Source organism: Gobio gobio, assembly GCF_949357685.1.
Source record: "Gobio gobio genome assembly, chromosome: 12".
Classification (NCBI taxonomy): Eukaryota; Metazoa; Chordata; class Actinopteri; order Cypriniformes; family Gobionidae; genus Gobio; species Gobio gobio.
This window is the reverse complement of record NC_137105.1, coordinates 54,719,448-54,791,536: the sequence shown is the minus strand read 5'-3', so window position 1 is coordinate 54,791,536 and position 72,089 is coordinate 54,719,448. Positions and strand designations below refer to the sequence as shown.

The following is a 72,089-nucleotide window of genomic DNA, read 5'->3' as shown; positions in this document are numbered from 1 at the left end:
ATTCGATGTACTTAATAAAGTGGTCAAGGTTTAGAATAAAAGAAGATCTCACAAGCTCTTTGAAATAAAGAAATAAAGAAATAGAAATAATCTTTGAAACATTGAAATAAATTGCATTATAACAAAACAACAATCATTGTTGGTTTTAAACTCCTCTTTCATGAGAAGTATCAGCAAAATATTGTGTAACCAAATTCAGAAATTCAATTGAATTCATGTCCAAAACCATTGTTACATTGTAAAATGGAAAAATACAAAGACTCAGAAATCAATTCAAAATCAAAAAAGTTCAAAATCAAATGCATTCTTACAATACAATGATAAAATAATATTTTTTTCACTAGGTAAGGATGAGAAATATCCTTTTGATATTTAACTTGGTGAGACAAATAATACTTGATTTAGTAAATCAAAAGAAAAAAACAAAACAGACAATAACTGGAAGAAATTCACAGTTATAATACAGTCTAGATGTAAAGACATTTTGTGAGGCAGATGTAGATTTAACTTAATCTATGTGACTGAATTTAGCTGTGACAATGTGTAAGTCATGCCCAAACATGGTGAGGAAGTCTGCAATTGTGATGCAAATTTAGCCCTGTTGTAACAGGCAGCCAGTAATACAATATCAGTATGAGGTGTGGTCTGGCTCAAACTCTTCTCACACCAATGTTTTTGTTAAAGAGCATGATAAAATGCAAAGTTTGGAGTTCTCGAATCCTGCTGTGATGAAAACATTCTCATGGTAAATGCAATTGTAATTCACACTGTAGCCACATGGCAAATCTGTGCTCCTGTACATGGTTTAACTACAGCTATATAGGAAATAGCAGAGTTTTCACTATAGGAGAATAACAAATTCAACATAGACACACATGTAATCTTGAAATTGCTATACAATTCCAGTATTAAAGTTATTCCAATTTACACAAGATACATGGCCTAGAATGCATAGCATCTACAGCCTTAATCCTAAGTGTTTCATCACTTACAGTAAAGCAATCATGTGTTTTAAAGAATAAACTTGATTAGTTTATGTGTATCTCGTAGCACAAACAACTAAAATGTGTAATCAATGCGCACAATGTGTTATACAATTACAAATTTGAAAATACAAACAGGATCATTGCAATCTGGATATTTTACTATTAAACTCATTGCTATTAGGCTGCTAGCCCACTCGCAAGTGAAGTTAATAGCTGAAGGCCTTGCATGAACAATGCAGTCAACTCACTGAGAGTTTTACCTGCAAATGAGCGCTGATGATTGCCCTTAGAAAGAAATTTTCTATTTTTCTGAAAATAAGGTGGAGCTCGACCCCTTCCCAGCGACCAGCATTTTTCCTCTGAATGGCCTATTTTCTGACAGGACCTGCAAAACCTGTTCTCTTTGCCATTGGGTTGTCTGCTATGTTCTCCTGGAGTTTGAGGGTATTCATGTCTCTCTAATGCTTGCACACCATGCGTACTGGTACATGACTCGGCGCTATTACGGTGCTGCATCACCTTAAGAACTGAAATAGGCACACTTTCTTGTGCATTTTCTGAACTAAACGCTTCAGATTCATTAGAGCAAGTCCCCTCATCTAAGAAGTGAACATGCTTTTTAATCCCCTTGCTGTTAAGCATTGTGGGAGGCATGCACTTTTTAGCATTTAGCTTAGCCTTGAGGTCTGCAATGGTTTCCTTGTGTTTGCTACACTTTGCAGTCAGGGCTAACTGCTCAACTAGTAATTTATCTAGCTGTGTTTGAAGATACCTCTCCTTGAACTGTCACCTTATCGTGGTGGAGAGGTTTGAGTACCCGAATGATCCTGGGAGCTATGTTGTCTGGGGCTATATGCCCCTGGTAGGGTCTCCCAAGGCAAACAGGTCCTTGGTGACGGGCCAGACTAAGAACAGTTCACAAACCCTTATGACCACAATTACACCAAGGACAGTGACGTCGCCCGGCATGGCGCAGCCGGGGCCCCACCCTGGAGCCAGTTCCGGGGTTGGGGCTCGTATGCGAGCGCCTGGTGGCCGGGCCTCCCCCCATGGGGTCCGGCCGGGCTCAGCCCGAATGAGTCACGTGGGGCCGCCCTCCTGTGGGCTCACCACCTGCAGGAGGGAGCGTAAGGGGCCGGTGCTTTGTGAATCGGGCAGCAGTCGAGGGCGAGGCCCCCGACGACCCGATCTCTGGACACGGAATCTGGCTTTAGGGACGTGGAATGTCACCTCGTTGGCGGGGAAGGAGCCTGAGCTTGTGCGGGAGGTCGAGAGGTACCGACTAGAGATAGTCGGGCTCACCTCCACGCACAGCTTGGGCTCTGGAACCACACTTCTCGAGAGAGGCTGGACTCTCTACCACTCTGGAGTTGCCCATGGTGAGAGGCGGAGGGCTGGAGTGGGTTTGCTTATAGCCCCCCAGCTCAGCCGCCATGTGTTGGAGTTCACCCCGGTGAACGAGAGGGTCGCTTCCCTGCGCCTTCGAGTCGGGGATAGGTCTCTCACTGTCGTTTGTGCCTACGGCCCAAATGGCAGTGCGGAGTACCCGGCCCTCTTGGAGTCTCTGGGAGGGGTGCTGGAAAGTGCTCCGACTGGAGACTCCGTCGTTCTACTGGGGGACTTCAACGCCCACGTGGGCAGTGACAGTGACACCTGGAGGGGCGTGATTGGGAGGAACGGCCCCCCTGATCTGAACCCGAGCGGTGTTCTGTTATTGGATTTCTGTGCTAGCCACGGTTTGTCCATAACGAACACCATGTTCAAGCATAAGGGTGTCCATCAGTGCACGTGGCACCAGGACACCCTAGGCCGGAGGTCGATGATCGACTTTGTGGTCGTGTCATCAGACCTTCGGCCATATGTCTTGGACACTCGGGTGAAGAGAGGGGCGGAGCTGTCAACTGATCACCACCTGGTGGTGAGTTGGATCCGATGGCGGCGGAGGAAGCTGGACAGACCCGGCAGACCCAAACGTACTGTGAGGGTCTGTTGGGAACGTTTGGCCGAGCCCCCTGTCAGAGAGATCTTCAACTCCCACCTCCGGCAGAACTTCGACCGGATCCCGAGGGAGTCTGGAGATATTGAGTCCGAGTGGACCATGTTCTCCACCTCCATTGTCGCTGCGGCCGCTCGGAGCTGTGGCCGTAAGGTCTCCGGTGCCTGTCGAGGCGGCAATCCCCGAACCCGGTGGTGGACACCGGAAGTAAGGGATGCCGTCAAGCTGAAGAAGGAGTCCTATCGGGCCTGGATGGCTTGTGGGACTCCGGAGGCAGCTGACCGGTACCGGCAGGCCAAGCGGACTGCAGCCCGGGTAGTCGTGGAGGCAAAAAATCGGGCCTGGGAGGAGTTTGGTGAGGCCATGGAGAAAGACTATCGGTCGGCCTCGAAGAGATTCTGGCAAACCGTTCGACGCCTCAGGAGGGGGAAGCAGTGCCCTACCAACACTGTTTACAGTGGAGATGGGCACCTGTTGACCTCAACTGGGGATATCGTCGGGCGGTGGAAGGAATACTTCGAGGATCTCCTCAATCCCACCGACATGTCTTCCGTTGAGGAAGCAGTGGCTGGGGACTCAGAGGTGGACTCGTCCATCACCCGGGCTGAAGTCATCGAGGTGGTTAAAAAGCTCCTCGGTGGCAAGGCACCGGGGTTGGATGAGATCCGCCCTGAGTACCTCAAGTCTCTGGATGTTGTGGGGCTGTCTTGGCTGACACGCCTCTGCAGCATCGCATGGCGGTCGGGGACAGTACCTCTGGACTGGCAGACCGGGGTGGTGGTCCCTCTTTTCAAGAAGGGGGACCGGAGAGTGTGTTCCAACTATAGGGGGATCACACTTATCAGCCTCCCCGGGAAAGTCTATGCCAGGGTACTGGAGAGGAGAATTCGGCCGATAGTGGAACCTCTGATTCAGGAGGAACAGTGTGGTTTTCGTCCCGGTCGTGGAACACTGGACCAGCTCTATACCCTTTCCAGGGTGCTGGGGGGTTCATGGGAGTTTGCCCAACCAGTCCACATGTGTTTTGTGGATTTGGAGAAGGCATTCGACTGTGTTCCTCGTGGCATCCTGTGGAGGGTGCTCTGGGAGTATGGGGTCGGCGGCCCCCTGCTTAGGGCTGTTCAGTCCCTGTACAACCAGAGCAGGAGCTTGGTCCGCATTGCCGGCAGTAAGTCAGACTTGTTCCCGGTGCATGTTGGACTCCGGCAGGGCTGCCCTTTGTCACCGGTTCTGTTCATAATTTTTATGGACAGAATTTCTAGGCGCAGCCAAGGGCCGGAGAGTGTCCGGTTTGGGAACCACACAATTTCGTCACTGCTTTTTGCAGATGATGTTGTCGTGTTGGCTTCCTCTAACCAGGACCTTCAGCATGCACTGGGACGGTTTGCGGCAGAGTGTGAAGCGGCTGGGATGAGAATCAGCACCTCCAAATCCGAGGCCATGGTTCTCAGTCGGAAAAGGGTGGCTTGCCCGCTTCAGGTGGGTGGAGAGTTCCTGCCTCAAGTGGAGGAGTTCAGGTATCTTGGGGTCTTGTTCACGAGTGAGGGAAGGATGGAACGGGAGATTGACAGACGGATCGGTGCAGCTTCTGCAGTAATGCGGTCGATGTACCGGTCTGTCGTGGTGAAGAAGGAGCTGAGCTGCAAGGCAAAGCTCTCGATTTACCGGTCAATCTACGTTCCTACCCTCACCTATGGTCATGAGCTGTGGGTCATGACCGAAAGGACAAGATCCCGGATACAGGCGGCCGAAATGAGCTTTCTCCGCAGGGTGGCTGGGCGCTCCCTTAGAGATAGGGTGAGGAGCTCAGTCACTCGGGAGGAACTCGGAGTAGAGCCGCTGCTCCTCCACATCGAGAGGGACCAGCTGAGGTGGCTCGGGCATCTATTTCGGATGCCTCCTGGACGCCTTCCCAGGGAGGTGTTCCAGGCACGTCCCAACGGGAGGAGGCCCCGGGGAAGACCTAGGACACGCTGGAGGGACTATGTCTCCCGGCTGGCCTGGGAACGCCTCGGGGTTCCCCCGGAAGAGCTAGAGGAAGTGGCTAGGGAGAGGGAAGTCTGGGCGTCTCTGCTTAGACTGTTGCCCCCGCGACCCGGCCCCGGATAAGCGGAAGATGATGGATGGATGGATGGATGGATGTTTGAAGATATTGAATCTTTGCCTCAGCCTTTTCTACTTCTTCATTTTTAGATTCCACTTCTTTACATTTCACATCTATACTTGAAAATAGATGTGTCGTCACATCACGTAGCCTTTTACAACTTATGAAGTTTAAAGCTTCAATTATTTCACCATGTTTTGATTTCTTTTGGTGTTTGCCATTTAAGTCCCACTATCTGACCATTTCATCATCTGAACTTTTAATTCCAATATACTCTTTCTTGAGTTTAGACAAGGTAGGCTCAACTTTTTCACTCCATAAAGCAAACAATATGTCACTATAAAATTTCCCTTCCATCCCGAGGAGATTATCTGAATATTTACGGATTGTACAGTAATGGGACTATGGAAGCTATTTAAAACCTTCTAAGTTCTGTTTCATGCAATTCCTTCAACCATTAAACAATGAAAACAGCCTTACCCATTCCTTGGTCAGAAGGTCAGCTTTAATCCATTCACAAGTTCAACTGTGAAAAAATGTCCTCATTCTTACACAGATCAAAGTAAATTTCAGAAAATTCACTGAAAGGGATCCCGGGTTTCGGCACCATCTGTAAGAGTGGACTCCTGTAGATGGTTCAATCTGCAGGGTTGCCAGAAGACTCAAGAAACGTTATCAGTAAGATGGAAGAAAACTGTACATTTCTCGTCTGTTTCCACCCACTGCAACTTATACCAACGATGGAAATAAGTGCAGTTACAATAGCAAAATATGTGGGAGAGCGTTGCTATAATGTGACTATATTGTATTGCAATAGGGAGCACTTCAAAGTCAATACCAAATCAAAATTTGTTACCACAGTATTCGTAATAGAAAGGATTTAATGACAAAATCTGGTTATGGTTACACTTAAAATAGTTTCAAAATGGATGTATGAGATGATACTAAACTCGAGGCTTCTGGTCATTCCTAGGATATCTAAGTCCACTAAAGGAGGGAGGGCATTTTCACATTTAGCTCCTAAACTCTGGAATAGTCTTCCGGATATTGTTCAAGGTTCAGACTCGCTGTCCCAGTTTAAAACTAGATTAAAGACGCATCTCTTTAGCCAAGCATTCACATTATAAATAAGTTTTATACTACAGTTAAATCGCACCAACAGCATTAATATTCTGAACAGCAGCTATGCTAATTATTTCCCATCTGCTTTTCTGTTGTTATCTCGGGACACTAGTCCCGAGGTAACTAGTTCGTCAGCTCCAGTTTGTATCCAGCCTCTCATGGAGACTTCAGATGCCCCTGTGATGAGACGACTCGATGCCTGTGAAGAGACGACTCAACGCCAGCGTTGTTATGGCCTAAAATAATACATGATTGATTAACTTATCCTAACATTTTTCTTTAACATTCTCTTTCTAACATTTTTCAATGTACATTTATGAAATGCACTTTCTGTGAAGCTGCTTTGAAACAATGTGTATTGTGAAAAGCGCTATACAAATAAATTTGAATTGAATTGAATTGAAATGATAAACTTATACCATTAATCGTACACAGCATGAATAAAATGTTACCTGAGAGAGAGAGAGAGAGAGAGAGAAGAAGAGAGCAAAGAAGAGAAGCCCCAATCACCTCAAGAGCCAGAGAGTAAGACCCCCAGAGGGAAAAAGAGAAAGAGCAATAGTTCCATCTGCTTTTATCTATTCCTTGACCATGTGACTGAAACCAAATGTATTCTTTTCAAACTGACCAATGAGACCAAACTCAAACATGACATTCAAACCAAACTTCCCCCGCAAGGTGTGACCCACATGTGGCCTAAAGGCCTCTCTAGTGTCTTCCAGGTCGCCCTTCTGATAAGCAAATGGTGGGGGGGGGGCAACAGTAAAGCAAATGGATTTCAAATATCACATATCTTTGATTATTTTCAATTCCTTCAAACAGTCAGATCATCTACAAACAGACACCAACATTATGACCGGCTGACTGTAAATTATATTTTATATGTTCTTAAATACCTCAGTATCTGCAGATGACAGTTTGGACTCTTCAGCCCATCAGAGAGCAGCTTCGCTCCTGAATTCTGCAGGTCATTGTTAGCCAGGTCCAGCTCTCTCAAGGCACAGTTTGAGGTTTGAAGAGCTGATGACAAACTCTCACAACTCTGATCAGTGAGATTACAGCCAGCAAGACTAGAAAAGATGAAATAATATAACATTAAAACAATAATGAAATAACAATAAAGGAATGTAAAGGAAGTTGCCACTTGTCTGTACTCAGGAACCTGGAACAAAATATGTTAACATTCTAGCCTGGATGAAAGATGAATGATGAACTACTGAGCATGGAAATTCAATCATTTTATCATTCATGTTCATTAAAGTTGCAGTAAGTGATTTTTGAGAAACACTGTTGAAAGTGGATCGGACCAAGCACCATAACACACTTGTAGCCAATCATCAGCAGGGGGCATGTCCACTCATGATGGTGGAGGAGAGACAGGACAGTGAGCCAATCAGCAGTAGGGGGCATATCCACTCATGATGGGGGAGGAGTGAGAGTGAGCAAGAGGGAGAATTAAAGAAAGACTGTAGAAAGAGAGATGGATGAGAGACATTACAAAAGACAAAAGGTCAGAGGGATATCACCGGAAAAAGAAGGGTTATGATCAGGAAAGAGCTTTATGACACATATTTCCAGCACTGGAGAAACCCAAACGGGAAGGCCTGAAAATTGACACCAATGTTGTGTTGTCGTAACATTGGTAACTAGTAAAACTGGTGACTAACAACAATGTCTTGCTTGTATATACTATGTGTACTGTATGTTCATTTTTTGTTCTTCCTTGTTGTTCGTTCGTCATTATTTTTCATTATTTTCGTCATTGTTCTGGATTATAAAGAAATACTAAACCATAACAATGAGCCTTAAAATATAAGTATAAATTAAGCACTCAAGTGCATGCATAAAGCTTGTCACAGAACACCAGCAAAAGTAATGATCATGAATGTGTCAAAAAAACAAAACAGCAAGACTGTATATCTGGACATTTGAATGTTTTACGAGTTATAGTATGACAAGTGAGTCCAAAGTCTGGCCTGGGGATGAACTTCAAATGGCCTGCAGCTTGTCTATTGTGTCAACACAAGGCAACAGCACTAGATTTTTGGTGTAGCAGTAAACCGTGAATGACAGCAATTTGATAAATAAGCATTGCCATTTATATTACGTATATGAAACATTAAACTCAACAAAAGTGCAGAGGTCTTTCATACAAACCTCAAATGTCTCTCTAGTTTATCCCCTAGGAGTCTGAGCTATTTTAGGGCCCTTTAGAAGTTGACATGCTCTTACATTTGTGCTTTTTTCAGTTGCTTATAAACACATTAATGGCAAAAGTGTAATTACACTGTTTTCATCACAAACTGGGCTACCATAATATGTGAGCAACATTTTTGTACACGCTTTTTTTGAGAAAGAAAAATGTTTATGCAAGGTTTTTAAAAAAAAAGTAAGGTCTCAAAGCACACAATATATATGTGTACACAAGACTTTTGACCAATGGCTGTTATTGCCTAGAGTTTTTGCTTCAAATTGATGTGAGAATCATTGAGCCTACTCATTCACATAAAACAATATATTCATTTACAATTTGTAAGTCAGTTTTTCTTCACAAAGCCTGTATGCGAGGAGGCATGATAGCTAATGAATAATGCTGGAATCTCACCTGAGATGACAAAAGAACATAATAGCCCACATAATGAGCTGCATAATGAATGAGCTTCTGACAGAGAGAGCAAAAAGATGCTCTTTTAGATACAAGTAAGATGAATTGACTGAACAAAATTGACTTTAAAGAAAGCAATTCACTTTCTACAAAAAAACAAACTTTCTACAAAACAAAACTCTAGAATAATTTATTTAGAATGCAGTCAACAAAGGCCTATTATATTTTAAATGATCAAAAGATTTGACTACACTTAAAAATACTCTTCTTATTTAGTTGAAAATTGTACTTATCTAGTAAATACATCTTGATTTAAGAATGTTTAAATATTTATTCCAATTTTTATGTATATATACACAATACAATACATTGTTTTTCATGTTTTTAAAAGTAGTCTCAACGCTAAAAAATAAAAAATAAAAAATTAAAATTAAGATACAATTTATACAAAACGAAATTCACTTTAAAGAAAGCAATTCACTTTCTGCAAAAAAACTCCAGAATCATTTCTGACATTTCTTTTCACACAGATTACATAAACAGACATATTTGCTTACAATTTGGTTTACATTGTTTAAAACCTGACATTTCAGCGTTTCTTTAGACATATGTCTCATGTTTGCGAGACAAGTATTCACTAAGCTAGAGGTCCTTTTCTGAAGACTATCTGAATGAATGTCTTTGAGAGAGAGGCTGCACATCGCGCATCATGTTTGTTTTCTTTATTTTGCAAAAAGCAAAACATTTTGTTTTTTGTTTATTGTGCTATGAAGATATAGTATATATAGAAAAATATATAATGGAATTTTGAATGGTTGTATAAGGGGTGGGTAAATAACAAGATTTTGCTTCAACCCGCTCCTTTTCGGACACGTAATTAATTGATGGTTATTCTTAGATATTGTTTTGTTTGTTATGTGGTAACACAATTATTGTATATTCATATTTTATGAATTTTTTTATTGGTTTTTAAGAAAGAAAGAAAGAAAGAAAGAAATAAGAAAGAAAGAAAGAAAGAAAGAAAACGTCTCAGGTTACAAATGTAACCATTGTTCCCTGAGAACAGGGAACGAGACGCTGCGTCAGTTTGACGCTACGGGGAACGCCTCCAGCGTGACTGGTGCCTGAAATCACAATCAAAAAACGTCAATCCTATTGACCGGCGACAGCCTATGATGTCATCAAGGAGCGAACAGGAAGTATATAAGGGCACCTTGCCAACATGACAGTATCTCATCGTCTGAAGGGACTGTTTTCGGCAGGCAGGCCCTGCGGCATGGCAAAGCGACGCAGCGTCTCGTTCCCTGTTCTCAGGGAACAATGGTTACATTTGTAACCTGAGACGTTCCCTTTCGAAAGGGAACTTGCGCTGCGTCAGTTTGACGCTACGGGGAACGATATACCCACGCCGCCATGCCGACGGAAGTGCATGCCCAATGGCAGTGACAACTGTCAAGACAAGCAAATTCTGCTGAAATGCCTGAACCACTCCCCTTCTGGTCACATTAGGCTGTCAGTGACAGCGCTCCCTACGGTCATAGCCCAAGCTCTCGCCTGAGAAGGAAACCTTCACACACATGAGGTCCTTCCCAGGCTCAGCGAAGTGCTTTCAAACCCTTGCTAGCGAGGGGAGTCAAGCCGCTCGATCCTCGGATATACCAAGCACTTACTTTAAAACGTGCTTAGGAGGCCAAAGGGCCTTACAGGCTGATCATACCAGGGAGGCCCCGAGGGGCCTACAACCATAAATCAGCGCCAGGCAGCCGTAAGCTCATAGCAGACCCTCACTTGAGAGGAGCTCATAAGCATGCCCGGTAGGAAACCACGCCGTAGGCAAACTATGAAGGTCCCGTCCTGCGGACCGCATAGCTGCAGTGACGTCTCGTCATGCTAGGGTAAGAACATCGCCTTCAGGACTCGCGAACGGCCAGAGACCGGCGCCTGATAGCGGATGACCACTAGCTGTCAGCGTAAAGCCAGTTATGTGTTCCCGCCTGGGGAACTCGTTCCCCAGGGAGGCCGAGAGGGGCCTCCACCTGGTAACCTGTATAGACTGCTCGCGCATCCAACAGCAGCGCTCACCCTCAGGAAGGCCATACGGGCCTGATATCTGATCGCAGTCGTGCTAGCCATCGAGGTAGCTGGGAAGACCAGGGACTCGCTTAATCAGGGAGGCCAAGCGGGCCTACCAACTGCAAGACATCGGGCACTCACAGCCAAGCTGAATGTGCTACTCATAGCACTTCAAGCTCACCACAGCGGCTGGGGACCGGGAGCTTGCTTTCAGGGAGGTACCATGCCTACCACCTGATAGCAGAACGTGCCACTCATAGCACTTTACGCTCACCACAGCGGCCGGGGAGCCGGCCTCTGCTCAGTGACTGGACTTATCCAGGAACCACGAGACCAGAGCGTGCCCTCAGAGGAGGCCACGTGGGCCTACTACTCCAAAGCGAATCCCCTCAGGGAAGCCCGTGCAGCTTTGCCTGATAGCAGCCCATGCTACGATCCGTTACCGAAACTGGGGACCGGGGAACGATTCCAGGGAGGCGCAATGCCTCCACCTGGTAGCAGAGCATGCCGTCCGTCGTGCTTCGCTAACCGTCTCACTCTCGCGCCTGAGAAACGGGGGCTCGTTTTCAGGGAGGCAACAGTGCCTACCATCTGATAGCAGAGCACACCACGCCTAGCGTTCCATGCTCATTGCCACGGCGACCGGGAACCGAGAGCTCGTCGTCAGGGAGGCCACAGTGCCTACCAACCAACAGCAGAACGTGCTTATCCATAGCGCTCCATGCTCATTACCACAGCGACCGGGAACCGTGAGCTCATCGTCAGGGAGGCCACCGTGCCTACCACCTGATAGCAGAAGGTGCTACTCATAGCACTTCATGCTCACCGCCACAGTGGCTGGGCACCGGGAGTTTGCCTCCAGGGAGGTCACTCAGGGAGGCCGGATGAGGCCTACTACCCACTAGCACTCATGCTAGCCATCCAGTGACTGGGGCCCAGGAACGCCATCCGCAGAGGATGTCGAGTGAGCCTGCTTTCCCCACAGCAGGCCCATAGGGAGGCCCGGTAGGGCCTACCACCTATTTAGCAGCTCGTACCAGCCGTCGAGGGACTTAGTGCCTATGGTACCCCCTCGGGGGAGACCAGGCAGCGCCTGCTGACCACAGCAGGCTCTCAGGGAGGCCAAACAGGGCCTGACTCCTGAGCGAAGGTAACCCAGACCGGGAGCCTACCCCTCAGGGAGGCCTGGCAGGACCTACCCCCCCGAATAGGGGGTCTGCAGATTCCAAGGATCCTGCCGAGACTTTAAGAAGGCTGGCTGCTGCTACCTGGGCTGACGGCAGCTGTCTGCTGCTGACGAAGGCCTGGAAATCCAGTTAGCACCTGGGGACTTATCCCCAGGGCCAAATGACGGGTCACTGCTGACGTCGACACCAGTGGAGAAGAGCCTCCGAGGCCCACTCATGGGCCATGGTGTCGGGACTTCCTGTCTTGAAGTCCTGCTGCCCAGACCGCCCAAGCTGGCCACTAACAGCCAGCTGGCTCCTACGCCCGCACCTGGGGCTGGCTCCATCCCAGAGGCAGCTAGGGACAACCTGCTTCGCCGTGTCCTATGGCCCCCAGGACAGCGCAGTCTCTCGGGCAGTGCCTACAAACATGGACCTAATCACATTGCCAACAGCAGTGTACTCAGCGGAAGTGCTTAAACAAAGACCCTCTAAGCGAGGGGAGTACAACTTACGTCACCTGCATCGGGGCGGCTGTCTTACTTTCCATGCAGCGGCCAACCATAAATGCGAGGGCGTCAGCCATTGGCAATGCTCGGGCCTCAGGGGAGCATCCGACCAGAACCGCATTAACAGAAGGTTTGTCCGATGTTCAGCTCGAACCGGGCCCTAAAGGAGGTGAAACAGAGACATAAAGCAAGGGAACAACATCACATACATGTGAAAATCCACCGGCCATACCGTCCTCCAGGAAGAGGCCGGGGGCCGCCAGCAGATGGCGGCCACCAAGCTCCGAAAGGTGGAAACAGCAGATACAGTCTTATCGCAAACCGGCGAAAGACGCTTAATTCCACCCCACGACCACTGGCGAAGTCGCTGTCTCCTGTAACACCTCGTCTGCATTACTCGTGACCCCAGAACGCAGAGAAGGGGGCGGGCCTTGGCCGGACGACTCTGTAACAAGAGGAGGCTGAAACAAGGATGAATAAACACCGCCATGTTCTTATCAAAGACAGGCCAGGGGCGAACCACTTTCATTAAAAGGGAACGCCCCCATCCTTGACAAAGCCTAGGCCAAATGGTGCGAAAATAAGTCTGCACTAGATCTACTCAGGGCTCGGGAAAGAAATATTATCACCTCTAATATTACACAATGAGGCCCCAAAAACCCTTTTCCACAAGCCCCACAGAGCTGGGCGCAGATCTCACTACAGCTCGTGCATTAGTGCATACCCGGTCTTCAACTACTTCCCACTTTTACGCTAGGAAAAACACAGCTCGCCCCCTACGCTACAAGCCCTCGGGCGAGAGCGCGATTCAGTTACCCACATAGTGGGGAAAACATAGCACGGAGAGGCAGCAAACTCTACTAGCAGAAAGTGAGGTATTCATACACAACCACATAATGTTGCAAAGAAGATCGTTCTTAGCTTACTCACAGGGAGCTGCAGGCCCTGCGAAGATCCAGCGGCGATCCAAATTTCCCCAGAAAACCTCTCAGGCGAGCGAATGTATAAGAGTTCTGAAAAACATAGTTTTGAAAATGTTTCGCCCTCACAGAGGGGGACTCACCAATCGCTCCTCGCGGTGCTTCAAGCCAGCCATAGGGCTAGTATCCGCCCGCCACCCTGAGGGGGGCGCTCTCAACAAAACAAGCCAGGCGGGCCGGCAGAATCTCACATTTTCTGCTCATCAGAGGTCCACCGGCCTGATGTAAAGCGCCCGGGGGAAAAACCAGAGGAAGGGAAAAAGGCAGCGTTCATCTCCGCGCTCCTCGGGGGGTGGAGTCCGCTGCCTGCGCTGGTTCCGGTTACCAGCCCCGGCTTCCTTCCTCTTCCTGTTGCGGGTGTCCCGCCTCCCCTGCACCCCAGTCCTCCGCGGGGGGCGCTCGAGAGGCGACGCTGGCTCGCTATTCCCGTCTCCAGCCCTCAGACTGGGACGGGCCGGGGACACCCGACTGCCTGTGCGCGGTCCCGGACCTCAGCGGGATGCATGTTCTGAATGCCGCCGAGCGCGCCTCCACCTCTCCGAACTTTCCCATCACCACCTCCACGGAGGTGCCGAAAAGTTCAGATGGCGAAACCGGGGCATCAAGGAGAAAGGACCTATTTTTCTACCCGATGCCCAAACGGTTAAACCACAGATGTCTCTCCGTGGCCACCGTCGCCGCCATCGGCGCTATACTGTACGGTGGCCCGGAGAGAGAAAAACCGTGGTCCGGCGCGACTCGACTACCGCCTCAGGGGGTCCCTCCCCCTGATCGAGGTCCCTCAACAGGTCCGCCTAGTAAGCCTGCAACACCGCTGTGGTGTGCGAAGCCGCTGCAGCGTGACCCATTGACATGTACGCCGTGTCAATCAGAGACCGGCAGGGTGGGAGCTCTCAGTTCCACCGGCCGCCCAGAGGCGAGATAAAAATAACATCTCGTCCACGGGCGGCACCGACACATACTCAGCCTAGGCAGTCCCCCGACATCAGCGAAACTTCGCTAGATGATGTCGACAAATGCGGGGCCGAGTATGGTTTCTTCCATCCCCTCGAGATCTGCAGACGGAGATCTGGAAGGAATGGAAGACTCCCAGGAGTTGGGAGGTCATGGGCGGAGAGAAACCGATCGTCCGAACTGTTTGGACGCTCAGCCTCTCTCCTACGCGCCGCTAAGGCAGCTGCAGTCTACCCGCCGCGCATTCCATGACCTCCAGCAACTCCCCGTACATGGGACAGGATGGTTTGAGAAGCTTCAGCATCTTAAACTGACTCACCCATCCTCTGCTCGCGTGGAAGAGCAGCAGACGAGGAGGAGACACATAAATCCTATTTTTCCTCCTCCGAAGTCCGCCTCTCGCGATCTTGATCGTCCTCGAGAACCACGTCTGTCTCCAAGTGACGAGCCAGATCCATCTAGGAACCACATGCTTATGTTTAGACGCCGCTCAGCCTCAGCTCGAGCAGGGTCGTTCCCAGATGCTGAAAACCTCTCCCCTCGAGAAGAGGTCCAGACGAGAGCAGAGCAGTGCTCTTCTCCCAGACAGTAAAAGCAAAGTGTGTGTGTATCCAAAGCGAAAGCTACCTGGTACACATTCAAAACACACCTGCAGAAGTGGCGTTGCTTCTCAGCACACTTCATTGCTATCCTCTTTGTAGACGTTTCACGTGAAGACAGGCAAAACAGTCCCTGAAGACGAAAAGATACTGTCATGTTGGCAAGGTGCCCTTATATACTTCCTGGTCGCACCTTGATGACATCATAGGCTGTCGCCGGTCAATAGGATTGACGTTTTTTGATTGTGATTTCAGGCACCAGTCACGCTGGAGGCGTTCCCTGTAGCGTCAAACTGACGCAGCGCGAGTTCCCTTTCGAAAGGGAACCAAAGTCTAACAGTAGTCAGACTTTAAAGGGTTAGATTACACAAAAATGTAAATCCTGTCATTAATTCCTCATGTTGTTCCAAACCCATCAGACCTTCGTTCATCTTCAGACACAAATGATGATATTTTTGATGAATTATTTAATTAAAATTGAATTAACACTTTTGGTCGTCCTGAGTTTAACAGATACACCAGTAGAGAGACAGTGAAGGACAGACAGAGAAAGAGAAAGACAGAGAAAGTGAAAGATGGAAACTGGAAAGCCACAGAGCATCAGAAAGAAAAAGGGGAGGACTGCATTACTCCTGGATGCAAAAATGAGTTTTGCTGTTAAAACAAATGACAAGAGTCCATTTTCATAAACTGCCACTGAAACAGAGAACAGCCCTGATTCAGATTCAGACACAAAGTCCCACTGCCTCAAGATTTCATAATTATACTGGAATATGTTTCCATAATGACTGTCAGAAGTTAAAATGAAGCTCAATCATTATAAACATTCATTTGTCATTCCACAACACACAGAGATCAAAGCTGATGAACCGCAAAATACATATTTCTCACCGTGACTCCACGATTACCAATCAGGACTCCATATGGTGGATAATCTCCAAACGTTATCCCTCATCCCATCATCTTCCTTACCATCATCTTTACTGATCCTTCTGTATTACACGCAATAAAGATTTAACTCACTTGTCCTTCACTGCTGGAGTCCTGAATCATTGTTGTTTGTCTATTTTTTATGAGTCCAGAATTGCGTTGCAAACAGTGCTGGAGCCTCTATTGGTCGACTACTTGTGACAGAGATTATGAGTTTATCTATTACTCTGTGTGAGTGTGTGTGTGTGTGTGTGTGTGTGTGTGTGTGTGTGTGTGTGTGTGTGTGTGTGTGTGTGTGTGTGTGTGTGTGTGTGTGTGTGTGTGTGTGTGTGTGTGTGTGTGTGTGTGTGTGTGTGTGTGTGTGAGTGAGTGTGAGAGTGTGTGTGAGTGTGAGCGTGTGTGTGTGTGTGTGTGTGTGTGTTTGCACTAATAAATGCTGCTGCCTACCAGCTGCAATCACCAATAACACTTTGTTCCATATATATGTTTTTCTATATCGCCATAAATATCATTATGCCAAATATTCTTGAAATATGGTGATATAACTGAGGCTATATCGCCCACCCCTACCAACAGCGTCAACCAACCCCGTGATGTCACAGGTTATAGTTCTGCAAGATGGCGGCGCCTTTGCTACAAGATACAACATATTTTTTTCTTTTAAATGGTGACATTTATCGTGTTTGTCTATTAGTTTTGATTAGAGTGTAAATCCATTTCCTAAATAATGTTAACTTGACTGACTGCTTCATTTCCACATTAAAATAATGAGAAGGCACGTCATGAGCCCTATAAGACTCTGAGCTTGTTATTCAGGAGAAAACCTCTCATTTAGCAAATGGTGCTGATTCATTATTAAACATGATTCTTCATTAGTGAATAATTCACACTCACAGAGCTTTTCTGCAGTTGCTCACAGCTGGTATCAGTCTTCTTCTGCCCTCAGCTGATGTGTTGTATTTCCTGGGGTTCAGCTCATCCAGCGGCTCCTCTGAGATCTGAAGCATGTAGGCGATTGTTGAGCAGTGAGACGGAGAGAGTTCCTCCTCTGAGTGTTTGTCTGATTTCACAAACTCCTGAATCTCTCTGGACAGAGTCTGATCTTTCACTTCCAGCAGACAGAGGAACAGATTGATGGACTTATCAGCTGAGAGTTTAGCTGAGAGCTTGAGTTTAGCTGTTTTTTTATCTTTTTTGCGTTGCATATCAATTTCATCTACATACAGTCCATCAATATAATCATCATCCTTCTCATCTTTGATCTTCTGTTGCATGTACTGTGTGGTTCTCCTGATGTCCTCTGAGCTTTTCTCTGTGTGTGTCAGTAGATCCTGTAAGAGTCTCTGATTGGACTCCAGAGAGACGCCCAGCAGGAACCGCAGGAACAGATCCAGCCGTCCATTCTCACTCCTGAGGGTCTTATCTACTGCTGATGTTAGTAGATCATACAGAGAGTCTTTATCTACAGCTGATGTTATTAGATCATACAGAGAGTCTTTATCTACTGCTGATGTTAGTAGATCATACAGAGAGTCTTCATCTACTGCTGATGTTATTAGATCATACAGAGAGTCTTTATCTACTGCTGATGTTAGTAGATAATACAGAGAGTCTTTATCTACTACTGATGTTAGTAGATCATACAGAGAGACTTTATCTACTGCTGATGTTAGTAGATCATACAGAGAGTCTTTATCTACTGATGATGTTAGTAGATCATACAGAGAGACTTTATTTACTGCTGATGTTTGTAGATCATACAGAGAGTCTTTATCTACTGCTGATGTTAGTAGATCATACAGAGAGTCTTTATCTACTGCTGATGTTAGTAGATCATACAGAGAGTCTTTATCAGGCCAGTAAAATCTGAATTCCTGCAGTGGTTTCTTGTTCTTGATCACATGAGAGTAAAACACATAGAAAGCAGCGAGAAACTCCTGGACGCTCAGATGAATGAAGCTGTAGACTTTCCTCTGATGAATCACAGATTCCTCCTTAAAGATCTCAGTGCATATCCCAGAATGCACTGCGGCGTCAGTGACGTCTATGCCGCTCTCTCTCAGGTCCTCCTCATAGAACATCACATTGCCCTTCATCAGCTGTTTGAAAGCCACTTCAGCAAGTTTCACAATCACTTCTCTGTTGGACGGCAGGAGTTTCTCTGGATCTCTCTCTTCATACTTCTGATTCCTCATGTTGATCTGAATCAGCAGGAAGTGGATGTACATTTCAGTCAGAGTTTGAGGGATTTCTGCACTCAGATCTTCTTCCAGGAGCTTCTGAAGCACAGTGGATGAGATCCAGCAGAAGACGGGTATGTGGCACATGATGTGGAGGCTTCTTGCTCTTCTGATGTGTGAGATGATTCTGCTGGCTTGATGCTCGTCCCTGATTCTCTTCCTGAAATATTCCTCCTTCTGAGGCTCATTGAATCCCTGAATCTCTGTCAGACGGTTGATGTATTCGGAGGGGATCTGATTGGCTGCTGCTGGTCTGGAGGTGATCCAGATGAGAGCCGAGGGAAGCATCTCTCCTTTCATGAGCTTTGACATCAACACATCCACTGATGAAGTCTCAGTCACACCAGAAACTTCCTGAGCGTCTGAAAACCTCAGTGTGATTCTGCTTTCATCCAGACCATCAAAGATGAACACAACTTTACACTCCTCATAAATCCTTGAGTCCAGATCTTGAAGTTCAGGATGAAAGTCCAGCAGAAGTCTGTGAAGACTGTACTGATGATCTCGGATCAAGTTCAGCTCTCGAAATGGAAGCACAAACATGAAATCTACATCCTGATTGGCTCTTCCCTCGGCCCAGTCCAGAATGAACTTCTGCACAGAGACGGTTTTTCCGATTCCAGCGATGCCTTTAGTAAGAACAGTCTTGATCTGCTCTTTCTCCTCACGTCCTGGTTCAGGTGAGGCTGTAAAGATGTCATTGCAGTAGATTGGAGTGTCTTGTGAGTGTTGTGTTCTGGCTGTTTTCTCCATCTGTAAAACCTCATGTTCTTCATTCACTCCTCCTCTCTCTCCCTCTATGATGTAGAGCTGTGTGTAGATCCTGTTCAGGAGGGCTTCATTCTCCTGGAGTTTCATTCCCTCAAATAATCTCTCATACTTGTTCTTCATGCTGGTTTTGTGCCGGTCTTTGACTCTCTGGAGCTCATCATTCATTGGTTGAGGAGAATCTCCAGTCGGATCATCTCTATCCACTCTGATCAAACCAAAACAAAGAACAGGTTAAAAATATGCAGAATAAAAATATAATGTAAACTTAAATTATACAGTAAATCAATAAAGATCAATCTTGTATTTTCTGTGTAATTAATGCATTCATGTCAGCTTCAGTTGAACACTTTTCACAATGCACATTGATTCAGAGCAGCTTCACCGGAAACAGAGAAGTAGAAAAACACAGAGAAAAGGAAAAGCGTGTCTTTCAATCCTCCAGCGAGCAGCTCAAGGTGACAGAGACCAGGAACAAACTCACTAAGAGCTTTAAGAGATGATGAAGAAACCCAAACCTCATCCTCAATCTGACACCAGAGATTCTGTCAGACAATAAGTGTCTTATATCTGGACATTGGGGTCAAAGTTCATCACTGAATGTTTGTCCACAGATTTGAGGTGAAATCAGAAATAAAAACCGAACTCATCTCTGTGTGTTCAGTGTTTCTGAGTCTCATATTAAATGTCGTCTCTAAGTTACACTAGAGCAGTTAAAGGGATAAAGGGACCCGTTAAATTCAGCCAAACATGAGAATCCAGTCATTATTTACTCAACCTGATGTTGTTCTAATGGCTTATGATCTTCTTTCTTCTTCAGGCCACAAAAGGAGAAATGTTGATAAATGTCCTGCTCGTGTTCGTCTGTATAATGGCAGTAAATACTGACCGGCTTCAAGCTTTAAAGATTCACAGAATGATCCCATCAGACTCTAGCTCTATAATCAAAGTGTTCTGAGGGGATAAAAAATATTAGATTTTTCACACCACATTTATTGTGGCCAAACAAATTTAAAAAAAAATCACAATATCGATATATCGCGATATCTATAGAAAATTTTGGGGAAAAAGTTAATTTTTTTGACTTTGTTTATTTCGTTTTTCTTTTTTACCCAACAAACATAATTGGATACTGATAAACACAGGGCAATACTCTGTTACTGATAAATCTTCTTTGAAGCTCCCTATGAAATAACAAGAGAGAAAATACTGCATGATAACAGTATGATGAATAAATATTAACATAAATGTTATTTGCCATGACTAGATTGCAAATACAAAAATAGACATTATGTAAATAGACATTAATTAAGTTAAAGAAACTGTGTATTTTTTTATTAAATTTTTTTTGGCGGAGGTGGATCGGTAGACGGAGTTACATTTTCAGCTCTATGCACGCAACCTGCACACACAGCACAGCGATTAGCCGCGCGAGTTTTCAAACTACACGATCAGCAGGTAAGCTAATACAGAAATGTATATTTATCCTACCACCACGCTACTGTAAAGGTTGCAGGAGAGTGCAAGTTGTGCTTAATTATAATAAAAGCATAACTCGAGTCTTGAGTTCAGCAGCAGCATTCTGAGTCTGACAATGTCAACAATTTGTTTTTATCCAAGACCATAGCACGTCCTCGTGTTATTAGCTCGGGGAAATAAATCGAGTGAAATGAAATGAAAAAGTCCATGTCAAACTCTAAATTGTATGGAATTTATATATTTAATATCATGGTAACACTTGCATGAAGTTCTCATTTGTAAAGTTAATGTATTAACCAACATGAACTAACCATGAGCAATACATTTGTTATTGTATATTAATATTTTAATCTTTGTCAATGTTAGATAATAAAAATACGGCTGTTCATTGTTTGTTTGTGTTACTTGACACAGTGCATTAACTAATATAACATATACAACTTTTGATTTTAATAATGTATTAGTAAATGCTGAAATTAATTTCAACTAAGATTAACAAATGCTGTAGAAGGGCAGTTTATTATTAGTTCATGTTAACAAATGTAGTTAACTAATGAAATCTTATTGTAAAATGTTACCTATTTCATGATAGCAAATACATTCATACTTATAATACAGGTTTACAACATCAACAACACTGAACATGAATTCCTCATAATTACCTGCTTGATTCTCACTGTTTTGATTAGCAAAGTAAAAGTAAATAATTATATATATGTTTAGTAATATTATCATCATTTCCCTGGTTTTGTTTGATGTGTTATGCATTCTATTTGTATCAATGTCTTTTCATAGAATGCCAAGGAAATATGGAATATTTTTAAGAATGGTTTTAACCATATATTGAAAGCCAGTGGGGAACAAAATTTAAAAACTTTTTGTTTTGTTTGTTAAAATACTTAAAAACACAACAGACAGACGCGTACTGCTTTAAATACAGGTGATTTATGTCATAAATAAATGCATTTAAATAATGTAAAAAAATCCATTTGATTCTTGTTATTTTTTAGTGCCCTTTTTGGTCCTTCTGCCCCTGAGGAGGTCTGTGCACGCCACTGCTTGCACTGGTGGAAACAACACGAGCCTATGCTACCGCGACCGTCAGACGGGCTCTGACTGGTGTTTAGAGTCAGCAGCAGCAGTAGCGAGCAGGGCCGTGCAGAGAGTTCTTCAGGGGCAGGGGCTCAAATGTAAAAAAGGGGCAATATGTAAATATATATATATATATATATATATATATATATATATATATATATATATATATATATATATATATATATATATATATATATATATATATTTCCTTATGCTCATCAAGCCTGCATTTATTTAATCAAAAATACAGAAAAAAAACAGTAGCCTAATATTGTGAAATTTTATTACCTAATGTTCTTTTTAACTTTTTATTAATCAAAGAATCTTGAAAATAGTATCACAGTTTCAATCATTTACATTAAATCCTCATATTAGAATGATTTCTGAATGATCATGTGTGACACTGAAGAGTGGAGTAATGATGCTGAAAATACAGCTGTGATCACAGGAATAAATTATATTTTAAATTATTTTAAAATAGAAAAACATTATTTTAATAATATTTCACTATATTGCTGTTTTTTATCAAATAAATGCAGGCTTGATGAACATAAGAGACTTTCATAATGCTGTTACAAGCATTATGAAATATTATACAATCATAATGATTGTTACAAGATGGCGCCGCCGTGCTCGGTCGCCGTTCAGGTCGCTCCGCTAAGACTTTGCTTTTATTTATTATTCTACTCTCTTTTACTCTCTATTTTTTCCAACGGATCATCTGCTTTGATCTGTTACGACAGCAAAACACTTCTGGAAATTGGTTACCGCTACACTGACCTGTTTCAGGACACTTTCTCCAATCTTCCACCTGAGATTCGCCGGGACGCCGAGTTGAACAATGGCCACTCGAGTCGACGGCGAAGATTCAAAAAACACCGCGGGAAACGCGCTGGGATCCGCAACAGACTGAGAAAAAGAGCATTCAGTCCTCCTCTCCCGAGCATTTTGCTCGCAAATGTCCAATCCTTGGAGAATAAGATGGACGATCTTAGAGCCAGGATAAGTTTTCAACGGGACATGAGAGACTGCAACATCTATTGTCTGTCCGAAACATGGCTCACGCCAGCGGTCCCGGATACAGCCGTGACGCCGTCCGAGAACTTCTCTGTTTTTCGGATGGACAGAACAGCCGAGGCCGGGAAATCTAAAGGCGGTGGAGTGTGTTTCATGATAAACAAGAAATGGTGCGATCCTAGGAACATCTCCATTCTTTCGCGATCCTGCTCGCCTCACTTGGAACATTTAACTATCATGTGCCGGCCTTTCTACCTACCGAGGGAGTTTTCCTCGGTCATCTCCACTGCCGTTTATATTCCACCACAAGCAGACACGGGGCTGGCTTTATCTGCCCTCCATGATGTGACCAGCGGCTTCATAAACAAACACCCCGACGCTGCTTTCATCGTCGCGGGTGATTTTAACAAAGCAAACCTAAAGAAAGTATTGCCAAACTTTCACCAGCATGTCTCCTGTCCCACACGAGGAGCAAACACACTGGATCATTGCTACTCTCCGTTTAAGAACGCCTACAAAGCTCGTTCACAGCCAGCTTTTGGCAAATCGGACCATGCCGCCATTTTCCTCACACCGGAATATAAACAAAGGCTCGTTCAAGAGCCCCCGGTGAGGAGGGAAGTCAAACGCTGGTCATCCCATTCAGAGATCACGCTACAGGCAGCTCTTGATGACGTCGACTGGGACATGTTCCGCGCGAGTTCTGAGGACGTCAGCGAGTTCACAGAAGTGGCGCTCTGCTTTATTAACACACTGACAGAGCAAGCCACACAAACAATAACTATAACGTCCTTCCCTAATCAGAAACCGTGGGTGGACAGTTCAATTCGCACTGCAGTAAACTCGCGCACCACCGCTTACAATGCCGGTCTCCTAACGGGGGATATGAGGGAGTACAAAGCTTCATGTTACGCCCTCCGGCGCGCCGTTAAAGCCGCAAAACTCCGCTATAAAGACCGAGTGGAATCTCATTTCCAACTCAACGACTCCCGGCGGATGTGGCAGGGACTGAGAACCATCTGTGCTTTTGGAACTAAATCCTCTGCAGAGGTGAGAGCTGATCCGTTACTGGTGAACGAGTTAAACTCTTTCTACGCTCGCTTTGATGGTAATCGCGGCAGCGCGACTCCGGCGAGTGACGCGTCAGAGAGAGTCCCTCAGAGCAGCAACGGTCACGTGATCTCTGTCTCGGAGGACGAGGTTCGGAGGGCACTCAAACGTGTGGATGTCAGGAAAGCTGCTGGGCCGGATGGTATTTCAGGTCGTGTTCTGCGGTCCTGTGCTGATCAGCTCGCAGGGCTCTTTACATCCATATTCAACGAGTCCCTTGCTACATCTGTTGTCCCCACCTCCTTCAAACGAGCCTCCATCATCCCTGTACCTAAGATCAGTAAACCCTCTTGCCTAAATGACTATCGTCCAGTGGCTCTCACATCTTTAGTCATGAAGGTCTTTGAGAGACTCATTAAAAACAACATTTGCTCCTCCATTCCTGACACTTTGGACCCTCTTCAGTTTGCCTATCGTCCCAATAGATCGACTGAAGATGCCATTTCTCACGTCCTTCACTCCTGCCTCACTCACATCGACAGCAAAAGTGGGAACTATGTCAGGCTGCTATTTATTGACTATAGCTCAGCCTTTAACACCATAGTTCCCATTAAGCTAACACACAAACTCCTGGATCTAGGCCTGAATTCTTCTCTCTGCCTCTGGATTGAAGATTTCCTCACTGGCAGACCCCAGACGGTGAGAGTAGGCCAGTTCACCTCCACCTCCATCACCCTGAGTGTTGGAGCTCCACAGGGCTGTGTGCTGAGTCCCCTGCTCTACTCTCTCTACACCCATGACTGTTTGTCCACACACAGCTCCACCTCGATCATCAAGTTTGCTGATGATACTGTTGTCCTGGGTCTCATCTCCAACAACAATGAGACGGCATACTTGGACGAAGTGGAGCAACTGACATCATGGTGCCAGGACAACTGTCTCTCTCTGAATGTTAACAAGACCAAAGAACTGATTGTGGACTTCAGGAAGAGACAGCATCAGTCATACTCCCCTCTCATGATCAGCGGGACACCGGTAGAGAGAGTGAGCAGCTTCAAATACCTGGGTGTGAACATCTCCGAGGATCTGACCTGGACTACACACATCCAGACACAGGTGAAAAAAGCCAGGCAAAGACTGTACCACCTGCGCCAGCTGAGGAAATTCAGGGTTTCACCAGCCATCCTGAAAACTTTCTATCGAGGGGCGATAGAAAGTGTCCTGACTCAGTGCATCACAGCGTGGTACGGGAACAGCACCAGTCACGACTGCAAAGCCCTGCAAAGAGTGGTGCGCTTATCCGAGCGCATCTCAGGCTCAGCTCTCCCGTCTCTGCAGGACATCTTCACCAAACGCTGCAGAGGTAGAGCTACTAAAATCATCAGAGACATTAATCACCCTGCAAACTCTCACTTCACCCTGCTGCCATCTGGTAAGCGCTTCCGTAGCCTGATGGCAAAGACTGAAAGACTCAGGAGGAGTTTCTTCCCCCAGGCCATCAGACTCCTGAACTCAGTCACGTGACTCACTTCACCCCCGCACACACATAAACATCCAGTCTTTTAACATTAACATCCACATACTGCAATTGCACTGCACTTTACGTCCCTATTGTTACTGCGTAACAACCTGTAATAAACCTTGCACATTATACTTCTTTATATATACATATTATATATTTTATGTTAACCACTTATTTTTAAGTCTACAGTTTATCTCACTTATCATATCCACATATTTTTTATATTTTTATTTTTATCTTATTTCCTATTTTTATCTTTTACTTGATTTATTATAATTCTACTTATGTTAATACTTTTTATTCTAATTTTATTCTATTTCTATTTAATTTCTTGTAACTGTTATTTGCACTGTCCATGGAGCGGACCTGTTTACATTTCACTGCCAGTTGTATATTGTGTATATAACTGTGTATGTGACAAATAAAACTCTTGAATCTTGAATCTTGAATCTGCATAATATTCAAAAATGGTAATATAATAAAGTCCTTTCACGTATCTTCACATAATAGGCCTGTAGGTGCCGGTGGCACTTGGTTTTTGTTAACTTTGATAGTTTCATGAAATGGTAAACGGTGTATCAATATACATAAATACAAGTGAATTTAACACTTACCATTAATGCGACGTTTGCTGCTGCTACTGTGGTTTTGTGCAGGGATTTGTTTGTTGTCTGTTAAAATCCATTTTGTCAGTGATGCAATTTATAAAATGAGACAAACCGCAGGAAATCGTTCCACAAACGTTAGTTCGTCTGTCCATGTAATTTTCAACCGATTTATGAATAAGAACAGAAAATTACCTCCACTTCACATCGCCCAATGGAATTTGAACTTGCTTTGCCAGATCACGATTGGTTGGTGTATATACATGACAAACGGGCATTGGTGAATTGTGTAATACTTTAAAATATATAATATATAGATTTGTAATTAAATCAACACATTAGCTCTGATTATGGATGAAAAAAAATATTGGTTTACTTTTTTTCCCGTAAGGCCACACACTCTCTGAAAGGACCATATTTGGCTCGAGAGCCGCTTCCGAACAGAGGAAAATCAGCTGTCAATCAAAACCATAGAATGTAAAAAAAAGGCACGCGATCCATAGCAACGCGTTATGGCAACGCCTCAACAGAAATTGTCCAACTTTTGAGCCATTCGTTACTATTGTAAACATTGTCATGTTATAATAATCACATTTATTTAGTTTTATTGACCACAATATTATCATTGATATTTGTCTGAGAGGGGCACTTTTGATTCATTTTGAAAAAGGGCAGGGGCTCGAGCACCCAAAGCCCCTATGCACGTGCCTGGTAGCGAGCATTCCTTCAGCGCAGCTCGGCATCTGCAAGAGTTACAGCCTCTTTACACCTGCTCACTTCATTCGTTTTCTCTTATCAGATATCTATAATATTTTGAAAAGATCAGGAGTAAATGTCTTCGGAAATTCTTTCAAGGCGGATTTAAATCCGATCACTCAAACCAGAGCCGCCGCTCCGATCACGCGCTGCGTATTGGGCACCAAGTGCTGAGGCGGGCTGCAGCCACCACAAGAAAATGCAAGAAAAACACCCAGATGTCTCAGATGCTCAAAAACACAATCATCTTCATTAAAACTAATGAGACTAAATGCTCTTACCGGTGCTTAGCGCGCACATTATCATGCAGCCGTTGATCTTGAAATGAGCTGATGATAAATAAATGCAGCTCAAGTCTTTTGCTTTCATTGACATGAACTCCGTTAAATGTGCATGTAGCGCGGAATTGAAGAACGGATTTATATTCATTTTGCTAAGAGGTGTAAGGTAAGACAACCTGCAAGTTTTTTTTTTAATTTTGTTTATTAGTGTAGATTGTATAGAGAGAAGCAATTGAACTTCAGGGAGAACAACTAGTCTGTGAGTACTGTTTACATTTTCTTAAGTGATCTGTAGTTCAGCTGTTAGTCAGAACGTTGTCTGTGTGCTGTAGTGGTTGTCTGTTTGCTGAAAGTTTGTTAGTCACGTGACCTCGCGCGAACGCGTTTCACTGGGCGTGGCCGCTAGCCAGCGTGGTATAAGAGCTGTATTGTTTACAATTGGAGGTAGAGAGAAGCAATTGAACTTCAGGGAGAACAACTAGTCTGTGAGTACTGTTTACATTTTCTTAAGTGATCTGTAGTTCAGCTGTTAGTCAGAACGTTGTCTGTGTACTGTAGTGGTTGTCTGTTTGCTGAAAGTTTGTTAGTCACGTGACCTCGTGCGAACGCGTTTCACTGGGCGTGGCCGCTAGCCAGCGTGGTATAAGAGTAGGGTTGCCACCCGTCCCGTAAAATACGGAATCGTCCCGTATTTACAAGCAAAATGACGCGTTCCATATCAAACCAATACGGGACGCGATTTGTTCCGTATTTTACATAGGTCCACACGTAGTTCAATAAACACACAAGGATTTTGCAGTGTGGAGAATACTTATAGCAAATATAAACAAATCAATTTCACAATAAGTAGTACAGGAGCTCATTTGTGCGTGATTGCGTTTTAGCGACTTTGTTGCCATAGCGGCGGAGTCTCGAGAACATGCGCTGTGCCGTGTGCCTGTAAACTTGCCGGTTTTTTAAAAACATGTAGAGCTCGCGTCGCGTCCACCGTTTAAACGCAAGAGGATCTCCAGATATAGAGCTGAATATCAAAAAGGTATCAATGGGTCTGTCCAGTAACTCAGGATGAACCTCAGGCCAACTGCACACTTTGTGAGAAGCATTTCAGTGTCTCAGACTGACTGACTTAAAGCAACAGCGGTGACAGACACATCTGTGCTTCTAAAGGTAGCCTATAGTTTTTTTAATGGATAATATCTTAATATAATATTATCAGAGCTTTGCAGACAAAATTATTATTTTTTAGACAGGTTAATTAATAGATTATAGCCTAATAAATGTAATTATTAATTTATAATTTAGCTACGCTATAATCATACATAACCAATAATCCTGTCATATAAAGTTTATGACATTTAAAAACATTTTTTGATAAAAATGGGACAAATAATTACATGATAATATAGTCATAATTTAAGCAAATTAATTTAAAAAAATTACATTTTTGAAATTCAAAAAAGTGATTACTGGTTCAGAATGACTGCTTAAAGGGACAGTTCACCCAAAAATGAAAATTCTGTCATCATTTACTCACCCTCAAGTTGTTCCAAACATGTATTCATTTCTTTATGTTGAACACATAGGAAGATTACTATGGAAGTCAATGGTGCCCCCAAAGAAGCCTGGTTACAAACATTCTTCTAAATATCTTCTTTTGTGTTCAGCAGAACAAAGAAACTCATACAGGTCTGGAACATCATGAGGGCGAGTAAATGATGACAGAATTTTCATTTTGGGTGAAATATCCCTTTAAAGTGCACCAAATAGGCTACTAAAATGTTCTTTAGAAATAAATAAAATAATCAAATGTAAAATAATATAAAATGTGTTCTGTTGCAAGTTCACATACTTGATCTCATGTTTTCTTATGGTTTATTATTGAGCTGTAAAGTTGTCAATGTAGAAATAATCATTTCATGACGTGTTTTTTTTTTTGTGGGGGGGGGGGGGGGTCATGAATGGGTGTCCCTTATTTTGCCACCTACTTTGGCAACCCTATATAAGAGCTGTATTGTTTACAATTGGAGGTAGAGAGAAGCAATTGAACTTCAGGGAGAACAACTAGTCTGTGAGTACTGTTTACATTTTCTTAAGTGATCTGTTCAGCTGTTAGCCAGAACGTTGTCTGTGTGCTGTAGTGGTTGTCTGTTTGCTGAAAGTTTGTTAGTCACGTGACCTCGCGCGAACGCGTTTCACTGGGCGTGGCCGCTAACCAGCGTGGTATAAGAGCTGTATTGTTTACAATTGGAGGTAGAGAGAAGCAATTGAACTTCAGGGAGAACAACTAGTCTGTGAGTACTGTTTACATTTTCTTAAGTGATCTGTAGTTCAGCTGTTAGTCAGAACGTTGTCTTTGTGCTGTAGTGGTTGTCTGTTTGCTGAAAGTTTGTTAGTCACGTGACCTCGCGCGAACGCGTTTCACTGGGCGTGGCCGCTAACCAGCGTGGTATAAGAGCTGTATTGTTTACAATTGGAGGTAGAGAGAAGCAATTGAACTTCAGGGAGAACAACTAGTCTGTGAGTACTGTTTACATTTTCTTAAAGGGGTGGTAAACCACATTCTTTTGAAGGCTTGACTGTGTTTGTGGGGTGCACTGTAACATGTGTTCATGCTTCGTTTAAAAAAAAATTGCCTTATTTTTCATATATTTGACCTTTATTCTACACTGCTCTGTCCCTCCTTGTAAAACGGTCTGATGCTTTCCGGGTTGTATGAAGCCAGTCCCTCAAAAATACGCAGTGGGCTCTGATTGGTTAGCTGGCCTAGTGTGTTGTGATTCGCTAACCGCCTAGTGTACGTTTGTCGGAAAAGTCACGCCCCTTACCGGAGGCTGTGCTTGCGTCAATAAAACCATTTAAGCCCGAATCAGACCCAGAACATTTGAGTTGAAGATGATCGAGCAGAACCTGTTCAGTCCTCAAGAGTAAAGACTGCGGATCTATAATGATCGCCTCTGAATGGCACTTTAACTTTTGTATTTTTAGAACGATTATAGCCAAATATCTGTCGCAAGAACTAACCCAAAACGAACACTAAGCACTGGCTTTAACTAGTAAGTTAGCCAAATCACACACAGAACCATGTTTAGCAAGCCTGTAGATAAACAATACATAAAAGCTCTAATCAAAGAATCATTTACAGTTATGTCAGGTTCGCTGTTGAGATTTTAACGTTAGTGTTTGTAACGTTAGGTGTTCGTCGGATAACGTTAAGTATGAATGAGCATTTAACAGACTGGTTTGCAGAACAGTGTTGTCATCTGTTTACTTCCTTGCTACAACCTATTACAGGAAAACACATCGATGAAAAATAAATCAGACTTACAGGTTGTGGCCCGTAAACAGCTTCTGTTTGTAAATCCAGCTTTCAGGACAAGCCGTTGTGCATATCCTGCATTGAACTCGCGAAGTTTGTGGAAGTTTGTGTTGTCCTCCGTGAAATGTGCAGCGCGCGCGTCGTGCATCCACGCACCGGCAGTGTTTTTTTCACGCAGCTGACGTTGTGCAAATCTGGCATTGAAATCGCGAAGACGGTGGATGTTTTCCTCTGTTAGATGTGCTGCAGGGAGCCATGTGCGTGCCTGATTCCCCGCTGACTCAAACACACGTGCATATAACATGCTGTGTGTTAAACGCTCTGCAACGCACCCCCGTCCCTATGAAGGCTGAACAGAGCAAGTACCCCAGACCTGCAATCCGGATGGAAATAACAGCGTTTCCTCGGCATCGCGGCAACAACACTCCAGCCTTACTATACCACAACAGCGCCGCGATACAAAATGGCCTCACCCCCCCTTATTTAATATTCTCGGAGGAGGGGTTTATGTAAATATTGGGCCTGGTGATGTCAGCAAGCCCTGGAGGAATGTCTGTAGTCGCCTACTGGCCGTTTGCTGTAGTTCTTAGAAACTGATTTCTTTAAAAGCAAATATCTCCCTTTGCTTTAAACTTTGAACGTTGTAACTTTGCAGATGTTGTTTATGCTCAAGCAGCAACATTACACGCTAGCTAAAGTTAGAATAGTTAAATCGTGGTTAACCACCCCTTTAAGTGATCTGTAGTTCAGCTGTTAGTCAGAACGTTGTCTTTGTGCTGTAGTGGTTGTCTGTTTGCTGAAAGTTTGTTAGTCACGTGACCTCGCGCGAACGCGTTTCACTGGGCGTGGCCGCTAGCCAGCGTGGTATAAGAGCTGTATTGTTTACAATTGGAAGTAGAGAGAAGCAATTGAACTTCAGGGAGAACAACTAGTCTGTGAGTACTGTTTACATTTTCTTAAGTGATCTGTAGTTCAGCTGTTAGTCAGAACGTTGTCTGTGTGCTGTAGTGGTTGTCTGTTTGCTGAAAGTTTGTTAGTCACGTGACCTCGCGCGAACGCGTTTCACTGGGCGTGGCCGCTAGCCAGCGTGGTATAAGAGCTGTATTGTTTACAATTGGAGGTAGAGAGAAGCAATTGAACTTCAGGGAGAACAACTAGTCTGTGAGTACTGTTTACATTTTCTTAAGTGATCTGTAGTTCAGCTGTTAGTCAGAACGTTGTCTGTGTGCTGTAGTGGTTGTCTGTTTGCTGAAAGTTTGTTAGTCACGTGACCTCGCGCGAACGCGTTTCACTGGGCGTGGCCGCTAACCAGCGTGGTATAAGAGCTGTATTGTTTACAATTGGAGGTAGAGAGAAGCAATTGAACTTCAGGGAGAACAACTATCCATCCATCCATCCATCTTCTTCCGCTTATCCGGGGCCGGGTCGCGGGGGCAGCAGTCTAAGCAGAGATGCCCAGACTTCCCTCTCCCTAGACACTTCCTCTAGCTCTTCCGGGGGGACACCGAGGCGTTCCAAGGCCAGCCGGGAGACATAGTCCCTCCAGCGTGTCCTTGGTCTTCCCCGGGGCCTCCTCCCGGTTGGACATGCCCGAAACACCTTCCCGGGAAGGCGTTCAGGAGGCATCCGGAACAGATGTCCGAGCCACCTCAGCTGTCCCCTCTCGATGTGGAGGAGCAGCGGCTCTACTCCGAGTTCCTCCCGAGTGACTGAGCTTCTCACCCTATCTCTAAGGGAGCGCCCAGCCACCCTGCGGAGAAAGCTCATTTCGGCCGCCTGTATCCGGGATCTTGTCCTTTCGGTCATGACCCAAAGCTCATGACCATAGGTGAGAGTAGGAACGTAGATTGACCGGTAAATCGAGAGCTTCGCCTTACGGCTTAGCTCTTTCTTCACCACGACAGACCGGTACATCGACCGCATTACTGCAGAAGCTGCACCGATCCGTCTGTCAATCTCCCGTTCCATCCTCCCCTCACTCGTGAACAAGACCCCTAGATACTTGAACTCCTCCACTTGAGGCAGGAACTCTCCACCAACCTGAAGTGGGCAAGCCACCCTTTTCCGACTGAGGACCATGGCCTCGGATTTGGAGGTGCTGATCCGCATCCCAGCTGCTTCACACTCGGCTGCAAACCGTCCCAGTGCATGCTGAAGGTCCTGGTTAGAAGGGGCCAACACGACAACGTCATCCGCAAAGAGCAGAGACGAAACCGTGTGGTCCCCAAACCTGACACCCTCCGGCCCTTGGCTGCGCCTAGAAATTCTGTCCATAAAAATTATGAACAGAACCGGCGACAAAGGGCAGCCCTGCCGGACTCAAAAATGCACCGGGAACAAGTCTGACTTACTGCCGGCAATGCGGACCAAACTCCTGCTTCGGTCATACAGGGACCGGACAGCCCTCAGCAAAGGACCCCGGACCCCATATTCCCCCAGCACCCTCCACAGGACGCCGCGAGGGACACAGTCGAATGCCTTCTCCAAATCCACAAAACAAATGTGGACTGGTTGGGCAAACTCCCATGAACCCTCCAGCACCCTGTAGAGGGTATAGAGCTGGTCCAGTGTTCCACGACCAGAACGAAAACCACACTGTTCCTCCTGAATCCGAGGTTCAACTATCGGCCGAATTCTCCTCTCCAGTACCCTGGCATAGACTTTCCCGGGGAGGCTGAGAAGTGTGATCCCCCTATAGTTGGAGCACACCCTCCGGTCCCCCTTTTTAAAAAGAGGAACCACCACCCCGGTCTGCCATCCCAGAGGCACTGTCCCCGACCGCCACGCGATGCTGCAGAGGCGTGTCAGCCAAGACAGCCCCACAACATCCAGAGACTTGAGGTACTCAGGGCGGATCTCATCCACCCCCGGTGCCTTGCCACCGAGGAGTTTCTTGACCACCTCGGTGACTTCAGCTTGGGTGATGGACGAGTCCTCCTCTGAGCCCCCAGCCTCTGCTTCCTCAATGGAAGACATGACGGCGGGATTGAGGAGATCCTCGAAGTATTCCTTCCACCGTCCGACAACATCCCCAGTTGAGGTCAACAGCTGCCCATCGCCACTGTAAACAGCGTTGGTAGGGCACTGCTTCCCCCTCCTGAGGCGCCGTACGGTTTGCCAGAATCTCTTCGAGGCCAGCCGATAGTCCTTTTCCATGGCCTCACCGAACTCCTCCCAGGCCCGAGTTTTTGCCTCCACAACCACCCGGGCTGCAGTCCGTTTAGCCTGCCGGTACCTGTCAGCTGCCTCAGGAGTCCCACAAGCCAGCCAGGCCCGATAGGACTCCTTCTTCAGCTTGACGGCATCCCTTACTTCCGGTGTCCACCACCGGGTTCGGGGATTGCCGCCTCGACAGGCACCGGAGACCTTGCGTCCACAGCTCCGAGCAGCCGCTTTGACAATGGAGGTGGAGAACATGGTCCACTCGGACTCAATATCTCCAGCCTCCCTCGGGATCCGGTCAAAGCTCTGCCGGAGGCAGGAGTTGAAGATCTCTCTGACAGGAGACTCGGCCAAACGTTCCCAGCAGACCCTCACAGTACGTTTGGGTCTACCGAGTCTATCCAGCTTCCTCCCCCGCCATCGGATCCAACTCACCACCAGGTGGTGATCAGTTTACAGCTCCGCCCCTCTCTTCACCCGAGTGTCCAAGACATACGGCCGCAGGTCAGATGAAACGACCACGAAGTCGATCATTGACCTACGACCTAGGGTGTCCTGGTGCCATGTGCACTGATGGACACCCTTATGCTTGAACATGGTGTTCGTTATGGACAAACTGTAACTAGCACAGAAGTCCAATAACTGAACACCACTCGGGTTCAGATCAAGGGGGCCGTTCCTCCCAATCACGCCCCTCCAGGTTTCACTGTCATTGCCCACGTGGGCATTGAAGTCCCCCAGTAGAACGACGGAGTCCCCAGTCGGAGCACTCTCCAGCACCCCTCCCAGGGACACCAAGAAGGTCGGGTACTCTGCACTGCTGTTTGGCCCGTAGGCACACACAACAGTGAGAGACCTATCCCCGAGCCGAAGCCGCAGGGAAACGACCCTCTCGTTCACCGGGGTAAACTCCAACACATGGCGGCAGAGCTGGGGGGCTATAAGCAAACCCACACCAGCCCGCCGCCTCTCACCATGGGCAACTCCAGAGTGGTGAAGAGTCCATCCCCTCTCGAGAAGTGTGGTTCCAGAGCCCAAGCCGTGCGTGGAGGTGATTCCGACTATCTCTAGTCGGAACCTCTCAACCTCACGCACAAGCTCAGGCTCTTTCCCCGCCAGCGAGGTGACATTCCATGTCCCAAGAGCCAGTTTCCGTGTCCAGGGATCGGGTCGTCTAGGCCCGAGAACAACTAGTCTGTGAGTACTGTTTACATTTTCTTAAGTGATCTGTAGTTCAGCTGTTAGTCAGAACGTTGTCTGTGTGCTGTAGTGGTTGTCTGTTTGCTGAAAGTTTGTTAGTCACGTGACCTCGCGCGAACGCGTTTCACTGGGCGTGGCCGCTAATCAGCGTGGTATAAGAGCTGTATTGTTTACAATTGGAGGTAGAGAGAAGCAATTGAACTTCAGGGAGAACAACTAGTCTGTGAGTACTGTTTACATTTTCTTAAGTGATCTGTAGTTCAGCTGTTAGTCAGAACGTTGTCTGTGTGTTGTAGTGGTTGTCTGTTTGCTGAAAGTTTGTTAGTCACGTGACCTCGCGCGAACGCGTTTCACTGGGCGTGGACGCTAACCAGCGTGGTATAAGAGCTGTATTGTTTACAATTGGAGGTAGAGAGAAGCAATTGAACTTCAGGGAGAACAACTAGTCTGTGAGTACTGTTTACATTTTCTTAAGTGATCTGTAGTTCAGCTGTTAGTCAGAACGTTGTCTGTGTGCTGTAGTGGTTGTCTGTTTGCTGAAAGTTTGTTAGTCACGTGACCTCGCGCGAACGCGTTTCACTGGGAGTAGCCATCTGTTTTCAATAAGGACAATTAACGTGAGTATAAGTGAGCGGTTCTCCGCGGCAGCGGAAGCGGCAGCCCTTGTGTGAAGCCCTCATAGTGTGAAGACCGAGGAGTGTAAAGACCATCGACTCTACTCTGCGCGACTCCACTCGAGCAAGGACACGACAAGGCACTTGAGTATAGCTTTCCTTCTAATTTGTCCACTTTTGTGTTTTGCTTGTTGTTATCTGTTTGTTTCTCTGACCCGTATTCACTATGTGCTTCCAAATCGCTACTATTATCTCTAACACCCGCAAGTCACGCTCATCACGTTCTAGGCACCGTAATCCTAATAATCTGCGTAGTGTACCTATTTCCTCTACTACATTAATGTCCATTCCAATTGGTCTGTGGAATTGCCAGTCTGCTGTAAACAAAGCAGACTTTATTTCATCTTTTTCCACTCATTCACATCTCAGTCTCATGGCTCTAACTGAAACCTGGATCAAACCAGAAGACACTGCCACTCCTGCTGCTCTCTCAAATAATTTCACTTTTTCACACACCCCTCGCCCGATTGGGAGGGGTGGAGGTACTGGTTTGCTCATCTCAAATGATTGGAAATTTGAGCCCATTACATCTCTATCTGGCAACCGCTCTTTTGAATCACACTCAATCACTATCACTCATCCTGCTAAAATCCATGTTGTAGTTATTTATCGCCCTCCAGGTCAACTGGGTAACTTCCTAGAGGAACTGGATATTTTCCTCTCTCACTTCCCTGAGGATGGCACTCCTTTGGTACTGCTTGGTGACTTCAACATCCACCTTGATAAACCCCAGGCTGCTGACTTCACCACTCTTCTGTCCTCATTTGACCTTAAGCGAGTTTCCACTACAGCTACTCACAAATCAGGTAACCATCTGGACCTGATCTACACGCGCTATTGCTCCACAAACAACACTTTAGTTACTCCACTGCACACCTCAGATCACTTTCTCATCACTCTTAACCTCATACTGACTCCGGACACAACACGCACTCCTCCACAGATCACCTTTCGGCGTAATCTACGCTCGCACTCTCCCTCCCGTCTATCCACCATGGTTTCATCCTCACTCCCTCCACCTGCTCAGTTCTCAGCACTAGACACTAACAGTGCTACTGACACTCTTTGTTCCACTCTAACATCCTGCTTAGACAACCTCTGTCCCCTTACATCCAGGCCAGCTCGCACCACCCCCTCTGCCCCCTGGCTGTCTGATGTTCTCCGTGAACATCGCTCTGGACTCCGGGCGGCAGAGAGGAAGTGGCGCAAAACTAAAAACGCTACTGACCTAACCCTGTATCAGTCTCTTCTTGCTTCATTCTCTACTAATGTCTCCACTGCTAAAACTACATACTACCACAACAAAATCAACAACTGCTCCAACTCTCGTGCACTTTTCAAAACATTCTCCTCGCTCCTTTGTCCTCCTCCTCCCCCTCCTTCATCAACTCTTACAGCTGATGACTTTGCATCATTTTTCACAAACAAAACCTCCTCCATCAGCAGTCAATTCTCCACACCACAAACTGACACGCACATCTCAACAACCATCACACACACGCTCCCCTCCTTCTCTCTGCTCTCTGAAGCAGATGTCTCCAAACTCATCCTATCCAATCATCCCACTACCTGTCCGCTTGATCCTATCCCCACCCACCTCCTTCAGGCCATTTCTTCTTCTGTTACTCCTGCACTCACTCACATTGTCAACACCTCTCTTCACACCGGGACTTTCCCCACAGCCTTTAAGCAGGCTCGGGTAACCCCACTGCTTAAGAAACCCTCTCTAAACCCAGCACTTTCAGAAAACTACAGACCGGTATCCCTTCTTCCTTTCATTGCAAAGACACTTGAGCGAGTGGTGTTTAACCAGCTGTCTACGTTTCTTGAACAGAACAACCTCCTGGACATCAAACAATCCGGCTTCAAAAGCGGGCACTCAACTGAGACTGCCCTGCTCTCAGTTACGGAGGCACTCAGACAGGCAAGAGCAGCTTCCAAATCCACAGTACTTATCTTACTGGATTTGTCTGCTGCTTTTGACACAGTTAACCACCAGATCCTCCTGTCAACTCTCATGAAGATGGGCATCTCAGGAACTGCTCTCCAGTGGTTCGAGTCTTACCTCTCAGGTAGGTCTTTCAGGGTGTCATGGAGAGGTGAAGTGTCTAAGTCACATCATCTAGCTACTGGAGTTCCCCAGGGCTCAGTGCTTGGACCACTTCTCTTCTCCATCTACATGTCATCACTGGGATCGGTCATTCAGAAACATGGCTTTTCCTATCACTGCTATGCCGACGACACTCAACTCTACTTCTCATTTCAACCAGATGATCCATCGGTTGGTGTTCGTATCGCTGCCTGCCTAACAGACATTTCTGCCTGGATGAAGGAACATCACCTGCAACTCAACCTTGCAAAGACAGAACTGCTTGTGGTCTCAGCCAACCCAGCACTTCACCCCAATCTCTCCATTCAGCTAGGATCATCAACCATAACTCCGTCCAGGACAGCCAGGAACCTTGGAGTTGTGATTGATGATCAGCTAAAATTCACTGACCACATTACTGCAACAACCCGATCCTGTAGATTTGCATTATACAACATTAGGAAGATTAGACCCTTCCTATCAGAGCATGCCACACAACTACTGGTCCAAGCTCTTGTTCTCTCCAGACTGGACTACTGTAATGCTCTTCTAGCGGGCCTTCCGGCATGCACTATCAAACCCTTGCAACTGATCCAGAATGCAGCGGCGAGAGTGGTCTTTAATGAGCCGAAGAGAGCGCACGTCACGCCTCTCTTCATCAGTCTGCACTGGCTGCCAATAGCTGCTCGCATCAAATTCAAGGCACTGGTGCTCGCCTTCAAAACATCCACTGGCTCTGCACCAATATACCTAAACTCGCTCGTTCAGACTTACACACCCTCCAGGAACTTACGTTCTGCTAGTGAACGACGCCTTGTGGTGCCATACCAGAGAGGCATGAAATCGCTATCACGGAGCTTTTCCTGGGCTGTTCCCACCTGGTGGAATGACCTGCCTATCTCAATTCGAGAGGCCGAGTCTGTAGCCATTTTCAAAAAACACCTAAAGACACATCTCTTCCAGCAGCACCTCACCAATCAAGAATAGCACTTATCATTCTATTCATTCTCTGTCTGTCTAATTTATTTAATAAAAAAATAAAAAAAACTGTCCTGTGTGTTCTGAGCTAGATTAACTGAGACTTGCTACAGCACTTGCATACTGTTGCCCTTGACTGTTCTAGTTGCTTCTTTTGCTCTCATTTGTAAGTCGCTTTGGATAAAAGCGTCTGCTAAATGACTAAATGTAAATGTAAATGTAAATGTATAGCCCGTTTTGTTTGCGAGCTGCGAGCAGCATCAGCCTGACTCAGCTTGTCCAAAATGTGTTTTTACTGTGGTGGTGGTGATAGTAAACATTTAAACTAACATTGTGATAAGCTTGAAGTGTTTTATATCTATGGATTTTATTATAGGCAAGACAAGTCAAGTGTTGATTTGAGAGGATAAATTGATCAAATGTGGTTAACTCACTGTCGGCTGCTTGGTCGTTACTTTAAAAAACAAAAACTTTAGTTTAACAAACAAAAACTTTTTGCACCAAAATTTTTTTCTAAATTAACTTAATAAATAAACAAAACAAAATATAGCTACTTTGACATTACAAACAAAGCTGAACTATTTTTATGGTTGAAACAGTGTGTAATGGGGAGGGAGAAAAATAAACACAGGCTCCAGTCGGACTCATGTCACGTTATCATAAGAGTCCTATTCATTTTAAATATTGTGGTTATCGCCAATACCGGTATATTGCGACACCCCTAGCCTGGATATTCCCTTTATATCACTGACTACAAGTTTACACTCACACAGGGTCAGAGGTCACTGCTTCACTGAATCCAGGAGGAAGAGGCATTGATATGTCACTTCTCATAGACACACAGCTGGGGTCAGAGGTCACAGCTTCATCACTGAATTGAGGAGGAAGAGGCATTGATATGTCACTTCTCATAGACACACAGCTGGGGTCAGAGGTCACGGCTTCATCACTGAATCCAGGAGGAAGAGGCATTGATATGTCACTTCTCATAGACACACAGCTGGGGTCAGAGGTCATGGCTTCATCACTGAATCCAGGAGGAAGAGGCATTGATATGTCACTTCTCACAGACACACAGCTGGGATGAGGAGATGAAGATCTCTGACTCCAGACACTGGGAAACACACAGTAGAAATTATTCCTTTAGATTTGTCTGCCGTTTCATTTATTATTAGTCAGTCTGATGTCTCTAATACTAGATCATATCTCACCTGGGGTCAGAGGTCACGGCTTCATCCCTGAGTCCAGGAGGATGACCCATGGATTGGTCACTCTCTACAGACACACACCTGGGGTCAGAGGTCATGGCATCATCCCTGAGTCCAGGAGGTTGATCCATGGATCAGTCACTCTTCACAGACACACAGCTGGGGTCAGAGGTCACACAGCTGGGTTCTGCAGATGAAGATCTCTCTCTGCTCCCTCTGTTCTCCATAATGACAAACTGACTTTAGACCTGCAAAAAATGCAGAGAATTGATCATCTGAATAATTGCGATGAGATGATAATAAATAATTCCCTCTACACTTCAACCTCAGTCTGAATGTTTTAGGCAAACAATGTGTGTGATGTGACAGGAAAACATGGATCCTGTTCTCCAGACTCCACACATAAAACCACAAAAAACACACACACACACACAGACACACACACACACACACACACACACACACACACACACACACACACACACACACACACACACACACACACACACACACACACACACACACACACACACACACCTCTTGCAAAAGCAAACACTTCATTCAAAACTATTTAAAAACTGTTTTTGCATAGTAACTCTACACACAAACCCAAAAAAGTTTGGAAACATTAACATCAGTCTTTGAGTCTCTTGTGCTCATGAATCTGATCATAACTCTAAAACAGTGAAATATTCCTCCAGTGTAGATCAGTTGTTCACACACACACACACACACACACACACACACACACACACACACACACACACACACACACACACACACACACACACACACACACACACACATACACACTCCAATGTAGACCAGTGCAGTTTCTCCACTTCTAGTATACGACCGGCAAAAACTTTTAAATCTTCGATCCACAACTGATGTTTTGCTAAACCAACTTCAGAGAGGTCCACAACCCTCTCCCCCTCCTTTTCTTACAACCTTACCGGTGCCGCCCTCAGTATCCTCACCTCGGGAAAAAGCACCGGAAAAAGACGGGGTAAGCGTGCCGGGGTGGCCATCAAGTTCAAGCTCCTGCTCCGGACAGGCGGCGAGATCAATCTTCATCTACTGTCTACGAGCAAAGGGGATTCCAACAGATACATCACCTGGCGCAAAACTGCGTGCACCTACTCCTGGAACGTACCCATTTCACTTAGCTCGGGTGATCAGCAGCCTCTGTATAACTCGCCACGCATCCGCCGGCGTGGTGTTTCTAAGCAACTTCTTCGCCCGCTGCGTAGAGCAACGAAGCTGACTGAAGATTCAGCGCCAATAAAAATGGCTTTGATCAACGCGCGGTCTGTGGTAAATAAGATGTTTATTCTCAAAGACTTTTTTACTTCACAAGCTTTGGATTTCCTATTTATCACTGAAACTTGGCTCTCAAATGGAGATTTATCCCTGTTTGTTGAACTTTCACCACCCAACTGTACATTTTTTAACTCCCCCCGTTCTGGGAGACTGGGTGGCGGTCTGGTTACAATTTTTAAAGAATGGTTTCAATGTCGGACATTACAAACAGCAACATATAATAGTTTTGAGTTGCAATTGCTGAATGTGGACCTGGACATTCCACTAATTATTGCTGTGGTCTATAGGCCTCCAGAGGCACATAAAGACATTTTGACTGAATTTGCAGACTTTTGGGGGGAAATTACCCCCAATTTTGTTAGGTTTTTAATCATTGGGGATTTTAATATTCATGTCTGCTGTTCTTCATTTGCAAAAGACTTTATTAATCTAACTGAAGCCTTTGATATGGTGCAGCATGTGAAAGGACCTACTCATACTCATAGCCACACACTTGATCTCATAATGTCACATGGGTTCTCTATGGGTGAGATCCAGATATGTGACCATAGTTTCTCTGATCATAAACCCATTATATTCCATATACCATCTGCACTGAATACTATCAAACCTCACACAACATTTCTCCTGTCACGGAGGATCACTGCCAACACTGCTACTGCATTTGCTTCATTGTTTGTGGAGTTATCCCAACCCTCTATGCTTGTGTCACGGGGTGACAAAACAAACCGAACGGGACTAAGATCCTGGTGAATACTGTTGCAGGATTTTCCAGTGAACCTCCGGTCTATGCCCTGTGAATCTGTTACCATGGCAGCGGGGCTGATTGCCTGAGTGACAGCAGGTGTGGGGCAATTATAGAGAACGCTGTGAGAGGGACACCTATTGAGATGAGGCTTTAAAAACAGAGAGAAAACAGACTGTTGTGTGGTTCTCCTCCCGTATGATGCTGTGTTTGTCAGCGGGTTGCTCTTTTTATTGAGGCTGGGCTGTGGAGTGGGGAAGATTGGAGTTGTGGAAGAGGAAGGAAGGAGTGAAGTATTTGGCAGCGAAGACTTGAGGAATATCGTCCGTAGTGAGAAAGACGCAAGTGATGAGTATTTGATCCGTTGTTTATATGCACTAACACTGAAGTGGTGTGGAGAGTTTGGAAAACGTTTGGCACGAGTGAACTATTACACTGAGTGAATTAATGATCTGTCTCCAACTTCTGTCCTCTCCTTGCCGAATGTGGTGATCGCTGCATCATTCTTCTGCTTTCCCGGAGCAAAGTCAAGCCCTGATCGAGGACGAGATCCGATCTGGTGGGAGAAAAGACCGGTGGGTGAGTGCTGGCCCGAATGCACGGTGTGCGAGTGGAATTGCAGTGCCTGAAGTGAAGATTTACACGGTTTGTGCTGTGAAGGGAAATTTGTGTGTGGAGAAGTAATAGAAGTCTGCCGTGCACTCCTCTCCTACAGTCTTCCACCCGCTGTCTCTAACGAAGGGTCTTGATAAGCAACTGCCCAACTTCCGGCTTGAAAAGACCCGGCCCCGCTAGTGCTGAGTGCTTCATATATCATGTACTGTTGAAACTGTGCTGTGTCTGTTCTAGTGCTCAGCCGAAGTGAGCGTCCCGCTCTAAGTGCCCTCCCCGCCTGGTGGTCTCCACACGCCCTATTTGGAAGCCTTTACCCTGTTCAGAAGAAGAAAAGGTATATCAGTTGCAAGCTTCGTGTACTGTTGAACCGTTGAAACTGTGCTGTGCCTATCCCAGTGTTCAGCCGACGTGAGCGCCCCGCTCTAAGTGTCCTCCCCGCCTGGTGGTCTCCACACGCCCTTATTGGAAGCCTTTTCAAAGGAGGGAAGGTATATCAGTTGTAAAGCTTCACACACTGTACCGTTGAGACCTTGCTGTACTGTTCCAGTGCTCAGCTGAAGTGGAGTGCTCCGCCCAAAGTGTCCTCCCCGCCTGGTGGTCTCCACACGCCCCTATTGGAAGTCTTGACCCCGTTTGAAAGGAGAGAAGGTATATCAGTTGAAAAGCTTCACATATTGTTGAACCGTCGAAACTGTGCTGTGTCTGTCCCAGTGTTCAGCTGACGTGAGCGCCCCGCTCAAAGTGTCCCCCCCCGCCTGGTGGTCCCCACACGCCCTATTTGGAAGCCTTTACCCTGCTCAGAAGAAGAGAGTGGCTCGCTTGCCCCCACCTCTGAGTACCTCCCTCCGGAGTAACCCCAGTGACTCGCTTCGCCCTCGCATCGGCATACTTACCTGGTTCCAGTCTGAATGGGGTTCGTCTGACCACGGCCTCCCCTCTTGAGTCCCGTAGAGGAATATTTACCCTGTGACCTACCTGGACGGCGCGGGGATTCCCCCCCGATTCCCCTCCGGTCCGCCACGAACGTCCCTCCCGTCCCGGGAGGTCGGTAGACTCTTGAACTGTCCTGGTGGCAAGAAGAAGATTTTAATTAGGACTTATCCAATTCATCGACCTTTTAACATTAATAAATAAACTGTATTTTATTCCCTTGTCTGTCTGGTCCTTGACACGTTCCTCGGGGTGGTTCCCGGGTTTCCAGGGGTGGGTGCAGTCTGGTTTGGCCCGCCCCGACCTGTGACACTTGCTTCCGGTGAGCTTAGCCCAGATGAGCTCCTGTATGGCTTTAACTCTCTTTGCACTACGATCTTGGACACTACGGCTCCTCTGAGCTCAAAAGTTCACAAGCTGACTCCTGAGCCGTGGCTGAATAACACCACTCGGGCATTGAGACAGGCATGTAGAAAAGCAGAAAGGAAGTGGAAAAAGGACAAACTTCAGATATCGTATGAAATTCTAAAGGACTCTTTTGTGAAATACCAGAAGGCCATGAGAGCCGCTAAATCAGCCTTTTTTCAGCTCTTATAGACAAAAACCATAATAATCCTAGAACACTTTTTAATACCATTAATGCTGTGTTAAATCCATCGATCTGTGTCTATCCTACAGAGTCGTTAGCTATGTGTGAACAGTTTTGTCAGTTTTTTATGGAAAAGATATCTGAAATTAGGCAGACCATTCATCCCACTACATGTGACGCTGTAGGCCACTTAAAATATACAGGTGTTCTTCACCAGTTTACACCTATCTCGCTCTCTTTTCTGCACGACACTGTAAATCAGTTAAAACCTACTGGCTCACCAACTAGATGTTATTCCCCCTCGGTTATTGAAACAAGTGTTCAATGTAGTAGGCCCTACACTTTTAAATTTGATTAATAAATTCCTTGAGTTAGGATTTGTTCCTGACTTTCTAAAACATGCCTCGGTACAACCTAGACTTAAAAGGCAGAATTTAGACGCTTCTGATTTATCTAATTTTAGACCAATTTCGAATCTTTCTTTTTTAGCTAAAATTTTTAGAGAAAAAGTTGTTTTCGACCAACTTCAAAATTTCCTTGTTGAATATAAAATTTTTGATGTGTTTCAATCTGGCTTTAGGAAGTTACATTCTAACAAAACCGCTCTTTTAAAAGTATTAAATGATGTCCTAATAGCCACCGACTCTGGAGATTCTATAGCTCTGGTTCTTTCAGACCTGAGCACTGCTTTTGATACTATAGACCACAAGGTTCTTTTGTCCCATTTAGAAGAGGTGGTTGGTATAAGTGAATCTGTCCTAGGCTGGTTTCGATCATATCTTTCAAGCAGGAGTTTCTCTGTCAACATTGGGCAATTCCACTCTGGTTCGGCCCCTCTGACCTGTGGTGTTCCCCAAGGCTCTATTTTAGCTCCTGTTTTATTTTCTCTTTATATGCTTCCACTAGCATTCTAGGTTCTATGTTTCGAAAGTATGGCCTCAGCTTCCATTGCTATGCAGACGACACACAAATTGATTTCCCATTGAAGCCTATCATCTTCGAGCATATAGAAAACGCCCAATGGTGTGCCAATGCCATGGGACATGTGGAATTTGCATACGTAACTCCGCCTCACCGCGTGAGTATATAAGGAAGTACGTGGCAATATCGCATTATGTTTCTGCTTTCGGAGCCAAGAGTACCTTCTCTTCACTCCTCACAGCCTTCTGAGACTCTGTCAGCTTCTTCGAGACGAGCAACTTTCCAGTGAGCTGGAACAGGCCGCCGCTTCATTGCATGCCATGGCAACTCTTCAGGCCTACCTGGCCAAGTTGCTGTGCGACATGCACGAGGGAGGAGCTGGCCCAGGACTCAGCAATGAGTTGCGTGTTGCCACCGACCTCGCTCTCCGGGCGACGAAAGTGACCGCACGCTCCCTGGGTCAGGTGATGTCCACAAATGTGGTCCAGGAGTGACACCTATGGCTCACCCTGGCCGATATGCGGGACGCCGAGCGAACACGCTTCCTCGACGCCCCCATATCCCAGGATGGGCTATTCGGCGGGGCGGTCAAGAACTTCGCCCAACAGTTCTCGGCCGCTCAGAAGCAGACTGAGGCTATAAAACATATTCTGCCCTGGCGATCCGCTGCTGCCTCCACCCAGCCGCCCGCGCAGTTGCCTCAGCCTGCTCGCCGCCGAGGACGCGATCGTTTGTAGCGATCGACCTGAAGGACGCCTACTTCCATGTCTCCATCCTTCCTCGACACAGACCGTTCCTACGGTTTGCTTTCGAGGGGCGGGCATATCAGGACGCGGTCCTCCCATTCGGGCTATCTCTGTCCCCTCGCGTCTTTACGAAGATTGCAGAGGCAGCCCTTGCGCCCCTTCGGCAGCACGGGGTTTGCATCCTGAATTACCTCGACGACTGGCTCATACTGGGCCACTCTCGGGAGCAGGTTTGTGGACACAGAGATCGGGTGCTCCATCACCTAGCCCACCTAGCAGGGAATGAGGGTTACATCCGTAACCGAGACGTTTTAGCCCCCCATGTCAAGTCATATGTGAAAAATGTGGGTGTTTTACTTGATAGTGCTTTAAAGCTTGATAGGCAAGTAAATCAAGTTGTAAAGTCAAGTTTTTATCAACTGCAAGCCTTGATAAAAAACAAAGTCCTTTCTCTCGTTTAATAACTTTGAAAAAGTTATTCATGCTTTCATTATCACTAGGCTTGACTATTGTAATTCTCTCTACTTGGGGATTGGTCAATCCTCCTTAAACCGCCTCCAAGTAGTTCAAAATGCTGCGGCCAGAGTTTTAACGGGAGCTCGCAAACGTGAACACATTACTCCTGTTCTTCGTTCTTTACATTGGTTGCCTGTACGTCACAGAATCGATTTTAAAGTACTGCTACTGGTTTTTAAATCATTACATGGATTATCACCCCAATACCTCTCTGACCAGCTGATTGAACATCACCCAGGGAAAGCCCTCAGGTCTGCCAATCAGAGGCTCTTAGGGGTCCCTAAAAATAGATTAAAGACTAGGGGTAACCCGGCTTTCTCTGTCGCTGCCCCGAGAGTTTGGAATAGCTTGCCTTTGCAAATCAGAACTGCTCCCACACTATCCATTTTTAAATCAAAGTTAAAATCTTTTTTATTTGATTTGGCTTACAATTCATGAGTTATCTGTCTTGCATGTTTGTTGTGGCTTCTCCTGGATTGTCTTCATGTCTATATATTTATACCTTATTTTTTGTTTCTGTTTTTTCCTACGGTTATTTATTCTTTTTGTACAGCACATTGGTCACCAGCAGCTGTTTTTAATTGTGCTATATAAATAAACTGAATTGAATTGAATACATCAGCTGTTCTCTATGTGAATATATAGTAAAGTGTCATTTATTCCTGTGATCAAAGCTGAATTTATCATCATTACTCCAGTCTTCAGTGTCACATGACCCTTCACTAATCATTCTCATATGAGGATCTGATGATCAACACACATTTATGATGATTATCAGTGTTGAACACAGATCCTGTTCAGGATTCTGTGATGAATAGAAAGTTCAGTGAACAACATTTATTTGCATTTATTAAATAGAAATCTTTTGTAACACTATAAATGTCTTCACAGTCACTTTTGAAAACTGTATTGCATCCTTGATGAATAAATAAAAGTATTAATTTCTCTCTTTTTTTATTCTTACCACAAATATTTGAATGGTATCTTATTTTCATTGTTTTTCATATTATCATGAACAGTTTTTACTGTAATTTGATTCCTTTTCAACAGGAACTTTCATTTAAGGGACACGATGAAAGCGCTGAATCCACAAATAGAGGAGCTATGTGGAGCTTCTCTCTTTTCTTGCTGAAAACAACACAGACTTACTTTACCACTTGTCCACTAACAAAGTGTTTTGTGTGACGTCAGGCAAAATACAAAAGGACCGGATTATGCTATTGCTGAAGTGATGTGAGCAGAGATAAAGAGGGAGATTAATAAAGCATGTTTGTCTCTGTTATGTTGGACGAGAGACAGACGAGAGTAAAGCAGCTCAGCTCGCTCTGGTCCTGCATTATGAGACGGACACAGGTGTCCAGAAGCCGCTCGTCAGAGGTCAAGAGGTCACTAGTGGCAAGCGAGCCGATGACTGCTGCTCTTATTGTCCGTTTCTTGGAGGAATATGAATGTCTAGATAAAGTTGTGGTGTTCTGATGGCGCAGCGGTCATGTCATCTGGACTAAATGAGGTGCAGGCTAAAGTTAAGGAGAGGGCACCTATGGCCTTATTCATACACTGCACATCCACTGGATTTAGTACTGACTCAAGGGCCCTCAAAGCTTAAACAATACAAGATCTTTTTGCCCAGCTAAACAGTCTCGCTGCATCTCTCTCCAGATCCCCCAGACGCACTCAACTACTGGACACAACTGGCCAGCGGCGTCTTCCTCGTGTGCAGGACACATTGAGATTGGTCAGTCTTTGAGAAGAGTTGCCCTAAAGGAGCCGTTTGACCACACACTGGAACATCATGATGAGTGTGACGAGCACTGATGGATTTAATGCACGTCTGGATGATTTTGAGTTTGGTTTCTTGACACATTTAATGGGATTTTTGAGTATTCAGATGTAGTGGTTGACCAATTGTCCGATACGTTTTTCTGATTGGCCGATGTGGTAGACTTTTATTCAAACGGGTGGCTCTGAAAACGTCTGATCACACAGCGCTCACACTCTTCTCTGTCTTCATTAGTTTATGGCCTCTGTTAAACACTCATATCTAATATGTTATTCTATAGACCTATTAAACAAAGAAAGTAAACAGTTTGCACAAAAGTCACGCTACTCGATGCTCGCGCATTGTGTGAGTAACTTATGCTACATATAAATATTGTCAACAAAAGTAGTTCCAAACAAAGCCACACCAGATAATATGTTTCTTTAATGAAAAACTCATTGTTTTAATAATAATTATTCATAATTTGTTATATTTATATAGCGCTTTTCTAGGCACTCAAAGCGCTTTACATACAGAAGGGGGAATCTCCTCAACCACCATCAATGTGCAGCTTCCACCTGCATTTATTTTAAAACAAAAACACTTCTAAAGGCATTGCTTTTCACATTTTTCACCCACAAATTCCCAACCCAACATAACCACAACTGCTAGGAAAAATAATAATATTAATAATAATTGACATTAACAAAAAATACATAAATGAATAATAATTAAAATAAAAGTAAATCAATAAATATAAATAAAGGATTCGTCAGACGAGACAAGACTAAATATGTTCGTCAAAGACATTTTTTTCCATGAGGAAGACGAGACGATGACGAGACTGCACCAATGTCCAAAAACGCTGACTAAGACTAAATTAACAGGCATTATTGTTGACGAAAAAGGATGAGACTAAAAAGTTTTGCATAAAATAAAAACTAAGATAAAATCTCTCTTCTTTTTCGTCTACAATCGTCTCTACTTTTTCTTAATGAGATGAATATTCAGCTGTTCCTAATATTCCGAAAGGGTTTGCGCTGTTGCTCGAGTACAGGTCTCTCTCAGACTCCTCCTGTTGCTGCAAGCCTGTCATCTCCAGCACCTGGCCACATGGTGCACTGATAATAACCTGCTCCTCAACACCACCAAAACAAAGGAGCTCATTGTGGACTTCAGGAAAGAGTCAAGAGGCACACACGACACCATCCACATCAATGGAATGGCTGTTGAGCGTGTCTCCAGTTTCAAGTTCCTGGGGATCCACATCTCGGCGGACATGTCGTGGACAACCAACACCTCCAGCCTGGTCAAGAAGGCTCACCAGCGCCTCTTCTTCCTGAGGACACTGAGGAAGAATCAGCTCTCCTCGGCTATCCTGGTGAACTTCTATCGCTGAGCAATAGAAAGCATCCTGACCAACTGTGTGGCAGTGTGGTATGGGAGCTGCTCTGTTGCGGAGCGCAAGGCACTGCAGCGGGTGGTGAAAACTGCCCAGCGCATCACAGGGACTCCACTACCTGCCATCGAGCACATCCAGAGGAAACGCTGTCTGCACCGAGCTCGCAGCATCCTCAAGGACTCCTCTCACCCAGCCCACAGACTGTTTTCTCTCCTGCCCTCCGGCAGGCATTTCAGGATCCTCTGGACCAGGACCAGCAGACTAAAGAACAGTTTTTTCCCCAGAGCTGTCTCTTTATTGAACTCTAACCCTTGCTGATCCACTCCCCTCATATACTTCTAACTCACCTCTGCCTTCACTTTATTTGCACTACTGGACAAACTGTTTACTTATGCATCTTGCAATACCATACCTTAACTGGATTATGCTCATTTGCACTGCCGACTGTTATTTACAGTACCAACTGTTTACATTTGCATTTTGCACCGTTCTTCTAACTGTAATATGCAATCACTTCCACTGCACTTTACACTTTTTTTCGGATAGCTTCTGTCCATACTTCATTGCACTACCTTAATCCACTGCTATATTCCTCATTTTAGACTAACATATTGTATACCTCTATACGTAAAATTCTTTTTATAGTAATAGCCATCTGTATATTATATTATACTCATAGTACATATTCACCTGTAAATTCTCTTTATAGTAATAGCCATCTCTCTCTCTCTCTCTCTCTCTCTCTCTCTCTCTCTGTCACAGTGTCTGGTTGTGTTTCCCTGGGTTGTCACTAGAGGTCCTCTTTCTCACGGTGTCTTTCACATTTTGACTGCATTTCCCAGCATTCTGTCTGTCACTCATCAGTTCATTGCACTCAGCTGTTTCCCATCACCTTGTTAGATCTGTGTGTGTATATATACCCTGTCTGTTTTAGTATGTGTCACGGAGTCCTTGTTTGTATCACCCCACTTCCTAGTTCTGTTTTTGCCTTTGTCTTGTTCCTGTTAATGTTGGATTGCTCTATTTGGATTTTGACCTATGCCTGGACTGACCACTGTTTTTGGATTACCCTTATTAAATTATACACTTACTGCATACTGGATCTTCTTCCTTTTAGTAGAGATAGCCCCGGTGTTCCTGTCCGGGAAGATTTGTCTGTAAGGGTAATGTTTAAATGCACAGTTACCTGACAAATATTTTTTGAGTACTCGCTCCGGTGCGAGGAAGACCCGTTTAGATCTGCTCTGACGGGTAAAACATCTAGAGAACGCCCTCAAGTTAGGCCAAGAAGATTTGTCTGTAAGGGTACTGTCTAAACGCACAGTTACCTGACAAATATTTTTAAAGTAAACCTGACTCTCCATTTTCTTCCACCCCAGATAAGGGATTTCATCTTTATTTTATATTTTCTTTTAATTCCCATTATAACTTTTATACTATGTATATTTTTATTTTATTCACTTATGAATATTTTAACTTCATTTCTGTGTAAAGCACTTTGAATTGCCCCTGTGTATGAAATGTGCTATACAAATAAACTTGCCTTGCCTTTTCCTTGTGTGGGATCGTGACTCTCTCAAAAAATTAGCATATTGTGATAAAGTTCATTATTTTCCATAATGTAATGATAAAAATTAAACTTTCATATATTTTAGATTCATTGCTCACCAACTGAAATATTTCAGGTCTTTAATTGTTTTAATACTGATGATTTTGGCATACAGCTCATGAAAACCCAAAATCTCAAAAAATTAGCATATTTCATCCGACCAATAAAAGAAAAGTGTTTTTAATACAAAAAAAGTCAACTTTCAAATAATGATGTTCAGTTATGCACTCAATACTTGGTCTGGAATCCTTTTGCAGAAATGACTGCTTCAATGCGGCGTGGCATGGAGGCGATCAGCCTGTGGCACTGCTGAGGTGTTCTGGAGGCCCAGGATGCTTCGATAGCGGCCTTAAGCTCATCCAGAGTGTTGGGTCTTGCGTCTCTCAACTTTCTCTTCACAAAATCCCACAGATTCTCTATGGGGTTCAGGTCAGGAGAGTTGGCAGGCCAATTGAGCACAGTAATACCATGGTCAGTAAACCATTTACCAGTGGTTTTGGCACTGTGAGCAGGTGCCAGGTCGTGCTGAAAAATGAAATCATCTCCATAAAGCTTTTCAGCAGATGGAAGCTTGAAGTGCTCCAAAATCTCCTGATAGCTAGCTGCATTGACCCTGCCCTTGATAAAACACAGTGGACCAACACCAGCAGCTGACATGGCACCCCAGACCATCACTGACTGTGGGTACTTGACACTGGACTTCAGGCATTTTGGCATTTTCTTCTCCCCAGTCTTCCTCCAGACTCTGACACCTTGATTTCCGAATGACATGCAAAATTTGCTTTCATCCGAAAAAAGTTCTTTCTGTGTCTTACCCTCTTGCTTGAGGGTGTCAATGATGGCCTTCTGGTCAGCAGTCAGGTCGGCAGTCTTACCCATGATTGCGGTTTTGAGTAATGAACCAGGCTGGGAGTTTTAAAAAGCCTCAGGAATCTTTTGCAGGTGTAATTAGTTGATTCAGATGATTAGGTTAATAGCTCATTTAGAGAACCTTTTCATGATATGCTAATTTTTTGAGATCATGAGTTTTCATGAGCTGTATGCCAAAATCATCAGTATTAAAACAATAAAAGACCTGAAATATTTCAGTTGGTGTGCAATGAATCTAAAATATATGAAAGTAAAATTTTTATCATTACATTATGGAAAATAATGAACTTTATCACAATATGCTAATTTTTTGAGAAGGACCTGTGTGTGTATATTTATATATATATGTATATATATGTATTCAGTACATATTCATGTCCTGCACTTATTCATCCATTGTATATCATGCACTTATGTAACCATTGTATATCCTGCACTTGCTGCTATTGCACTTCTGGTTAGACCTAAACTGCATTTCGTTGCCTTGTACCTGTACTTGTGTAATGACAATAAAGTTGAATCTAATCTTCCCGGAGCGCTCAATACTTCTAGCGCTGTGTCAGTACATTTGAATGGCTTAAGCTGCGTAAGTTACACAACAGCTTCACTATACAGGTGTTTGCATCAATTTTTGGTAAACAGTAGCCTACAGCATAGTGTGCATTGATTATTACGTCAGCCACATTTACAGTACTACTGTACTACTGCTTACCTCTAAAACACTATCTCGGTGAGTTTAAACAATGGCTAAGTTGCTAAACACATCTCGTTGTCATGTAAGGGCCCTGTTCATGTTGGACAGACATTTTAATTGCATTTTGTGTCTGTTAAGAGGCACAAAGACACTCTTTATGTATATGCCCCCATTGCTGCCGTGTTAGCTGAGTGGGAGCTCAGGGCATTAACTGGAACAGCTCTGTGTTGCAAGCACCAATCCGGTTCGTTTGTTTTCTATAGACAGTCCTTACAAAGGTATAGCGATCAAGATTAACTTAAAAATTCACCGGAGTTCTCCTTTAAGGTTAAAATAGAGCATTCCACTGCAAAGAGGCAAATTAGAGCCATTTTGTGGCTGGAAAAATAAAACATTTCACTTGTAATGCCATTACCCACTGGTGCCTGTATGGCTCTTTAATAAATATACATGTAGTCTAGTTGCTCAAAAAAGTATTGCAGACCATAACTGCTTACTTATTTGTGAAATTTTGAAATGTTAATAATAGTGAATAGTAAAGAAGGCAAGCAAATATAATATAACCCCCAAAAAGTGTAAAATAGTGCTGAAAGGCAAACTTGTTTTTCCTTATATGTTCAGTAGGCTATATACTGTACATATGAATTCATACTGAATCAAGATCGAAATCAATATTTGTGCCCATCGTCTCATAAGCTAATGCTGATTTTAGGCATATATGCTGTAAATCAACCAGTTAGCTGTGGTGTTGTGGCACATACATTATGCACGTTATATATATTATATGTAACTTATTTTGCCACAAAATATATTGAGTTTTCCTTTGACTAAAACTAGACTAAAATGACGAGACTTTTAGTCGACTAAAACTTGACTAACAAAAAAAGATACGTGAATGACTAAATATGATTAAAACTAACAAGGACATTTGGCACAAGACTAGACTAAGACTAAATTAAAATAGGTGACAAAATTAACACTAGGATAAAAGAATAATCCGTACAATTAATCTTGCATATGGGCCGGAGACTGACTTGCTACGCCATTGTACAGAAGAAAAGCCTCCCACAATTCCTCTGTTCAGCTTGGCTTAAGACATCGATAGTCGCAGACCTATATTAGCCACAACAAATAATTGGGAATAACATGCCTTACCGTAACACAGAATCGACCACAGAGGTCAGGGGTCAGCTTCCTTTGCTGTTCATCCAGAAATCCAAGAAGCGGATATTCTATATTTTTTCCACGAATCCTTGCGTTAACATGTACTAAACATGAGTGGAATTTGCACCGCAGCACTACCACACCTTGAAGCTCATGACAAGAACCACACGTATTATCTTTATTGAAGATATAAAGAGCGGTTTTACTGCTAAGAAAAAACCTGAGATCCAACCCCCTACAATAGAGCAATAAAACACACTAATCTGAAGAGAAGATCTCACAGAAAGACTGTGGACATTGCCCTGCCCAAAACTTTCCCCCTCTCCCTCGCCCCACTCCCTTCTCCCTGATTCCAGTCACAGAATGTAAAGATACCACAGAGAATGTGTCTTCTGAATCTATTGTTTTTGCCCTTTCATGTTTGGTATATTTTTAAATGGTCTCAACTTCACTGTAGTCACTGATAGGATGAGAAAGATTGAACGTGTGAGAATTCTGTTCTCCTTTTTGAGTGTCTCTAAAAGATGTCTAAACCTCTCCCCCAAAACCAGGTGTTTGTGTTGCAAATATTTACAGCCCTTTTGATCTGGTCTGGGTATTTAAGGGAAGAGTAGCAGAGCTGCCATTGGGGAACATTCTGTAGCCAGAACCCCCATGTAGTGCTGGGTCAGTGTCCAAGAGGCACACACACACACACACACACACACACACACACACACACACACACACACACACGCATACACATACACACACGCTAACACACACACACACACACACACGCTAACACACACACACACACACACACACTTACACACACACACACACATATACACACACACACACACACACATACACACACACACACACACACACTTACACACACACTCTCACACACACACACACACACACACACACACACACTCACACACACACACTGTTCCCTTTCGAGGGAACTCGCACTGCGTCAGAACGACGAATTTGGGGATGCTCCCTTAGCAACAGCGTGTCTGAAGTATGAATGAAAGGAGAGTGGCTGACGCCGACTTGCCTGGAGTTTGCCCCTGGCAGAGTTAAGGCCATCTCCGGCTAATTTTCTCCACTGCCACAGCAGTGCTGTTCCCTCTGCTCCCTCAGGAGCTCAGTTTCTCCGGCTAATTTTCTCCACTGCAACAGCAGTGCTATTCTCTCTGCTCCTACTGGAGCTCAGTTTCTCTGGCTAATTTTCTCCACTGCAACAGCAGTGCTGTTCCCTCTGCTCCCTCAGGAGTTCAGTTTCTCCGGCTAATTTTCTCCACTGCCACAGCAGTGCTGTTCCCTCTGCTCCCACAGGAGCTCAGTTTCTCCGGCTAATTTTCTCCACTGCCACAGCAGTGCTGTTCCCTCTGCTCCCACAGGAGCTCAGTTTTTCCGGCTTATGTTCTCCACTGCCACAGCAGTGCTATTCTCTCTGCTCCCTCAGGAGTTCAGTTTCTCTGGCTAATTTTCTCCACTGCCACAGCAGTGCTGTTCCCTCTGCTCCCACAGGAGCTCAGTTTCTCCGGCTAATTTTCCAATGAGTGGAAGTTCCACGCAGCGTGAATGAGTGGAAGTTCCACGCAGTACAAAAGAGTGGAAAATTTATCCAAAGTAGCCCTTTTCTGGTGCACCAGAAAAGAAACTAGATCGGGGAATAAGCAAAGGGACCCTGTTTGAGGTATCACACCAGAGCGCGCACCAGAGCGCGAGTGACGCGCTCGGTTGCCGTGGCAAACCCCGCTGTCAGAACGCAATCTCACATGTTTATATGCGAGAGAGATCGTGGCCGTCAAATGAGGACAGGAAACAACCGCATCCAGAAACACGGTTTGAATGACATCTTGAAAAAGACGCAGGGTCAAACCGTGTTGCTCTTTTTAGAAGGAAATGCTCTTTTAGAAGTGCTCAGGGAGATGACCAAGATGAACGGAAACGCCCAGCCAACCAACACAGGAACAAGTGTATGTTGCAGCAGCCACTCGCTGACTCGCGTCAGCACCCAGGTAAGAGAGCGATCCTCCTCGAGACTCGTTTACACACTCTTCGCAGAAACAGCTTGAACAGCAAACCGTTCGGCTCCGAAGTTAAAAGCAATATGCGGTACTCCACTTCCGTATTTATACCCGCGGTGCGTGGAACGCATGCCAACACAATTGGCTCGTTTCTAATACACTCGAAGTAGATTGGTCTCTGAAGACGGATCCCAATTCGTCTGTCAGTTCCGACGTACGTCGAACGTGACCGACTGAAAGGGAAAGTCTGTTAGCATCTCAACCATTTTCACAACAGGTAAGTTAACGAGGCTAACTCTAGACTTAAGCTCTTGTTTATAAAAGTTTAGGCTTTTAATCACATATTTATGTGTAAATGAGAGGTTTTGATAGTTTTGCCAGTTTTACCGGCAATTGAGTCATTGGAAGGTGGCTAATTAATTTAACAAACGTATTTAACTTAAATGTATGTGCTGTTAATCAACGACGTCACTTAACATTGCACGGAGCGCGAAAAACTAGTTAAAATATTGTTAAAAATGTTCCGTGATTTCAGGAGGGACATAATAACACTTCTACAACAAGCTCCCTAGATTCCAACATGTCTAAAGGAAGCTGCTGACAGAAGTAGGAAACACAGGTGAACTGAAGAAGGTCATTAACCTTATTAACCACTTAACAGAATTATTCAGTCCCTCCAGAAAAGCGTGATTATGCGATCGCGTGATTTAACGCATAATCAGCCAAAGTCCGCATATTCATGCGGGGGCCGCATTTTTTCAAATACGCCGCACTTTCGCCGCATAAATTGCCTATTTCCGCGTGCAAAATATGCGGGGCTAGCATGATTTCATAATCCCTGCATTTTCGTTGCAAAAAAAGTCATATATATTAGCAGAAAGTTGAAAAATGTTTGTTTACTTCACACAAGAGCCGCCATTTGCCCCCTGTTGCCATGGGAACGTTTTGAAGTGACGTGATTACCCGACGTGAACGTCATCGAAAAGCTGCAAACCCCGTGGAGAAACCATAGATATCGGTGAAACTATGATGAAGCACAAACTCCCATTTGCCAACAAAAATAACAGCAAAAGAGCAAAGCAGTTTCCCGGTGTGTTGACCGATTTCAAAACACAGCATCATGAAGCTTCGAAGCGTTATGAATCAGTGAGTCGATTCAGCGGTTTGGATCGCCAAAGTCACGTATTTCAGCAGTTTGACACGCGATCCGAATCATGAATCGACTCGATGATTCATAGCATCATGATGCTGTGTTTTGAAATCGGTCATCACTATATAAGTCGTTATTTCGTTTTTTTTGCGCACAATAACTATTATTGTCGCTAAAGTTATTGTAGAACCACTGTAGTGAGATGGACTCTGTATCGACGTCTTTAGTACCTTTTATGGGTATTGAGAGTGTACATTGTGCCAAATGGAGGCCTTTCTGAGCCATCGGAATTCAACTAAAATATCTTCATTTGTGTCCAACGACATGAGGGGACGTCATTAATGACAGAATTTAAATTTTTGGATGAACTAACCCTTTAAGAGATTGCACTTTGTGCATTGGAAGCACTCAAATGTCTGTTTTGTAAAGCTACCTCTGTAAAACAGGAAATTATTTATTCATTTTTTCAGAAGTTGTAGAATATTCCTTTTGTAAAGCTACAGAACTTGTTTGACTCAATGTTTTGTAAATTCGAGCCATTATTAAGGTCTTCAATAAAACAAGATGAGAACTTCAATATTCCCAGCACTTTCTGTGATGTAGTGCTTTTTTTCTCTTTTTCATCAAACCGCAGTTTTTGCAAGTTCCCGCAATTTTATCGCATAAAATTGCATAAATATCCCGCATTTTTCATCGCATTTTTTAGGAAAACTTGCCGCATAATCAAGGATTTTTGCCCGCAACAATCACAAAAAAAAGCCACATTTTTCTGGAAGGACTGATTATTTTCTCTTTTCTGCATTTCACCTCTGCTGTAGCTTCTTTCCTTTTAATAAACCTGGCGTTGTATACTATTGTTGGCTCTATGATGAATTGTTTATGTTGATGCCCTGCACCGTAGCAGAGTTGGAGCGGATCTCCTGTCGGACAACATCTCTTAAGGCACTATGAGTGAAACCTCAAACATACACTAATGTTCAAAAGTTTGGTCTTGGTACAATTGTTTATGTCTTTGGAAAAAGTCTCTAATGCTCACCAAGACTGAATTTGTTTGATTAAAAAAATACAGTAAAAACAATATTGTGAAATAATATTAAAATAATTGTCACATGATCCTTCAGAAATCATTCTAATATGATTTGTTTAAATAGTTGTGCTGCTTTATATTTTTTGGAAGACAATAAAATAAAACACATTAAATTGATCAAAAGTGACAGTAAAGACTTTTATAATGTTATAAGATTTTTAAACTTTCAAACTTTAAAAAAAAAAACTTTTTATTCATCAAGAATCCTGTAAAATGCACCATGGTTTACATAAAAATATGACGCTGCACAAATGTTTTCAACACTGATAATAATCATAAATGTTTCTTGAGCAGCAAATCCTCATATTAGAATGATTTCTAAAGGATCATGTGACTGAAGACAGGAGTAATTATGTTAAAAATTCAGCTTTGATCACAGGAATATTTTTTTTTTAAATATAATAAATGTCAATAGCTATTTTCTATATTTAAAGGGTTAGTTCACCCCAAAATTTAAATTTCTGTCATTAATTCCTCATGTCATTCCAAACCCGTAAAACAGTTCATCTTCAGAACACAAATTAAGATATTTGTGATGAAATCCCAGAGCTCTGTGACCCCTCCATAGACAGCTATTTAATTAACACTTTCAAGGGCCAGAAAGGAAGTAAAGACATGGTTAAAATAGGCCATGTGACTACAGTGGTTCAACATTAATTTTATGAAGCGAAGAGAATTCGTTTTGTGCGGAAAAACAAACTTAAATAACTTTATTCAACAATTTCGTCTGTGTCAGTCTCCTATGCAGTTTACGTGGTAATTAGTGCAGCAATTTCAAGTTGTTCACGTGAGCACCACGATGCATGCGCGGGAGCTGCACTGTATTTACAACATAAACTGGAGACTGGCACAGGCCAGAACTAGGGCTGCACGATTTAGGGAAAATGTCATATTGCGATTATTGAGGTCAATATTGCAATACAATAAACAAATGGAATCATGAGTCAACTTGCTTGGTTCTCAAGGAAAATGCACACACAGGTTACTGATAATGCTGAAATTTGTATTTCTCAACTCAAACTAGCAACAACAACAAACAAATGCACAACGTTTTTAAATTAAAATATTTTTACTAAATTAAATAACATCTTTGCATTACTGCAAACAAACTTGTAATCGTCTCAATAGTACAGCTAAATAAAATACATAGAACAAAGACATTTCTATGTTCATGAAAATAAGATATTTTGAACATTCTGTCCAAACAGGGATATTTTAGCTGGACGTCACATGTTTGTATACACTTTCAAAAAGGAATTTGGATATAAATGTGTGGTTCACTCAATCAAACCACTAAAACTGTTGTTGGTCATTTACAAAAACAAAAAAACAAGCATATCCACCTTGTCTGGTTTCAGATAGGAGCGATGATTCGATACAACATTACCACTTGTGCTAAAAGCTCTCTCTGATGCAGAGCTTGTTGCTTGTATGCACAGATATTTCTGTCCTAGTTTGCATAGCCTAGGGAAGTTTATTTTGTGTAACTTCCACCATTTCAGTGGGTCTTCTCCGTGGTCTACACTTGGCTTGTAAATGTAAGCGTTGAGTTCAGCAGCCACTGCTTCTCTAAATTGTACCATGGGATCAAATGTGGTTGATGTTGTTGGTGTTGTTGAGTGTGTGTTTTCCTTGAAGAAACTGGCCAGAGTTTTCTTCTTGGCTTTAGCAGCAGGTGGATTTTCCACATCTAGGCTATCCTTGTCCATCGCTGCATTGCTTGTTTGGGCTACAGGCTGCTGCTGATGAATTTCCTGAAACAAATAGAAAATGCACGTTTTAGAAATCTGTTACATAGAATTGTAGCCAGTTAAGTAAACACTGTGTTTTCACTCACTATCAACTCAGAGATGACTCGTTCCTTTAAGGTCTGGGTCTCTTCTGCAGAGATGTATTGTGTTCGGAACCTTGGATCTAGGAATGTGGGCATGTTTAGCAGGTCCTGTGTGACTTCATATTTCTCGTTGAGGTAGTTCAAAATTTTAGATTTCAGTGATTTGGTCAGGCCAGTGTCCTCTTCCTCTTCAGCCAGCACTGAGGTATTCAAAATATGCAGAGCATTTTCTGAAATCCCCCCTTGCTAACGGCGTATATGGGCATCATGTCTCCTGCCAAGCAGTGCGTTATAGAGTCTGTGATTTCTCTATATCTCTGGGAAGACCTTTCATATGGCGCAACACTTTCAAGCACATCTGTATTGTGTTTTTTTTCGGCTTACAGATTGTTCATTTTGTTCAGTTGTTTCTTTACTAATCTGCAGTGGTGTAAAGTAACGAATTACAAATACTCTCGTTACTGTAATTGAGTAGTTTTTCTCAGGAATTGTACTTTATTAAGTAGTTTTTAAAACAGTGTCCTTTTACTTGAGTACATTTTAAGCGCTGTATGGGTACTTTTACTGCGCTATTTTTCCTAAACCTGCAGTCGCTACATTATGTTTATTGTTTTCCTGTCAACGTGATTGGCTAAGACGAATAATCAGTCCTGTGTATGGAACGCCACTTGTGTGACTCCCGTCCGTCTATGCTCCCGTCAAATCAACATAGCGACCAGCCTAGAGGCACGCGCGCTTTATGAAAGGGGGTTGTTGCTGGTTACTGTATGATGACTGAAATCGTGAAATTGCCTAAAACAACTACTAAAAACTGACTGAAGAATATTACATTTTCTAATGCACGCACAAATGGTAGGTATTCCGTTAGAGCTGCACGAGCTCGCTGTGCCATCTGCTGTAAACTCTTCCTTTAGCGTGATTGTTTGCCAGGCTTCAGTGCATTAGGCATTAACTGATCATCACTGCTAGATCTGTGTCCCTTACATCGATTTCGCTCAACATATAAACGCATTAACCTGCTTTCTGTCGGCTTATTGAAGTGCATATTTTAATGTAATGTGCTCTTACATGGTCGATTTAAAATTTTAGTCCATGTATATAGCAAGTAACTTTAATAAAACATCAGATTTATATTTAAATCAGGTTTATTTTTTAATTGCAAGCAAAAAATAATCAGTGGTGAAAATTGTGAGTTACTCAATTCTGATTTCTGAAGTGTAGCCTATTCTTTTTACAGAGAAAACATCCATTGAAATTAAAGCAGTACATGCATCTTGAAAAGAAAGAACTCTGCTTTTTTTAACGTAAAATTGTTAATGTACAATAATCCGCACACATGGGAGCTCGAGGCACAGTGCGCACACACACGTCCAACAGGGGGCGCACACTCTTAAAGGGGCCACACTATTTTCCTACTTGTTACAAACGCTTTGCAACCTTTTTTAATTAACTGCAAGAAAACCTCTACAGACTGGTTGTCATAAATGTTACCAGATTATTGGTTGCTTTCTTAAATATTACATGGCTGTATTTTTAGTGCTAGCAGTCAAAATAAAACTTGGAGAAATATTGAACACTGAAATACTGTTGGTGATCTCATGTTTTTTTGTTCTTTCTGAGAATCATCCATAAAAGAGTAAGCTACATTTTTAATTTGCAGGGTATAAGGTGGAATAACATTTATAGCATAATACTCACTACTCTTGAGTACTTTTAAAAGGGCTACTTTTTACTCCTACTTTGAGTAGTATTTAGGACAGGTACTTTTACTCTACTTGCACTAAATTTTTTGACAAGTAACAGTACTTTTACTTGAGTATGCTTTTTCAGTTCTCGTTCCACCGCTGCTAATCTGGGCTTTCACCTTCATGCATTCATCACACTTTCCTCTGTGCTGTTTCAGGTGCTGATATACGTTTGTCGTGTTGCCACGTGATGTAGCAACTTTATTTTTACAAATTCTGCACAGTACCTCTCTCTGCTCCGTGTCGGATATCTTATAGCCAAAATATTGCCATATAACAGAGGTAGCATTTTTTCTGGCCACCAGTTCAGTGGTGATTTTATATATAACAGTGTCCGTCTGCCTGGCATCCATCTTCACCCGTTCTCCATCTTCACCCGTTCTCCATCTTCACCCGTTCTCCATCTTCACCCGTTCTCCGCGCTGCACACGGGAAAAGTCCCGACATGACCAAACGCGCCACACGTGCCACTGCCTGAACTGACGCTTTTTATTAGCGGTGTATAAAATCAGCAAACAGCTCTCAGAGAGAATGGGTTGCATGTATTTATTATTTATTTATTTCATATAATCGCACAGGCTTGATATCGCGATTGCGATATGATTAATCGTGCAGCACTAGCCAGAACTACATTTTTTGTTTGTTTTTGTGCACAAAAAGTATTCTTGTGGCTTCATAACAATAAAGTTGAACCACTGGAGTCACACGGACTATTTTAACGATGTCTTTACTTCCTTTCTGGCCCTTGAAAGTGTTCACTACATTGCTGTCTATGGAGGGGTCAGAGAGCTCTGGGGTCATCAGAAATATCTTCATTGTGTTCTGAAGATGAACGAAGGTCTGACGGGTTTGGACACGAGGGTGAGGAATTAATGACAGCATTTACAGTTTTGGGTGAACTAACCCTTTAAATATATAAAACAGCTATTTTACATTGTAATGATATTCACAAAATTACAGTTTGATCAAATAAATGCAGCCTTGGTGAGCAAAAGAGACTCTTTCAGAAGCAGGTGCTCCTCCGCTTCAGCTGCCAGAGAAGGAGGATGTCCAGTTTAGCTCCAGTACTGAAGCTATAAAGCACATCTCCACTAGACATTTGTAGCTGGAGTCTCACAGGACACACAGGACATTTCTTTAAATAAAAGTAATAATGAAGAAACTGATTCATCTTTTTTTCATGTATTTTTGTGCTAAATTATAGAGAGCAGGATCAATAAGAGTATTGATAAGTACAAGTGATAAAATCACTATTTAACTACACCCATCCCTGATAATAAAAATAATGTAACCAATTATTAAAATATTTGATTATGTTGTTTGTTTGATTAATGAATTGATGTGTTACATTTCTGTACTAATAATTAGTTAACACTTTACATAGTTCAAAATGTGTTGGCTTAGTGTTGATTAATGCTGATTAATAAATGAATGCAGTTTAGTTTTGGGCCATTTTCTATTATAATTTATTAGGGGTTTGTGGTTTCTATTACATATGAGTATTGATCCATAAATGTCTCTAATCAGTTCTGTGTGGATTTCAATTTATGGACCAAGCACAACTTCATTCCCTGGACTAAAGGTGAGAAGTATATTTAAATAAAGGTGGACGCAGTATTTGGGTCGTTAGGACGATATGGGATTATGGGAATCACAGAGTGACGTCACTGGACCGTTATATGGACGAATATGGTCCGGTTCCGTCTTCACTGTTCACTGTGTTCGCTGGGCTGTGTTTCCTTCAAGCTCATAACATTTAAGTTTGTCTGATAAAAAGGTGTATTGTCCTCATATGAATCCGAGAAGTCAGAAGTGAGAGTTGATCTAGTTATTAAAACACAATCTTCATTGAGCGGCTCTGTTTATAAACTCACTTTACGACACAACTCCTAAAATGGCCGTTAAACTGTAAAGATTGAGTTTAATATGATCACACACAGAAAACACTGCACAATAATATGACATGATATCAGAAGCTGATGAATGAACTTACCGTAATGTGATATTTATGGCCGTTTTTAACTCCTGGAAATGAGACTTTACATCTCGTCAGAATCGAGTCTGAACTTTCGGGTTGAACTTCCTTAGAACGCGCATGCGCAGGAGGCCGTCAACAACCTATAAATACATAATGTACATCTATGGTCAACAACACAAACCCCGCCCATCTCTCTTCCTCTGCTCTTCAAATAACATGAACACAATATCATTTCTTTATCGCAGGTCAACAACAAACTGAACTGAACACGAGCCGAGAACTAGTGATGGAGAAACGGAGCTTTTCCAAACTCTGAATCAACTGAACCGATTCATTGACTAAATGATTCACTCGTGTGAAGCGCTCGAGACACGCTGGCGACGCCTGCTGGTCAAAACTGTGCCACTGCAATGAGAACTCAGACCAAACATGTGTGATGAGACTCTTTATAACACAACTTTATGACATTAAATATAATCCAGCAGTAAATGTGAGGTGTGTGTATAATTTCTGCCCTTTTATTCATTTGTAGAGCTTGTTGTGTGTGATTTATAGGTGAAACTTAAACAGTGAAATAATTGTTTACCAGAAAAACTTATGCTACATATTCCTGTCTCTCCATGTCTCTCACACTTCATGAGCTCAGACTTACTCTGACTAAATAATAATGCAATACAAATAATAATTATGAATGATACAACACAAAAGATAATGAATATTAGTAAATAATATTAATACAAATGCACACTAAATAATAATGATTAAAACAAATGATAGTGAGTATTAATAAAGAATAATAATACAAATGCATAATATAAACTGATTATGAAAACTAATAATAAAAAAATAACATTTAATAGTAATATTTAATCTCCAAGGCTCTGCACTATTGCGTTGTGTTCTGGTGCATTAAAGACAGGACGCTGATATTCCTCAAGGCACTTTATTCTGTACAAATGTCAAAGAGAGCAAAAGATCAGGATTCTATCTTCCATCAGAATCAGCCTCTCTCAGTCAAGAGGAACGCAAACTCTCTGAATATTTACATCACATTCAAAAATCAGAAAATAAAACACATTAATGATCATGTGTGTGTCATATTGCATACTATTCCTACCATCAACTATTGGTTTTTAGCTTTTACATCAACAATATGCAACATAAAATAAACCATCTTCCTTTCAATAGTTACTGCATTCAATAATACGCAAGAAACAATATGTGAATGCTTTGTTCAGTGCCAGTGAACATCAATCAATACAAGAAAACTATTCAATGAACACATTATATTTTACACCTGGTATTGGGAGTTCATACCTGCACAAATGTCAAAGAGAGCAAAAGATCAGGATTCTATCTTCCATCAGAATCAGCCAAACATAAGAAATAGGAAACATCACAAAATGATAGAATGGCGAGCACTAGCATACAACAAAACAACACACAAGTTTAGCTATGATAGCAATCTCTTAAGCTCTCTACACATCTCAAATAAATGTATATGCATTCATCATAAAGTACACGTACAAGTTACCATGTGCATTTAACTAAAGTCAGAACAGGTGTATTTCAAAGGTACATCGCACTGAAGTGAGCAAACTGAGAAAGGAACAGGAAAATTCAATATATGACCATCATTCCAGCCTCTATCCAATAGAGAGCACACTTACACAACAAATAACTCTCCCAATACCTATAAACCACCATAACATGAATCAACAATACAAGATTTTGGTGAAATAAACTCACATAACTACAAAATAGAAAATGAAAGGTTACAAAAAATCTCTCTCATTCTTGAAGCTGTTCCACAGCAAAAACAGCACTTGTGATATGGATGAACACATCTATATTATTATCATGTAAAGCTGTTTATTTGTAATGTTTTTAGAATATCATGTGTAATATTATAGCCAGTAAAAGGGGGGATTATGAACAGAACAAATCTCTGGAAATCCCCTTTGAATCAAACCTTTGACTTGTGCACTATGGGATGGCAGAAACTGTAAAGTGCTTGATGTCCCACTGACACCTGTTGTCTTGATCATGCTCATGTGTTTGATGATAGTCATTAGTTTGGTCTTTATAGCTCTCGTGTTCCCATTGGTCTGTGTTTAGCTTTGCCCGTGTAAGCACTGTTCCGTAAGTTGACGTGAGCCGAGCCGTGTCTTTGTTTGCTTTATGTTTGCTCATGTTTGGGAAATAAAGCTGCACTGGTTCTCCAACATGCCTGCAGTGACTCATGACAGAACGCTGGACTGTCCAATATGAGCAGCAGTTTGAGTATTTCACCTTCATCAAGACAAACATCAGGAGAACATCAAGCACAAAGAACATCACAGGGACGCTCAGAGAATGCTGGGAGAAGTTAGAGAATGTTGTTTTCTCTCAATGTTACGAGAATGTGTTTGAACTAGGAAAACATTACAAGACATTATTTCAGGAGCGTTTATTACTAACATTTCCACAACTATTACATAACGTTAGTGAAAGTTCTCCTTCCTCTTTTCCTGTTAGCTGGGGATAAACAGAACACACACACTTTTTCTGTTGTGTTGTTTTCCACACGTCTTGTTAGATTTGACATGTGTGATGTTTTTTGGGTGACCAAGCTTTTCATGCTTACTTATTTATTTTACTATCATTATTGTATTATTTTACTATTATTTGTTGTTTATAGCTGCTGTTCTTCAGTTTATTGTATGTACTTCTGCTGTTATTTTATTTTCTCCCTTTATATGTAGTTCATATATGAATGCTGCTTCAACACAATTCACATCATATGACAGATTCATAATTGTATTTCTCTTTTATTTATTTTTTATTCTTAGAACTATCCTTGTTCTGTTTCCATGGTCCTTTTTATTAACGAGAGACAGACTATAATACATATATGGGATATTTCAGTGGCATCTGTAATTGTTTGATGTTTTCTGTTTATGTGGAGGAAAAGAGAAAAAGATTTGACTTGTGCTGTCTAGTTCTGTTTGAGTTTGTGTTCTTGCTTTAGAAAATGTAAGCTTTGCTCTTTATGATTCCATGTTTTGGACGGTGGACCTCCAGAGACTCTCACACAGTTTAGTGGAACTACTACTACTACAGTCAAATGGGAATCTTAAAGTAAAGTTTGATCTGTTATTTGTGTGTTCAAATATTTAATGTTCTTCCTTTACTGTGAAATCCAGACCTGTGGCTGTAAGAAATGAATGGCTTACATTTGACGTTCAGACGTTTTCATAACATTTCCACAATTATAGAATGGACTGTTCCTCTAACGTTCACATTAACCCAGAAAAAAACATTCAGAAATAGCGTTTTCATAGCTCAATGTGAATGTTAATCATAGAGCATATTTCTGTCCGCTGGGGAGGAGTGTGTTGAGGAGTGGCTAAAGTTATCTCAGGGGGATTTTAATGATCTGGCCTTGAAGGACATTTCTTAAGGCTATCGCTGGTCTCTGGAGCTCTGGGCCTGGTTTATCAATCTAACGCAGAAACCAGCGCAGAAATCATCTCACCACAGGGTTCACGTGTGATTCATCAATCGCTCGTTTGCCACCAATCCCATCGCACGAATGATAAATGTGGCGCTAAAAACAATCGTCATTCATATCTCCTCATCTTCCAGAACGCTTTGCTATATTTCCTGCACTTCTTTATCATCTTGTTGAGATCTCCATACACTGGAAAAATGTACCGTAGAATTCATACTGGCAGGAGCTTTTGGAGGATCCTCATTGGCCACTCCATAGCAACCAAACAGAGCACCCTAGCAACCGTTTAACAAGACCTGTATTTCTGCCTCAGAACGTTGTGTAAAGATGGGGGTCGGATCTTTGACTCATGCTAGCAAACTGGACTTTCAACATGCTAGACATGCTAGCAGAGAATAGCTACATGCTAATGGCAATTAGCTTAGGGTTAAAACATGATAAACACACGTAAAAGTGTTAGCCTCATGTTAGCTAAATGCTAATCGTGTTAACATCATGCTAGCTAAATGCTAATCGTGTTAGCGTTAATGCTAGAAACATGCTAATGGTGTTCACGTCTTGTGAAAAAAATGCTAGCAACATGGTAATCGTGTTAGAATTAATGCTAGCAACATGCTAATTGTGTTCACATCTTGCTAAAAACATGATAGCAACATAGTGATTGTGTTAGCATCATGCTAGCAACATATTAATCATGTTAGCATCATACTAGTAAACTTGCTAATTGTGTTATTATTTATCTAAAAAAATGCTAGCAACAAGGTAATTGTGTTAACATATAATGCTAGCAGCATGTTAATCGTATTAGCATTATGTTCGCAACAAGCTAACTGTGATCTCATCTTGCTAAAAACATATTATCAACATGCTAATTGAGTTAGCATTATGCCTCATCATCATCATGTTGATCAACAATATTCTAATCATATTAACATTTTGTTAAAAAACGTTAGCAACATGGTAATCGTGTTAGCATTATGCTAGCAATATGCTAATTATGTTAGCAAAATGTTAGCAACTTGATAATCATATTAGCAGCTTGGAAAAAACTTACATGGTTGTGCTAACAAACATGATTATCATGTTAGAATTATGGTAGCAACAAGCTAATCATGCTAACATCTTGCTAAAACATGTTAGCAAACATGTTAACCGTGTTACCATTATGCTAGTAACATGCTAATTGAGTTAGCATCATGCTTCATCATCATCATGACACATTTATTTTTAAGGACCTTCAGCTTAAAGTGTGGTGGAAATGAAGGTTTTTGCTGCAAACACTGGAAGATGTGAAATCCCGAACTATTTCCCCAAACGTCAGTTCCAGTGAGTCCTAGTGACCATTACAGTTGATTGAGCACAAGTGGGAAACGAATGCTGCCGTTCTCCAGACCAGAGCAATGCATGAGAGCCTGTAGTTGCTCCTGACAGTGAACCAACATGACTTTAGCTGTGGAGCTGACAGGATTCCAGCACAGACGGTGTTTGGCACACACACTGAACCTCACGCCACAGAGCCTTAAAGCTAGCGCTGTAGCTCGACTGCTAGCGCAGATTCAGAGGATTTCTGTGTTCTTCCACAGGAGCAGCACAGCAGCGGCAGCACTGAAGAGGAACCAGACCATGCTGGACCTTCCACAGCTCAAGTTGAGGACAGATGTTGCAGTCCGGTGGACCAGCGCATATGAGATGCTCTCCCGTTTCCTCCAGCAGCATCTGCCATCTGTGCTGACCTCTGACCTCCTGAGGTCAGCTGTTCACTGTCATTACTGACACTACTGAAGGGCCTTAAACAAGATTACACTCATGATTTCAGTTCATCTTCTGATGTGTTGCTGATGTGTTCTGTCCTGTTATTCAAGCTTTAGGAAACGTTCATCTTTTTTTCAACTGAAATGATTCAATTCATCTTTTAGTTAATGTTGCTCTGCTGTTTCTAAAGCTGAGAAAGAGAGTCTCTGACATCTGCAACCCGACTGAGATGGAAATCTCAAATGCTGAAGAGGTCAAGCCCTCAAGCCTGTGCTGGTGGAAACAAATGTCCTGTGTGAGGAGAAGACCCAACAGTTTCTATCATTGCTCCGCTTCACACACAACTGTTGAGTGACATGAGCAGCACTGCTAAAGACTCAAAGAGATGAAGATCTACCAAGAGCTCTCAGAGAGATATAATTCTTCAGAGGAGAAGAGCAACCTCTACATCTCATCAGCCTTAGACCCTCGGTTTAAATCTCTGCCCTTCCCATCACCAGAGGACACGCATCAGACATTTACCAAAGTGTGTCAAAGGCGGATCTTAAGGGAAAGTCCTTTATTAATCCTCTAAATGTTCAGCTCAAGTTTTATACTTTAAACCCATTCAATTACTGCTCAAATATACACCATCTAGTAAATATCTTCAGTCAGTATTTATAAGCTATTTAGATGTAAAACTGTATGATTGTATTTGACTACTGAGCCTTTTCTTCAATAATAATGCAGCAGGTCAACAGGTGTCCCACTGTTTTCTTCCAGGAGGCGGCAGACTTAATGGCCAGCAGATTTCAGATCTCTCCTCCTCCTGAGCAGGAAGGAAGCACCAGGTACTGTTTGCTGCTGAGGGGATGATAGACTACAGTGAGCCTGGAAAAGATCTTTCCCTTTCCAAAGAGGAGGAAATCTGTGCTTGCTGATCCGCTTGGACAGACGCTCAACAGCAGTAGCACCAGTACGTCCACACCTTCAGCTGCTCCAGAGCTGGGTCTGGAAGAGAAACATGCATGTGTGACTCTCACCTTAATCTACTGGGAATGCTTTTGCATTAAAGATAAACCAGCTCTAAGCACTGAAATGTGTCCATGCTTACAGAAAATAAGTTGCCCAGTTGTAATATGTGCCTTAAGTTGATTTACAGAAGAGTTTACAGTTGACAGAAACTCTTGTTAGAAAGCACTGCAGTGTGTTCATGTTCACAGAATAGCTCATTGCACCCTTTGGTTCTGAAATGTGGCCATATTTTGTTATATAAGGTTTTATAGCTGGGCCCATATTCATAAAGATTCTAAGAGTCCTCTCAGAAAACTCCTAATTTAGCTTAAAAACCTTTACGTAGGAGTCTTAGCTTAAGAGCTATTCGGGACCGATCTGAGAGCAACTCTGAGCAAGGAAAATATTAAAACTTTGATCTCAGTGAAGAGGCGGGGCTGACCCCGTTGCTACGTATGACACAGTCTTTTGAAGACTGTGATTGGTTGCTTGTCCAAAAAGGGGAAAAAAGGAGCGCTTTTAAGTATAGGGTCTATTCTAAGCCTTCACTTTGAAATTACAAGCGCAAATTGTCCTATTTTACCGTTCTCTCTCTCTCTCTCACACACACACACACACACACACACACACACACACACACACACACATTATATATATATGTATATAAATCCTTTTATTATTTACCATGCTGTTTATTTTCTATAAGGTATTTGATTGGCTTAGAACTATAAACATTGTTCCACTCTTTCCAATTACACTGACTGCTGGCATGTCTATTTGATTGGTGGTTTGAAAGTTGGGTTTAATGCAACAAACATGATCCCTGCACAATCTAATCTATAGCGTCTCATTAAGTCTCTGTCATCCATTGTCTGCAACACATTTCTTCTCCCTCTCCGCTGCTAAAGAAACTCTTAAGCCTCTTAAAAGTCCTCGTCCGTGCTCCTAACAAATTTGACCTTAAGACTTCTTTTAAGGGTTAAGATGCTTTCTGAAATACTTGTTTCTTTACTGGGATTTTTGAGTTAATTTTCAGAGTAAACGCCCACATTTCAAAGAATTTTCTTAGAATTTTGTCACTAGGAGCTCCTCTTTGCATTCAGATTCTTTATGAATACGGCCCTGGTGATTTTCTTTTACCATCACTATTTTTAGTAATGTATGCATTTCACAATTTCTTTTCAGCAATAAATCTGTAGTTTGAGGGGTTTTGTTAAATGTAATTTGCACAAATGTGAGATGTTGCTGCTATGACTGATATGTTAGAGATGTGAGCTTTCTTTACTACACATGATTTAGTCACAAACTGTTCTCTCTGGCAAATAATCATTGTTCAAGCTTATGGCTGTTTGTCAGCTGTGTGTGCACTTCTGCACTTATTGTACATTGTTGCTGTTCTATAAAATAGATGTACTGTTAATAAATGAAATACATCATGTGACTTTTAGACCGTGATCGTTATCATGATATATCGTGGATGATTTTCTCCCAATATATCGTCTGTCACAGAATCTCTGGTGTTGTGATATATATCGTTATCATGGCCAAAATATCGTGACAGTGTCGTATTGTGCGGTAAACTGTGATTCCCACCCTTAGTAAGCCGTAGTGAGTTTCTGAGTTTAATTCCACCCTTTACAGGCTCTGAGAATGTTTCAGACGGAGCATTTCATCTGCTTTTACTCTTACCTGTTTGAATCCCCGCTCTGCTTCTCTCATTCTGCAATAAACACTTGTTATTTTGACTTACCTTGTCTGCTTTCTTCTGATTGTGACAGAAGACATGGGGCCATATTCACAAAACATTTGATCTCACCACTAAGAGTTCTCCTAAATGGCAGTAAAAGTTCTCTTAAAACCTCTTCACAAAGCTGCTGAGAGCAACTCTTACTAAGGAATAGAGAGAAGTCTTAAGCAAAGAGTAAGGGCGGGTTGACCTCGTTGCTATGGATGATGTCAGCACACTCACTAATAATGCCCACAATGATTGGCTGATAGGGGAGGGATCTCTGTCAGGGATTTTGGCATGCGCGGGTTGTGAGCGCGTTGTTGATGTTAGAGCTCCGTCGAATTGATTCATAATCCTTGATTTTCTCCTTATCACTCGCTTACAAACGATTATTTTCTATTATTTACAGCGTGTGAATATATCTCCGATACGATTCTCTATAAAAAACAATCGGATTGCTCTGATATCACTACTTATATCCGAACTTCCGCTTCTAACCGTAGCCCGCTAGCATTGCACGGGTGGTAGCTTATTTACACCGGTAGCCCGCTAGTATTGCACGCGTGGAACTTATTTACACCGGTAGCCCGCTAGCATTGCACGCGTGGTAACTTATTTACACCGGTCACCACTGAAACCGACAATTCGTCATCACAGCACATCTGCTACAATGACGAATAACTCGGATGTGTGTCTAATGTTACCTTTGAGTGCAGGCGAGGACACGTTCGAGCTGCATTCGGTGCAGTTGGAGTTGGAGTCGTTGGAGAAGCAGATTCGCGATCTACTAGAGAGACAAGCCGTGCTGAGAGAGCGACGATCAGCGCTTGAAACATCACGCGCCGATGCGGTTAGTAACCTCTTGACTCCGACCTCGTCTACTCCGTGTGTTTCTATGCACAGGACCAAAGCACCCAGGATGCGATCATCATCCCTGGTTTCGTTCACTCCGGC

At 43.5% G+C, this 72,089-nt stretch overlaps 2 protein-coding genes across 2 annotated transcripts in view; one reads left to right on the top strand and one right to left on the bottom strand.

The window, feature by feature from the left end:
• The window catches only part of LOC307134791 (NACHT, LRR and PYD domains-containing protein 3-like), a gene marked incomplete at its 3' end in the record, with an annotated part of 177,276 nt that extends 158,043 nt beyond the window's left edge, over positions 1 to 19,233 (bottom strand). Inside the window, exons 1-2 of the mRNA XM_079830788.1 lie at positions 17,786 to 19,233; positions 16,919 to 17,434 (exon numbers count right to left, since the gene is read on the bottom strand). Coding sequence (XP_079686914.1) covers positions 16,919 to 17,434; positions 17,786 to 19,200 — 1,931 coding nt within the window. The 5' untranslated portion in view covers positions 19,201 to 19,233. The remainder of the gene's footprint in view (positions 1 to 16,918; positions 17,435 to 17,785) is intronic.
• A 15,652-nt stretch (positions 19,234 to 34,885) lies between these two features.
• On the top strand, positions 34,886 to 38,304 carry LOC307135144 (uncharacterized protein). The gene is made up of 3 exons (XM_079831348.1): positions 34,886 to 35,995; positions 37,024 to 37,261; positions 37,460 to 38,304. The coding sequence occupies exons 1-3, from the start codon at positions 35,867 to 35,869 to the stop codon at positions 38,263 to 38,265; spliced, it is 1,173 nt and encodes a 390-aa protein (XP_079687474.1). The 5' UTR covers positions 34,886 to 35,866; the 3' UTR covers positions 38,266 to 38,304.
• Positions 38,305 to 72,089: the final 33,785 nt, after the last annotated feature.

Bases quoted from the DNA above. Each gene is read 5' to 3' on its own strand.
- LOC307135144 (XM_079831348.1), top strand. From the start codon at position 35,867: ATGGCACTCCTTTGGTACTGCTTGGTGACTTCAACATCCACCTTGATA. The intron at 35,996-37,023 runs GTAACCATCTGG...TTTCTTGAACAG, and splicing joins TACAGCTACTCACAAATCAG to AACAACCTCCTGGACATCAA. The intron at 37,262-37,459 runs GTAGGTCTTTCA...CATTTCAACCAG, and splicing joins GTTCGAGTCTTACCTCTCAG to ATGATCCATCGGTTGGTGTT.